At 44.2% G+C, this 60,948-nt stretch overlaps 2 protein-coding genes and 1 pseudogene across 2 annotated transcripts; 2 read left to right on the top strand and 1 right to left on the bottom strand.

The window, feature by feature from the left end:
- The first annotated feature begins 609 nt into the window (after window positions 1-609).
- LOC137602460 (short coiled-coil protein B-like) lies at window positions 610-7,196 on the top strand. The gene is made up of 4 exons (XM_068325201.1): window positions 610-750; window positions 1,562-1,630; window positions 1,716-1,796; window positions 4,530-7,196. Exons 2-4 carry the CDS (start codon window positions 1,615-1,617, stop codon window positions 4,670-4,672), a joined length of 240 nt encoding a protein of 79 aa, XP_068181302.1. The 5' UTR covers window positions 610-750; window positions 1,562-1,614; the 3' UTR covers window positions 4,673-7,196.
- Window positions 7,197-9,715: 2,519 nt separating this feature from the next.
- On the bottom strand, window positions 9,716-34,308 carry LOC137602910 (alpha-1,3-mannosyl-glycoprotein 4-beta-N-acetylglucosaminyltransferase B-like). The gene is made up of 15 exons (XM_068326013.1): window positions 34,151-34,308; window positions 30,687-30,839; window positions 30,133-30,267; window positions 29,852-29,985; window positions 29,665-29,711; window positions 27,896-28,009; window positions 27,623-27,698; window positions 26,921-27,035; window positions 26,688-26,818; window positions 25,151-25,258; window positions 24,826-25,019; window positions 12,318-12,396; window positions 10,743-10,806; window positions 10,184-10,296; window positions 9,716-9,979 (listed from the first exon to the last, which is right to left on the bottom strand). Exons 1-15 carry the CDS (start codon window positions 34,251-34,253, stop codon window positions 9,962-9,964), a joined length of 1,584 nt encoding a protein of 527 aa, XP_068182114.1. The 5' UTR covers window positions 34,254-34,308; the 3' UTR covers window positions 9,716-9,961.
- A 1,286-nt stretch (window positions 34,309-35,594) lies between these two features.
- On the top strand, window positions 35,595-42,075 carry LOC137602413 (matrix metalloproteinase-17-like; annotated as a pseudogene).
- Window positions 42,076-60,948: the final 18,873 nt, after the last annotated feature.

Genomic DNA, 60,948 nt, shown 5'->3' with positions numbered 1-60,948 from the left:
GGGAGGAAGCCGGAGAACCAGGAGAGAACCCATGCAGATATGGGGAGATCATGCAAACTCCGCATAGAGCTGGACTACAACTCAGAGCCGCCTTGCTGTGCGGCGACAGCGCTACCCACTGGGCCACCGTACCGCCTTGTCTGGCTCCAATCTACACGAATTCCGTGATTCAGCAATGCAAAGTTGATAATGCTTTGGAATTGGAAGAAGAGTAAATTTCTAATGTTCCGTGTGCCATGTTTTTTAAAAATCTTGCGCACGTGCTACAAATACCGTGTAAGATTGTATACAGATACTGTGTAAGATTATGTACAGATATATAAGGGTAGATTACAACTTGGGTTGACAGGTATAACATCTGAAATGTGATAGTCAATACAAAAAAAATGATTTACAGCCATTTAACGGTTTGTGGAAGCTAGATGAGGACAGACTAAAAGTAGACGGGAGACTAACACACTGAAAAATACTTTAATTTGTCTTATTTTCAGGTAAAAAGAGATAATCACACAACTGGAGTAGGTTTATATCCTCTCGTTGAAAAAACTACAAAAATGGAGTCCATCGACCGTTTCCGTTTCCGGTCTGTGGTTCAGATTGTCGCCTCCGGGACGCTGTAGCTTCCGGTTTCCCGGATGTTAGCTGTCCGGACCCTCTGAACGGAACTAACGGGGATTTACCCAAAACCTTTAGAGCTCACATCGAAACTCTGCCCTTCAGCACAGAAGTAACGGTTTCATTGATTGTAAGGTGTGTATCCCACGGTCACCTGACCGTTTATCCACGTGGCAGGAGGCTAATAAGATGCTAACGCCTGCTAGCACGTTAGCTACTTAGCATCAGGCTGGCTCCGGGCGGGTTGCTGCGGCTCCGGTGTTGGTCTGAATGACACAGCTAAAAACATCCGCTGCGTCATTCTAGTGACGTTTACATCGAGTAGAATCCGGTTCGTGACGAGGCTTCGCTGCACCTTCAAACGTGTGTAGCGCAGTTCTCACCGTCATTAGTCATCATGTTTGCATCCCGCTTCAAAGCCATGATGCATTGTTATTATCAGTGTTCGTGTGTTCGTCCGTCGTTCGTATGTCCACCAAATATCTTCTGTCTGCAGACAGAAAGATGAAACAAAAAGCACGTTACTCAGGCGGCAAAGGGGATAAAAAGGAGATGATGAACTTGACAAAACTTGGTCAAGGTCAAATGTCAACTTTTGTACTCTCAGGAACCAGATAAGATAGAAAGCCAGTGTGAGTGAGACCATAGATAAAAGCTAGTGCTATGATCTACCTATGCACTAGCTATAGTCTTGATCTATGGTCTTACTCACACTGAGAACCATATGCATTGGTCTATGCACTTGTCAGGTACTACTTTCAGGCTACCCTGACCTACGCTTTGGGGGATGTTGTAGTCTCTGACTGTCTTGTTTAAGACATGTTGATGTTTTTGTGATTTTGGCATTAAAAGCGGTTGATGATTACTGAATTTACCACCAAACCTCATAAACATTTGTAATAGTTGTACAGTGCTCATTAAATGTTGTATATCACATGTGTTGCAGGGTGCCTCAGAACTGCAGCCCTGCATTCCAAAAAGGAAGACGAGTATTTCACCATGAGCTCAGATGATGGTGAGACTCCACCCACAAACTTTCTGTGAGTTCCCCGGCCTCTCAGTGAGGACATTCTGTCTGACTGTTCCTTCCATGACTGCAGGTGACATGGAAAACCAGGCTGAGCTGGAGGAGAAGACCAGACTCATTAACCAAGTGTTAGAGCTTCAGCATACTTTGGAAGGTACAAGAAGTCTGTGAAGCTTTTCATTCAGTCCAGTTGATTTGATTTAATACCTTTTGGATAGGGTACAAGGAGCACAATCTTGTTACTTTTACTGTACGTGCACTACAGGAAGTCCTCAAGATACGAACATCAGACTTACGAACAACCGCACACCGCCATATGCAAAGTGTACTGCAGTTCCCATTTCTGCTTCAACCCCTGCCAAGCAGGGACACATTAACACACCATAGATAGAGATTTCACACGTCATGTTAAAATGACTCAGCAAATATCAGACCAAGTGAAGAGTTTGCTCTGATTTCAGAGTTTGCTCTGTTGGCGCGTCCTTTTTTTTTTTTAACTTATCTACATCTCTTTGAAATTCTGCACAGGAAACAAACCCACAATGTGGAATATTTATGGTCATTTATGCTTCACTCTCGACGTTCACTAACATTGAGACTGAAGACAAGTAAGGTCTGTTTGAAAGTTAGACCCAGCAATGTAGAATATAGAAAACTCAAACACAACCTGCGTGTTATTTCATATTTTTGAAATTACTGATGGGGTTGTCCTCATGTAGGAACTAAATGATGTAGGAACTAATGTTTGCCAGGTTAAGTTGCTGCCTGGAAGCATTAACTGATGCTAACGCTGAACTCTGAATATTTTGCTGTTTGGTGTTATTAGTCAAGTTAACTGAGAAACCTAATGATAACAAAACACAGTAATCAAACATAAAGGGGCGTGTCTGACCACGAAGAGCATCAGTGCGTCATTCACATAACTGTCACAGTTGTACAAAAGAACGTTTTGTTCACTCCACAAAATGCTCTAAAAATGATCTAGTGTTTCGCTTACTGATTGCCGGACACATTTACACTGCTCACAAAAATTAAAGGAACACTTTTTTAATCCGGCCTGGCATGAAATCAACTAAATCTGTCTGATCTTGAATTTGGTCCTGAATTTCCTTGGGGATTATTAAAGTATTATCTATCCATCTATCTGGTAATTTTGTGGTTGGTTCAGCAGCTGAGGGCATTGTTAATCACTTTCAGCTGTATTGGTGTTCATGGATTAACAACAGGTGCACTACAGTGGCAACAATTAGAAAACCCTCGAAACAGGACCGGTTTCACATGTGGAGGTCATCTCAAGTTTCTCCCTCTTGATCTTTTTTGGCTGGTTTTCCACTCATGCTGGTTTTGGCTTGAGTAATCATCTCTACTGGTAGTATGAGGCGATTCCTCAACCCCACAGAAGTTGCACAGATTGTACAACTTCTCCAGGATGGCACATCCACACGTGCTGCAGCAAGAAGGTTTAATGTGTCTCCCAGCACAATCTCCAGAACATGGTGGAGATTTCAGGAGACTGGTGGTTATTCTCGGAGAGCTGGACAGGGTCGTGGAAGGTCCTCAACCCATCAGCAGGACCGATACCTGCTCCTTTGTGCAAGGCGGAACAGGCTGAGCACTGCTCGTGCCCTACAGAATGACCTCCAGAGGGCCACTGGTGTGAATGTCTCTACCCAAACAATCAGGAACAGACTTCATGAAGGTGGCCTGAGGGCCCGACGTCCTGTAGTGGGCCCTGTGCTCACTGCCCAGCACCATGGAGCTCGACTGGCATTTGCTCAAGAACACCAGAATTGGCAAGTCCGCCACTGGCGCCCTGTACTTTTCACAGACGAGAGCAGGTTCACCCTGAGCACCTGTGATGGACGTGAAAGAGTCTGGAGAAGACAAGGGGAACGTTATGCTGCCTGCAACGTCGTTCAACACAACAGGTTTGGTGATGGGTCAGTGATGGTCTGGGGAGGCGTATCCATGGAGGGACGCACAGACCTCTACTGCCTAGGACATGGTGCTCTGACTGCCATAAGGTATCGAGATGAAATCCTTGAACCCATTGTCAGACCCTACGCTGGTGCAGTAGGTCCTGGTTTCCTCCTAATGCACAGCAATGCCCGGCCTCATGTGGCAAGAGTATGCAGGCAGTACCTGGAGGATGAAGGAATTGAAACAATTGAATGGCCTTCACGATCCCCTGACTTAAACCCAATAGAACATCTGTGGGACATTATGTTTAAGTCCATTAGGCGCTGCCAGGTTGCTCCTCAGACTGTACAACAGCTCAGGGATGCCCTCACACAGATCTGGGAAGAAATTCCACAAGACACCATCCGTAGTCTCATTAGGAGCATGCCGCAACGTTGTCAAGCATGCACACAAGCTCGTGGGGGCCACACAAGATACTGAAAAGCATTTTGAGTTACAAAAATTGAGTTTTTGAAAATATGGACTAGCCTGGCACATCTTCATTTCACTCTGATTTTAGGGTGTCTACACAAATAAGCCCTCTGTAGGCTGAAAACTACTAAATTTCCATTAAAAGACTTGGCATCCTTTTGTTCCTAAGACATTGCCCTGTCGTTATTTGTAGAGATATCCAACTTTATATTGAGATTTGATGTATCTAATGTGTTTCTTTAAAGTGTTCCTTTAATTTTTGTGAGCAGTTTTTCTTCGAACTTGCTGTAAAAGTAGGAAAAGGCATTTTAAATGTTTTCCTTAATAGTGCAGAAATTGAAATAATATGGAGAACATGTCTACATAAAAAAATGTCATTCAGAAAGCTGTCCAAAATGAATTGTGTGGGGGTTTTTTTTTATGGCTTTATGGTAAAATATTCTTGTATGTCTTCGTCATACTCTACCTGTCGATCAATTCTGGTGTGTGTGCTCAGATCTGTCTGCCAGAGTGGACGCTGTAAAGGAGGAGAACCTGAAGCTCAAGTCGGAGAACCAGGTTTTGGGTCAGTACATAGAGAACCTCATGTCTGCCTCCAGTGTCTTCCAGACCACTGACACCAAGAGCAAACGAAAGTAAGGGAAACGTCAGGGTGTTGACCTAGAACCCCCCAAAAAACCTAAACCCCGTCTGTCCCAGGTGACTGGACTGTGATCATCACCGTCATGGACTCCCAATCCTTAATGTTTTGGTTCATCCTAACCTGTGTATGTGTTTATTCCACCTGAATGTTTGGGTAAGAAAGGGTGGAAATCTAAAACTTGTTTTCATTCATGGAAAATCAGTTCCAGGGGGGAAAAAAAAACACATTTCTGTTCGTCTTGACTAACCTGCATCTCCCAGTACCACCAGTACTCTTAAATCCCGGAGTCTTGTGTGTTATTAGACCCAAAACTAAGTAGGTGCTCATTATCAAGCCCTCAAGTCCTCTGAGTTTCAAATACAGGCCATCGTGATACGTAGACGTCTTGTTTCATTCAAACCTATTGGTGCTATGTTATGTAGATTCTAGAATTTAATTTATAACAGGTTGTTAAGTTATGATCCAGCCTGGAGGAAGTCCTCATGAGGCCATCCTGCTCTGGGCTTTGAAGGTGGAATCAATCAGCTCCTGGAGCAAGTTACACACACATTTAAAAAGGCCCAGTCAACGGCAGGATAAGGACATTAAAAAGCACAAAGGAAATTAAGTGGCACTGAAGGTCAAAGTGAGTTTGAGGTCTTAATTGGTAGACAAATCAGTTGCACCCAGGGTTACTTTGTGTAATCTAAATAGTTGCAGCTCATCTACAGCAGCAGGCGATGCTAGAAACAGGAGAAATAAACCCTTACTTAGAATACTTGCTCCACTTAAAACATGAAACTACCTTAGTTGGAGATAATATTTACACACATACCTCAAGCAGGTACTCCGTACAGTTAAGAGTCAGGACAATGTTCTTGAACTAAAGGTTTAGAGGGAAGGATTGGTAGGAGGCAGTAAAAAAAAAAGCCTCTGCAGATGGTTGAGATGTTGAATTGTTGAACATGCATGTTGGCGGCACAATAAAGGTGTAATTCAGCAGTTTGTGTTTATCTAGCGAAAGTCTTCTTTAAGGTTTTATGGCATCCATGAAAGAGACGTTTAGAATCCTGTTTTCTCTACCCCGTAATCCCAACATGGTGGAGGAACATGGAAAGTATGGCGGTGATGTGCTTGAACCTGTGGTCAGCGTCACGTGACCACTGTAGTTACGGTGTGCTTTCCTCAGCAGACAGAAAATATCATGGAAAACATGAAGCCACGTTCTGTCAAAGCTTTACTTTTATTTGTAACGCATTAACCGCTCGTTACAGTTAATGCATTCCAGGAACCACATGCGAATAATGAATTCTGCGATGGAGTGACGAATTATTTTATTATTTACGGTAATTTAAATGTTTATGACCCTCCCCATACTGATATTAAACCACTTTCTATCTGTATTAACTTTTCCCACATCCTTATCGACGGTTTAAAGCACGTCTATGTCTCACGTAAGTCCGAGACTCACTGAACGTAGCGCACTTCCGGATGCTGTCAGCCAATAGAATGCGCGTACAGAATCACGTGACTACCTACTAATATTCTGCGATGAGGTGAAGTCACGCACGTTGATGCGCGGATGCGCGAGGGATTACTGTAGTTTCCATGATTCCAGACAACTTTTGTGATCAGATCTCACTTCTTTGAATCTGTTTATGATGAATGAACACACATGTCACAGGAACAGAATGACAATGGTTTGACACAACCACAAAAATAGCTGAATATATATCTAGATTTTATGAGAGTGTTTCCTGTCGTGGGACCAAACCGTGACATAACCAGTTAACATTTACCTTACATTGTGCTGTTGATCTGTTGTTGTTTGGGCTGGTGTTGTTTGAGTAGATGGTGCTTCCATTCAGAGACAGGTTAGTGTTCACACACTCTAGAGTCTAGACCACATGTGAGTCTGGTCATGTTGTCATCAGAGCATCCCCCTCTGAACGTATCATCCTGGTCGGATGATGGTTCTGGGTCTGAACAGTCATGACCTATTAGTACCCCCCCCCCCCCCCGAAACAGTGACAAGCGGTCCAGAATGATAAAGGTGTGGGTTCTGGACAGAAAGTGGGAACATTCACCTTGTTTACCTGTTTATTAGTCAGTATTGCTTCCCGTGTTGTTGGTTGATGAAACCTGTGGTAACATATTTTCTTTGTTACTTCCACTAACCCTTCCTAAAAAGAGCTGCTGAATGTTTTTTTTATTTAGACATTTTTCTATCTCTGTTATGAAGTCATGTTTTTGTCATTTTGCTGCTGCTGCTCACATATTTAAAGTAACTAGAACAGTGACTGTTGTTGCATCTTAAAGCCAAAACCAGGTGTCATTTTTTAATTTAAACAATGTTTTTTTTGTCAAATTGCCAACATGTCATTTAATCTCTTAATACATCAGCTATAAATACTTGATTTAACGCACTGTTACATCAATGTGTGGAGCCCTGGAATATTTATACACGGTTGGTCTGACCATTGTTTACTTATGGTTTTGTTACTAATTTGACATTGACTTAATAAATTGAACCTTTGATGATATCGTTGTCATTTCTTTTTTTGCGTCAGTCAGGGGTTCATGTGTCCAAGTGTCCATCTGCTTGTTACTTTTCTCTGTTGGTATAGGCTCATACAGGTCCTATTATGAAAAACACATTTTTTCAGGTCTCTACATATATTGGTCCTCACTAATACTGATAAAATATATATGCATGTACGTGTACACATACATACATACATTTTATTATGCACTTTGTCGATGAATTATTTGGTTATACATTTTTTTGTAGTACACAGTCATTTCCAAGAGCCAAAAACTATGAATCACACATGAAGACACAGCTGCCTGTATTTTTATCCAAAGCCAGCAGGTGGTTTCTTGTGCACATGAAGCTTCAAGAAATGAACCTTTTCTCAAACCAGTTGCCTGAAATGGTTCCAAGCCTCATGAGGCATCATCTTGCCACCACTATGTGAGCAGGAGGGAAGCCACAGGACAAAACCTAAAGCATTACAAAAGAATTTAAGAAAACATAAAAGGCACATTAACACATAAAAAAGAGCACGTCTCACAGCAGCACATGCAGCAATCAACTCCTAAACCAGCAAGGAAGCATGGTAATTTACTTTATTCATCCCTCAGTGGGGAAATGATCTTTTCACTCATTCATGCACATGCATATAATCACAGCACAATGTTATGTACAGGCCAACACACCACCCACTATCCATCCCCCCAAGCACCACCCCCCCTCCTGCAACCCCACCCCCACCCCACCCCTATCCTCCACGCCCCCAACCCTGGTTGAGTGGTGTAACCTTGCTTGGTTGGCCAGCCAACTCACACCTGAACCTCGTAGAGGATCTGTGGGGTGTTGTCGGGAGGAACATGAGACACCAGACCAACAATGCAGTGCAAATACCTGAAGGCTGCCATCACAGCAACTTTACCCATGAGCAGCGCCACAGGATGATGCAACAATTCATGCAAAAGGAGGTGCAACCAAGTATCAGGTGCACAGAAGCAAACATACCTTTTCTGAAGCTGGAGATTTCTGTTTAAAAAATCTAAAAATACTGATGTTATGTATTATCCTAATTTCCTTTTTTTTTGTGAGCCATAATAAAAAATGTAAAGAAGTACAGGCTTGAAATATTTTAGGCCATGTAGAATGAATCATTATAATACTGTATAGGTTTCACTTTCTGAGATGAGTGACAAAAATATTTCCCTTTTTAAAAACATTTTAATCAGCTGTAATGATCCCCGTAGGGCAGCTCCTTTGTTGTGCGGCCCCAATGAGGAACTTATAGAAGGGGACGGTGCCTTGCTCAGGGGCGCCTAGGCAATGCTCAGGAGGTGAACTGACACCACTGCCAGTTCATACTTCGAAATGTTTTGTCTGACACAGGTCTTGACTCAGTGACTTCTGGTCCCCAGTCCAAGCCTTAGTGGACTGAGCTACTGCTGCCCCTTTATGATATTCTTATTTTGTGAGATGCACCTGTAAAATTGATGCAATAGTTGGTGCTTTAACTACGTTATAAGTGTCTTTTTCTTGAGAAAGTCACCGTTTTGCAAAGAAGAAAAGTCAGGTAAATATCTCGTATTTGTAGAGAGCGAACACAAGTGGGTGTTTAATAAACTGACCAGAGCTGAGTCCTACCAAAACGTAAATTAGGCCATCCAACATGATCACAACTCTCAGCTATCATTCAGAAGAACCAGGTACAGCTAAATGGAGGCTGGTACTCTAAAAAAAGGTCACGAAAAAATCCTTCTGGAAGTCTGTTTTCTGGACAGATGAGTCCAAAATATAATTATTAGGTCAAAAATTGCAAATCTTTGGATCGTAGCTGACACCGCCCAACAGTGAGATGTAATAATGGAAATGCCTGGGCTTCTTTCTACCTCTGGAACTAGAGGCCGCAAACATGAGTTTTAGACTGATTGACTAATGCTTGATCAGAATCTGTTACATTCAGAGAGGTGAAAATGGGCCAATAATGTTTTAAAGCTGGTGCTACGTTCTAGGTGACTCCCAGAATCTCAACTGCTTGAGTTCTTTAAAGAATGGTTGAAAATCCACAAAAGCAGGTGAGACTGGTCTGTGGGTACAGGAGGTGTTGAGTTCACATGATGGTAGTAAAAGGAGAAGCAACAAATTAAGGATTCACAGACTTTTGCTTGTCGAGGTTTTCTGTTCTGGTGTCATATATAACTTTTGGAGAATAAATAACAAGTCCTGTGTGTCCATTATTTATTGGTATTATGATTCAAAAATTGGGGTTTGGATGTACAATGAATAAAGGTGTTTTTTTTAAATAGAGGACTAGCTGCTTGATTTGTTCATTTGAATGGACGTGTTGTACCTTCAGTGTTACCCAGTCTTTGATTTGAAGATGATCTATACTGTATATACTGACTGTATTTCAGTGAACATGGTGTGACTGCCTCTCATCAGGGTGATGGCAAGTTGATAATCTGTGATGTCCACATTAAATGGATTTTAAGAAACAGTCTTTGTGATTTCATGTATAAAAAAACAGCTGACATTAAATCCTCAAGAGATGACATGGTACTGTATAGTTTTTCTTTATTTAACAAAATGCAATATAATAAATTACTCATTAAGCAGCTCTGTTCAGAATGTTGCTAAACATGGATCCATAACTCAGAAGTACTGAAGTGTTGCTCCGCTCGTCCTGGTGGCCCTTCAGACTAGATGGTTCTTGTAGTAACAATTCTGTCCAGCAGGGGACTCTGTTAGTGTAAGTTCACGTGGCTCCTCTCCTCAGTGGCACTCACACCTGGATGTGTATCTGACAAACCAGAGCAGAGGTTACACACACTAAAATCTGCGTATGTAAATATCGTCAGTTAACCTTTCATTTATGCTTTATACATTTATTCGGATTCTGTGCAAAGCTTCTAATGTTGGTGCATCGTTGGAGTGTATGGAGTTACTTCCAGCTCACACACAGTAAAATGCAATCATGTAAGACACACAAACTGTGATGTCAGACCTCACTCAGTAAAGCCCAGACGTCAGCGTCAGATTGAACCACCAGTCGGAGCGCAGAGAGGGGCTGCAGGGCATCGTCGACGTCGCCCTCTGCTGCCCCGTTCTCAAATGCACCTGAAACACACCAGCCCCCAGTGATGGTACTATTCATATACGTGTACAGACAGACAAGTGTGTCTGCTTTTGCAATGTTAAATGCACCAGTTTTTAAATAATTACTTTTTGAATGGCACTGCACAGATTTGCCCCAGTTTTCCCTAAACCTGGTTTCTTGCGTTGCTCAAGAACAAAAATGCATCAAATGCGTCTGTGCTGAACTAGCAGGTTGTTCACAGTTTTTCCTGCTGCTGATCAAATTGAGCTTTGTGATCCATCCCTCTGTCACTACAGGCTTCATTCCTCTGTGGGACTGGTCAAACAAGAATGTGTGGTGGGATGTCATGTGTGACGACTAACAACTTCCTTATTCCCCATAGTGGAATGTGAGCTTTACCCAAGAAAGAAGATTTCTGCTACTCCGAAAGTGTTTATTGGGAGTGTGTGTGTGTGTGTGTGTTTACCAATAATGATGAAGCCCTTATCAGATTTTCTGTAACCAGTCAGTTCTTTGTCCATGACCGACACCTGAAGAAGGGAGACATGGCACATATCAGCAACCCACAGCGGCAGCGGTCCCTGAACCTGGTTCATTCAGAACTCATACTCATCTGTACTGTACTTCTGGATTATTAAAATAAAATTCTATTTGAAAATTCAGATGACCAAATTTACAACTGTAACTGTAGAGGAGGAATCTGGGAGCAGCTGGAAAAACACTGCACACACAACTCATGGAATATCAGCATGGAAGCGGAATAAATACCAAGAAGTGTCCAAATGAACACAACACAACACAAACGGTGCAGGGCGGCAACATTTAGGCTGTCTGAAGAGGTCAACGTGCAGCAGACAGCTCCCAACACCTGCATGTGTGCAGATTCCCAGTAAAATGTGACACTGTTCTCACACACACACACACACACACACACACACACACACACACACACACACACACACACACACACACACACACACACACACACACACACACACACACACACACACACACACACACACACACACCATATAGCTGTTACATGCAAACATCTACTCTTATCATCAAACAACATTACAAAGTCCAACACAACAAGGAAGCTGTTCAACAGCATTTCTTTCGTCTTTGCTGCCACAAATGTTATCAGACTACAAGTTCACAGTCTGCTGGTCAGTCCTCAATAAATTTCACAAAAACGACAAAATATTAAATTTTCTTGAAATCACTCTGGCTCTTAGAAAAAAAAATCAACTGTATAGAATTATTCTTTATTGATTTTTTTTTTTTAACCATTTTCAAACCAGTTTTCCTTTTCAACTCCAGAGTTGTTGGATAACTCTGCATCTGACTGTAGGTTGATATCTGAGGATTGAATAACATATAGTATTCCTATCATATTACAATCCTAGTTAATAGAGTTTGTTTCTTTAAAATCATTCAAAGGAAAACAGCTTTTTTAAAAACTGAAGTGATATTCACAGTGAAACATTTCTCAGTGGGTAGAAACAATAACATTCATGCACTACAAGAGTAAATATATGCAGTATTCTATATCATATCAGTAATGCTGGCTGTCGGGGTATGGTATATACTGTAGTACATTGTGAGGACTAGTGTAATTTTTCTGTCTTTAAAACTTACACTTTCAAATTTTTATTTTTATTTCTTTTTTATAAATAACAATAATCATCTTCAATAAATAACCGTCTGCCATCAGCTCTGCTCATCGTCCTGCCGGCTGAGGACTCGTCTCATCCTTCCTAATCTTCCACACAGAGATTCAGTGTCTGTCTAACTTTACTCAAGGGTCAACAAGGCGTGACCACTATTCCCCTTTAGTGGAATAGAAGTGACAACTCACACACACACACACACACACACACACACACACACACACACACACACACACACACACACACACACACACACACACACACACACACACACACACACACACACACACACTGAGCCAGTGGGGTGATAGCAGGTATCTTGTTGGTGAAGGTGTTTCCTATTTCCTTCCTGCTCCTCAGTTACTCACGCTGCTGGGCAGCACTTCCACCGTGGTGTTGTAGAGCTGATCTCCACTGGTCTCGATATTTCCACTGCGGAACACATACCTGCAGTGAAGAAGACAGCACTGGTGTCATGAACAGTTTTACACTCTATTTTACAGTATGTGAGGGACAGTGTGTGTGTGTGTGTGTGTGTGTGTGTGTGTGTGTGTGTGTGTGTGTGTGTGTGTGTGTGTGTGTGTGTGTGTGTGTGTGCGGGTGGTTATTCTCCCTGCTATAACCATTGGACATCTTTCTTTTCTAATATTGTGTATTCAGAGAGTCTTCTTCTTTTCCTTTGGGCTTTTCCCTTCAGGGTCTCCACAGCCAATCAGTGTCCTCCATCTGACCCTGTCTTCTGCATCCTCTTCTCTCACACCAACTACCTTCATGTCTTCCCTCATTACATCCATAAACCTCCTCTTTGGTCTTCCTCTAGGCCTCCTGCCTGGCAGTTAAGAACTCAGCATCCTTCTACCAATATATTCACTATCTCTCCTCTGGACATGTCCAAACCATCTCAGTCTGGCCTCTCTGACTTTATCTCCAGAACCTCTAACATGTGCTGTCCCTCTGATGTACTCATTCCTGATCCTATCCATCCTGGTCACTCCCAGAGAGAACCTCAGCATCTTCATCTCTGCTACCTCCAGCTCTGTCTCATGTCTTTTCCTCAGTGACACTGTCTCTAGACCAAACAAAATCGCTGGTCTCACCACAGTTTTGTACACCTTTCCTTTCATTTTAGCTGAAACTCTTCTATCACACATCACACCTGACACTTTCCTCCACCCGTTCCATCCTGCCTGGACACGCTTCTTCACCTCTTTTCCACACTCTCCATTGCTCTGGACTGTTGACCATAAGTACTTAAAATCCTCCACCTTCTTGATCTCTTCTCCCTCTAACCTCACTCTTCCACTTGGGTCCCTCTCATTCACACACATGTACTCTGTCTTACTGCGGCTAACCTTCATTCCTCTCCTTTCCAGGACAAACCTCCACCTCTCTAGCTTCTCCTCCACCTGTTCCCTGCTCTCACTGCAGATCACAATGTCATCTGCAAACATCATAGTCCATGGAGATTCCTGTCTAACCTCGTCTGTCAGCCTGTCCATCACCATAGCAACAAGAAGGGGCTCAGAGCTGATCCCTGATGCAGTCCCACCTCCACCTTGAACTCCTCTGTCACACCTACACACACCTCACCACTGTCTTACAGTCCTCATACATGTCCTGCACCGCTCTAACAGACTTCTCTACCACTCCAGACTTCCTCATACAATACCACAGTTCCTCTCTGGGCACCCTGTCATCAGCTTTCTCCAGATCTACAAAAACACAATGCAGCTCCCTCTGGCCTTCTCTGTACTTCTCTATCAACATCCTCAAAGCAAATACAGTGATACCTCTATACTCGACCAAATCGGTGCTCGACCAAAAAATTCGAGTAGAAAATGTATCAGACCCCGAACAGATTTTCGGTACTCGACTAGCCGAGTCGACCCGAACGCGCTCCTCGGCTGCGCTCCTCGGCCAGCGGGTAAGCGTCAGTTCGACTCAGACCGCCAGCGGAGTAACACGTATGCAAATTACGTACGCAAAGACGTACGGAAATTATAGCAAAATATGAAAGTGGTGTACGAGTGTCCGACCTCGCGTCGCAGTACGAAATGGCAAAGTCAACCATTTTGACTATCTTGAAGCAGAAGCAACTGACAATGTACAGGTTCCTTCTTAAAGAAAGAGGAAGGCTACTGCCCAGCCAGATTCACCTCCACGGAAGAGAGAGAGAAGGGAGAAAACCCCTGGAGGCGCGTTACCTAGCGTCATCATGGAAGGGATTCCCCTTCCATGATGACGCTAGTGCCATCAACCACTCTCTAAAACGGAAGTAAATTATACAAAATGGTTTATAATGCTTTATCTTTATCATGTACTGCTTGTGCACATTTACGTATTCATTGTTGTTTAGATACACGTTCTTATAATATTTGAGGTATTTTTCTAAATGGTAAGAACGGATTAAAATACTTTCCATTATTTCTTATGGGAAAATTGGTTTCGGTGGTCGAACAAATCGGTGCTCAACCACCACCTCAGAACGGATTATGGTCGAGTACAGAGGTATCACTGTACTGCATCTGTAGTTCTCTTTTTTGGCATGAAACCATACTGCTGCTCACAAATGTTCACTTCTGCCCTTAGTCTAGCTTCCACTACTCTCTCCCATAACTTCATTGTATGGCTCATCAGCTTTATTCCTCTGTAGTTGCCACAACTCTGCACATCTCCCTTGTTCTTAAAAATGGGCACCAGCACACTTCTCCTTCATTCCTCAGGCATCTTCTCACTATCTAAGATCCTGTTGAACAACCCAGTCAGAAACTCTACTGCCACCTCTCCTAGACACTTCTATACCTCTACAGGTATATCATCAGGACCGACTGCCTTTCCACTCTTCATCCTCTTCGATGCCCTCCTCACTTCATCCTAACTAATCTTTGCTACTTCCTGGTCCACAACAGTCACCTCTTCTAGTCTTTGTTCTCTCTCATTTTCCACGTTCATCAACTCTTCAAAGTACTCTTTCCATCTTCCCATCACACTACTGGCACCTGTCAATAGACTTCCATCCCTATCCTTAATCACCCTAACCTGCTGCACGTCCTTCCCATCTCTATCTCTCTGTCTTGCCAACCGGTATAGATCAGTCTCTCCCTCCGTACTGTCCAACCTAGCATACAAGTCATCATAAGCTCCTTATTTGGCCTTTGCTACCTCTACCTTCACTTTACACTGCATCTCCCTGTACTCCTGTCTACTCTCCTCAGTCCTCTCAGTGTCCCACTTCTTCTTAGCTAACCTCTTTCTCTGTATACACTCCTGTACCTCCTCATTCCACCACCAAGTCTCCTTATCTGCTTTCCTTCCAGATGACACACCAAGTACTCTCCTACCTGTCTCCCTGATCACATTAGCTGTAGTTGTCCAGTCATCTGGAAGCACCTCCTTGCCACCCAGAGCCTGTCTTAACTCCTTCCTAAAAGTCATGCAACACTCTTCCTTTTTCAGCTTCCACCATTTCGTCTTCTGCTCTGCCTTTGTCCTCTTCATCTTCCTCACCACCAGAGTCATCCTACACACCACCATCCTATGCTGTTTGGCTACACTATCGCCTACCACTACTTTACAGTCACTGATCTCCTTCAGGTTACACCGTCTACACAAGATGTAGTCTACCTGTGTGCTCCTACCACCACTCTTATAGGTCATCCTATGTTCCTGCCTCTTCTGGAAGAAAGTATTCACTACAGCCATTTCCATCCTTTTAGCAAAGTCAACTACCATCTGTCCTTCTGCGTTCCTCTCCTGGATACCAAACCTGCCCATCACCTCCTCATCACCTCTGTTTCCTGCACCAACATGTCCATTGAAGTCTGCACCAATGACAACTCTCTCACTTCTAGGTATGCTCTGAATCACTTCATCAAAGTCCAACCAGAATTTCTCCTTCTCCTCCAGCTCACATCCTACCTGTGGAGCATACCCACTAACAACATTGAACATCACACCTTCTATTTCTAGCTTCAGACTCATCACTCTATCCGACACTCTTTTTACCTCCAGGACATTCCTAACAAACTCCTCCTTCAAGATAACTCCTACTCCATTTCTCTTCCCATCTACACCATGATAGAACAACTTGAACCCTGCTCCTAAACTTCTAGCCTTGCTACCTTTCCACCTGGTCTCCTGTACACACAGTATGTCTACCTTCCTTCTCTGCATCATGTCAACCAACTCTCTACATTTTCCTGTCATAGTTCCAACATTCAGCGTCCCTACTCTCAGTCCTATACTCTTGGTGTTCCACTTCTCTCTCTTCCTACGAACACACTTTCCTCCTCTCCTTCTTCGACCAACAGTAATTTCCACCGGCACCCTGTGTGTGAACAGCACCGATGGTGGTCGTTGTTAACCCGGGCCTCGACCGATCCGGTATGGAAGTCATAGGTTTCATTTGCATGTTTGATTTTGCAAAAGTTTTACACCAGATGCCCTTCCTGAGGCAACCCTCTGTATTTATCTGGGCTTGGGACCAGCACAATAAGACACTGGCTTGTGTCCTCTTGTGGCTACATTATTGTGTATTCAGAGAGTCTGGGGCACATATGTCAACGTCAAGGCCCGCAGGAGAGATCTGGCCCCTGACTAATTATTTATGGCCTGCCGGCCGATTTTTAATTACTATTAGAACCGGCCCACAGGCCACATCGGCCCGCTGGTGTTTTGCACGCACCAAAACTACGTTCCCCACAATGAAACGGTAGTGGAAGTCATGCAGCGCAACAAGCAGGCTTTGGCTTCATTGTTAATCAGCAGTCAGAGCGGAAGTTGGATTTAGCTACTCCCCTCCTCAAAAATGGCTAAAAGGAAGGTGGACACAGAGGGGGGGGGGGGGGGGTTCAAGCCAGGTGGGAGTCAGAGTGTATGTTCAGAGAGGTAAAAGGTAAACCTGTGTGTCTTCTGCTGAGTTTGCACGTTTTTTGGATTCCCCTATTCTTCATTGCATTTAACTGCATGCACCAGATTGCTCTTCTTATTGTGTGGTGTGAGGTCTTTCAGGTGGACCAGTCTTTGCCTGGCTTAAAATCCACATGAATCTAGTGTTTGTCGAAAAGCCCCAATTTTTCCAGACACTCCAGACACATATGGGATCACTATACCGTTATGCTTGCTCTCCTTCTCTTCCGTCCTCACTGGGGTGTTCTCCTTTCTGGATCTTGTTCGAGCCTTCACAAAGGTCTAGTCAGGATATCCACACGTTTTCAGTGGCCCCTTCAGGTGTTTGTGTTCTTGTAGCTGGTCTTGGGTACTGACTGGTAACTTGTCAGCCCTGTTATGCAGGGTCCTGATGACTCCTAACTTGAGCTCCAGTGGGTGGTGAGTCAAAAAGCTTATACTGGTCCATGTGTGTTGGTTTCCTTTTTACCGCAACACTAAGACTTCTGTCATTCTTTATGTAGACATATGATGTCAGTTTCTTTTTCTCATGGTGTTTTTCCAGTATTTATTCGCTTTGTAATGCCTGAGCAGTGGATAGGTACAATTTCCTCCGGGATTATTAAAGTATCTATCTATCTAGACCTCACAATCCAAAAAGGGCAAACTGTTATTCTTTACATCCTCTCTGGTGAACTTGATGTTGCTGTCCACTGAGTTGGTGTGTTCTGTGAAAGGTTGCACCTCGTGGCTTTTCATCTTAACCCATGTGTCGTCCACATACCAGAACCAGTGGCTTGGTGTTGCTCCGTTGAACAAGGTCAGAGCCCTCTGTTCCACCTCTTTTATGTACAAATTGGTCACAATAGGAGATACCGGCGAGCCCGTGGCACATTGTGTTTCTGCTTGTTGAAGCTCCTTCTGTAATGGAAATAGGTGGTGTTCAGGCAGAGGTCCAAAAGTTGGCAGATCTGGTCAGGATTGAGGTTTGTTCTGTCACTGAGGGTGTTGTCCGTTGCTTTACGGCTTCCACCACCTCCATTGAATACAATTCAAAATCCTTATGATTACATGTAAAGCTCTTCAATATAAGGCTCAGTCTTACATTGAAGACCTCACTGAAGTGTATCCCTTCAATGAGATCAATGAGATCACTCCCAGGGCCCTTTGAGTAAGTGTAGAACAGGAGCCAGAAGCTTCAGCTACAGTATCTGGCCCCTTTACTCTGGAACGATCTCCTGGCCTTGGTCCGGGGGGCAGACACCCTTAGCTTATTCAGGAGTAGACTAAAAACCCTCCCCTTTGATAGAGCCTACAATTAGAAATGACACAGATTCTACTAGATAAGGTGCTATAGGCCTAGGCCTCTGAGGGTAATTTTCTTCTGTTAAAAGGAGTTACTCTGGAGCTTCTGTCACTTCTCTTTTATCTTTCTCTGCTTTTATAATTTACTACTAATGTTAAATCGCAATTTTTGTTTGCAAGATACTTCCGCTGTCTTTGTGCTTCTGTTCGACAGGTGGGGAACACGCATGGAAGACAGGAAATGTAAAGGGCTGAAAGTCCCGCCCGCACTTCAGCAACAGCAGCTCAATATGACATGAAAATTCAATCTGGCCTTTCTGCCACTCTCTCTGTTCCGTGACCTGTCTCTGTCCCCAGTGTATTTCTCTTTCCCAACCAACAGGTCAAGGCGGATGACCGCCCTCCAGAGGCTGGGTTCTACCCGGAGTTTCTTCCTCAATGACGGAGTTTTTCCCCGCGACCGTTAAGCGCTTTGAAATAGCTGCATATGTGTTTAAGAGCCTTATACAGGTAGTCGCCGACTTACGACCGCGATTGGGACCGACAGATCGGTCGTAACTCGACTTGGTCGTAAATCGACTCTTAAGTAAAAATTAAATCCAGCAGCACTGGTTCTTGGCTGGGGGTCGTCCGCATCGTCAGCTGGGGCAGCGTGTGGGTTGGTGGGAGCGGGAGACGATCTTTTCATAATCATTGTGAGCTTTGTCTGAATTGTTCGTTTCTTTTTCTCCTCATAAATTTCACGATATGGACGGAAAGCGTCGTTTGCCATCCGTTCAATCCTTGCAAATGTTTCTATGTTCTATGTCCATTTCTTCAAAGTGTGCACGGAGTTTATTTAACAGGGAAAAGCCTTCTGACAAGCCTTTGGTGGTGAACATTTTTTCTGTTTCCTCCTCTTCTTTCTCTGCTTCTCTTCTCTCTTCTTCTTCCACTCTTTCTTCTTCCAGCGCGATCAGTTCTTCATACAGCGCGATCATTCGTGAGTTCTCCAAGGAGAGGTTTTTTGCCAGTTTCACTATTTTCTCCCGAATCTGATCAAGTTCTTCGTCACTTTCAAATCCAGCAGAAGAGTTCACGTAACGCTTGACAGTTTTTCCATACGCCATTCATACATTTCTCCGTCACAGCCTCCTAAGCAGCCCAGCCCATCAGTAGTGGGCTGGGCTGCTGATCTCAGTGTGACTGAACAGCGTGTGTGCGCCGTGGGGACTGGAGAGAGCGCGGGAGCCTCAGAGCGTGAGTACTGTGGCTGGAGGGAATGCCCCGCCCTACCCGGACATTGTGGTCGTAAAGTCGATCGGTCGTAAGTTGCACAGGTCGTAAGTCGGCGACCACCTGTACATAAAACTTGATTGATGGATTGAACACATGTGAATAGGGAGGTAACATCGTAGGACACCATGGTCTCATCTGTATCCAGTCTCACTCCTCTCACCATTTCCACAAAGTCCATGGAGTTCTGTATATGGTGGGGATTATTCACCACTAGCAGGGCCAAGATGGTGGCAACATGCTAGGCGATGTTATATAAGCTGATGCTGCCTACTATAGGTCTGAGAGGGGCTCCTTCTTTATGAATTTTGGGGAGGTATATATACAGGCAGTTTATGTTTTCATCCTTCTGTAGCTTCTGTAAGCAGTCCACAACCTTCTTCAAAAAGAATACCTCAGAAGATTAACCCAGGTGATGTATCTCATGCTAATGACCCTCATTAGTATACAAAGGCTAGGTGAAACGTAGATTTCAACGACGCCCCTTTGACACCCCATGCCACCCTCATCAACCATTGTTGAGGAGCCAGATGCGTTTCAAACTATGGTCGTTGGAATGTGAATAGCACTGAACATACCCCACAGGGTTAATAAACAGGGACAAGACCAGCCACCACGAGAACTGAAGAAGCCTCGTGGATGAATGGTGAAACTTCTTCAAGAAATTTTCTTAAAGTCCAGTGTATTGATTTAAACAGCTTTGCATAGAATGAATGGAATAAATTGGCCCAAATGTATTCAGCTAGTTCTTGAAAGTTGTCATATCTCAGGAAGATGAATTGAAGACAGCCAAACACGCCCAAAGCTTACCAGACACCTCACCACTTCCTGCTTTTGCAGGACACAGAGCCACCAAACAATGAGGTCACTTCTGACTCTGTCAGGTACAAAGTCAGCTCTCACTATAAAGAACATCAGGTTTATTGTCAACATACTTTTTACTAGTTGTTCACAATAGAGTATAAATAGCTGATCATAGATTTTAAGATCTTTATTTCCACACTGAACACACCATGCTGACTATTGCAGTTCTGATTACGATCCCTCATAAGCACATATTTGTAGTTCAAACATTGAGCCATAGTCTTTTTTTTACCAGCAGAGTACCAAATGGTTTTCTGCTAACGCCTAAATCTGAATCACTGCTGACCCAAAAGAACAAGACAAGTTGTTCCAGTCACGGATCACAAGGATTTTGATGCCGAAAGCACTCCTGCTTCTAGGGAGGGAAAATTTATCAGTTGGTTCACTTCCAACTGAGGCCGATAAAAAGGTTTCGTGTTGCCAAGGTGTCTCTCTAGAAACATTTCATGGTGGGTACGAGGAAAAGTTCTCTCAGCCTGGCACAGCCTTATTGCTACAAAACATTCTGACAACATCAGGTACAGAAGGATGTTCAATCTCCTGATTGTTCCAGGGAACATCCAGAAGTGGAGACATCATCAGGCCATAACCAGATACTCCTCCAAGATTTCTGACAAAGCAGTTCAAAGAAATATCAGAAGAGTTGTCCAAGAGTAAAGGACTACTGTGGGAGAACTTCAGAAGGACCTGGAATTCTCAGGTAGAACTGTTTCAAAGAAATGAAGTCACACTCACCACACAACACTCCATTCCTGAAAAAAGAACATGCTGAAGCTTGTTTCTCTGCACAACATTTAGACAAGTCTGTGAAATACTGGGAGAATGTAGTCAGGTCAGATGAGACCAGAATTCAACTCTTTGGATGTCAGAATACACACCATGAGTGGAGGGCAGATGGCCAGAGCTGTTTGAATCAATCCACTGGGCTTTAAGAAAGTTTCTTGAAGATGTTTCACCTCTTAATTAATTCCGACGGGGAAGAGAGACGGTTTGAGAGAGGAGTGAAAGAAGCCATCCCTGTCAAAGAGGAGAAACCATCTCTGAACAGGGGAGTCAGTGTGTGACATCATCGTTTGTCTATTTACAACCAGGGCTTTGAACCAGAATGTTTTGCCAATCGGTTCGTTCCGAACAGAAACAGAATTATAATGTTTCTGGTTTTGTGTTCCACCCATAAACTGACGTTCCTGAACCGGTTAGAACAAAAAAATAAAGTTCCTGAACCGGTTAATAATGTTCCTTTTAATATAAATATGTAGGGGCCGTATTTTGCACACCATAAGATGGGATTAAAAGCCTTAAAATTTCTCAAAAATCAACACTGTGCCTTTTAACATGAAGCGTCTTCTGTGTTCACTGAGTTCAGAAATCTGTAGAAATGTTTTTGTGTGACGTCAGTCAGAGATCCTCCAGACCGACCATTGTCCACCGACAGAGGACGTATTACGTCACTACGTACGCCGGCAGTGATGGACCAATTACAGGTCTGGCACACCTCCGGTAGGTACCGGTAGAGGGGAGATACCAGGACTGTACCACAGGTATGCTGGTAACCACATCTGATTGGCTAAAGACCCCCGATGACGACGTCAGCAAAGAGACACGCTTACGACTCAGCATGTAAACTCCAGGCTATCAGTTCCGGTTGTTCCGGTTCACGTAAAGAGACCGGGGGGCTTTTTTCACGCTTCTCCATCTCTCTTGATCTGTGACTCCATGCCCCCCCCCACACCACTGCTTCTGTCAGAAACACGTCAAGCGGCTGAACTCGGAGCTTGTCTTCATCCTGGAGGATTAACGAAAGAACTCCATCCGCTGGACATCGGTGTGAACAGAGCCTTTAAAGTGAAGCTGGGGGGGTCGTGGAGCGATGGATGAGAGACGTGAACACACGTTTACCAGGACTGGGGGCAGTGCAGAGGAGTTACACCCCCCCAACATGTGGTGGATTGTGGGTCCTGGACTAACATGTCTGCTCAGACTTCTGTCCGATGTTTCTCTAAAGCATCATTACCGGACAGACCCCCGGAAACCAGCCGGTCAGCGGTGGAGAAACTACCGAGAGACTCACTGCAGACCGGAGACGAGGACTTCTAGGGTTTATCAGATTTATCAAAAAATAAAGAAATAGAAACATATTTAAAAAATAATGTCGGTGTATTTTTTTAAATTTAAATACGTAGTACAACACAGTTCAACCACAGTCAGCTTTTTGCTTCCGTTAACAACCATGTACCGATCAATAAGGTGCGCCGTGTGTCTGGTTAAAGTACAGAAATAAACTCCGTTATTTATACTGCACCTCTTTATACAAGGAGCTGAATGGTGCACAAAATACGGTAACTTAAGGACTTTAAATTGGCAACTAAAGCAATTAGTTTATATACTATAGACTATAATTATAGATATATCCCTACCCTACAGTAAACAGTACCACAGCACTACACCTCTGCTTTATGACAGTTATATCATGTAGTTCAGGCTTATGCCTCCTACTTAGACACTACATGACATAAGAACAGAATAACTTCCACCATGTCATTTATTGCTGAACAACAGATCTTCATAGTTCTTCTCCCATAGCTCAGTATTACTACAAAGCGCTGGCAGTACGGGAACACACTGCTCTGAAAATGACTGCAGCCACTGAGTTCATGTCTAAATCATACATGTTCAGACTGACACGCTGAGTGTTCACCTGTAATGATTAATGGTGACTGGGAGACCTCCCTGTTCTTACCTGCTGCTGATAGCCACTACTTCTCTCTGCTCTCACCCCTCCAGTGAAGGACAGGAAGTACAACATGAGGTCAAATATTTTTTTCAAGAGCGAAAAAACCCCGGTATTAACGGGTTTACAATTATTTTCTGTTCCGATTCTGTTCCGGAACATTAAAAAATATTAAGTTTCCAGTTTTCGTTTTCGTTCCATGAACCGGTTCACAGCCCTGTTTACAATGAAGTCCATTCCAAAGTCCTTCAAAGAACGATCATCAGATTTACCCCGGTGAGGTGTCTTATGCTAATGACCCTCATTAGTAAACAAAGGCTCAGTGAAACTCGCAGTTCAGCGACCCCCTTTGACAGCCCTCATCAACAACCGTTGAGGAGCCAGACGGGTTGTCGGAACATGCATAGAACTGAACACACCTCACAGGCTTCGATGAGAGGCGGAACATCTTCAAGAAGCTTTCTTAAGGTCCAGTGGATTGATTTAAGCAGCTCTGGATAACCATGACCTGGACAGCTGAGAACCTACACAGAGGTCAGATGTCACCTGAACCTGAAGCCGAATCAACAGTAACGTTTGGAGGAAGGAACCTCATGGTTCTGTTCTGTTCTTCTGTTATTCAGCAGACGGAACACACACACACGTCATATAATGGAAGAACTAAAGGTCAAAGTACACACAAAGAAGACATTTAAAGACTGTTTGGAAGTACAGGCAAAAGTCACCCATGAGCACTACATGCACCTGGTTCCTCCATGAAGGAGGTGTCTCTTGATACCCACAAGAAGTATTAAACGTGTTCAATACTTCCTGTGTCATTCTGTTTTATTACACTTAGCCTCATTTAAGGACGTCTAAGTCGTGATTTTACACAACTGAGCCAACACTGACAGTTCCACACACTAAAGAACGTACAGTACTATCAAATTTGATGTTGATGTTGACTGAAGCTCACTCCCTTCCATCTTACTTGGGACCTTTGTTGACCCAGAAAGCTGACTCCTGTGTGATGTGTAATTGCAAATACCAGTGCAAACAAATGTGCTGTTCTGGCAGCATGTGTGTTATTTTTCCTATGTGCAAATGATGACTGTTCCATGGCTACAGGTCATTTAAGTTGAAGGGGACACAATCCCAACTGTGAATAAACTGACTTGAATGGATTCAGTAGAAAGAGAACGGCCGCAGCAGAAACAATACCTTAAAGGTCCCATATTAGGCTTTTTAAAAAAAAAATTCATGTCATGCAGCTGCCAGATGTCCAACTACACTGTATTTGAAATGCCGGCTACACATACACAGACCAAAGCAGAGATAACTAGTTAGCCTTTTATGCTAGCTGACTTAAACAGCTTGTGTGGAACTTTCAGTGTCTAGCTGTTAGCCGGGACTTTGCCACAGACTGCTCCTTAGCCTGAACAAGAACTTTTCCTCGGCCCTCATCGGGGGAGAGGGGCATTCTCACAGACCAGGTCAGGGTACGTCAATCACTCTGTCAGTCACTCTCGTTGTTACGTCAAGACGGAAGCTGTGATAAAATGGATTGTTACCAGGATGTCTAGCACAAAATTCCATATATCTGTTGATACAGGAAGCATTTGTTTTCCAGATTCTAGGAGTTGATAGGGTTGGGGAGGAACACTATGTATATATAGAGACCTGAAAAAATGTGTTTTTCACAATAGGACCCCTTTTCCACCCCAGGGTACTGACCCAAGAAGAAGAAGAAGGAGCATATCAAACTGTCATAAAGTATTCCAGGCAGACATCTGTCACTGAATGAGATAACACCCCTGATAACAGTAACAGCTGACCTGGATATGTGGAGCGGCTTTGGGAAGGTGAAGAGGACGTAGTCGTTCTGGGTGGGAGTCAACGCCCAGAAGAAGTCCTCTCCTCTGTACGCCCTGTCCAGGCTGTGCTGCTGGTAGTGGGTCAGACTGCTGCTCACCTCAGCAGCCGGGTTGTTACGGGCCTGGAACAGGGCCTGCTTCCCAAAGTCCTTATCCTGACACACACACACACACACACACACACATAGAAATGTAATGTCTACACACACTGCTTACTGTGGTGGATTAAAGTGTAAACTCGATGGTTATAATGTGAAATAGATGGTTTGCAGCTCAAGACCGTCACCTTCAGGTTCTGTATTTTCCCGGGCAGAGAGGAGTGGAGGCCTACATGCTGGAACAGGGACGGCTTGTGCCTCTTCTTCAGCAGTGCCTTCTGTTCATCACAGTGTTTCTGGAGAAGACCACACACAGCATGTATAATGTACAGACAGCATGGACGAGTCACTCATAGGATGTACGATCAGAGTTCATTTTAAACTGTGTTTCTACACTGTTTTTCACTTTTGCTTTTCACTCAACACTTTATTTTGCCTTTAATTCATATGACTACTGTAATCTCCGGTAGAACCGGCACCAAGCTGACAGAACCTTCTCCACACATTTCAGTAATATCTGTCAATAACATCTGTCTCTTTTTCTTCATTAACTTTTGATTGTTTTTTGTGCACTCATTCTCACTCGCTTTTTCTCCAAATTTTTGCATCTTTTTCAGAGGCATGGTGATAATCAATCAGTCAGCTTTTTACATCAATCAATTAATCACATCAGCAGAGATTTCAAAGCACTTCAACAGACAGAGAAACTCAACAGGACCTGACAGCGTCTAACTAACTCCTCTCTCACTGCAGTGCGTAAAACGAGCAGACGTTGTGTTGCCGTTTGGTCGATTTTAATTGATTTCCGGGTTCAAAATTTAAGTGGAGAAATGGAAAAATTGTGAATATTTTTGTTGAATTGAAGTGCATTAGCTTGCGTCTGATGATCGTGCGTCCCTGTCACAAAATATGCGTCAAAGGATGCAAACGAGAACACTGTACGATCTGCACACAGCGTGGACGATGTATACGATCTTTAATATACTGTCGCTGTTATTTCTTCAGACAGTTGTTTTTTGTGTGGTGTGTATCTGACCTCCTGATGTTCACACCACTGTACAGGTTGAAGTGACTCAATGCTAACAAACCACATCTTCATTTTCACTGCTGTGTGAACACAAAATCTTTCACATTTCACATCAGATTGGATTCACAACACAATGTTGCTTCAATGGTTTAGTCAAAATAATACCCATATATGATGTGTTTGACCCAAAACCAGTCGTCTGTTTTCAGGTCAGTGAGACCTTCAGGCCACAAATACTGGTATTTGTGGCCGTCTGTCCGTCTGTCTGTCTTCAGCCACTGATCTGCCTTGTGGGTCAAGGGTCTGTTGGAGCCAATCCCAGGTGGCTATAAGCAAAAGGCGCCAGCTCATCGCAGAGCCACTACTACCAGGTAGGTCATTTGAGAACCTGTTCTCATTTACAATGACGACCTGACATAAGCTGCAGATGGGCGAAGTGTCTTAGAGAACGACTGGGATGAGCGGGATTCAAAAAGCTCACTTGAAAGGTGAATAGGTGAATATACTGTATATGCATGTTAGTAAAAAGAGTGAAAAAGACAATTTCCTCATGGGGATCATTGAAGTGTGTTCTTCTCTTCGTCTTCCTAAAGAATGATGTTAAATAGTTGTCTACCACCTTCCATGTTGTAACCTTGTGCCTCAGAGTAGTGAATGTATAATGATATGTAAACTGAGAAATTTCATCCCGCTCTTACTGCATCTTTTTCTGGGTTGCAGCTCTTGACCCACAGAATGTGATCCAACAGCCAGTCAATGGGCTTGTCTCTGTAGAACATCAGGAAGAACTCTGCAATCATCGGTAGGTCGTGGGTTCGAAACATCTTGCCTGGAGGATTGGACACATGTGTCAGTATAAAGGAAAAGAAACACAAGTCTAACCGTGAGGCAGACACACACACACACACACACACACACTCCTTATACACACCTATAAATCCAAGCTGGGAAAACTCCAGGAAGAGCCATTCCTTGGAATCTTCTTTGGTTACGAAGGTTTTCATGTCAGTGTAGTAACCCACCTTTGCAATAACATCATCCTCTAACTGGAAAACAACAAACACTCATGCTAACTTTTTTCTCAGAGCCGAACTGGTCCAACAGAACCGGTCCTTACCACTGTCCAAAGCCTGCAGCTTTGCCACAGCTCCCAATCAAACCGGTGAAACATTCTGTTTCAGTGAGGAGGATGTAAAACACCTGGCTCACATTACACATATAACAGAACAATGAGGAAATGCTTTCACGAGGTCCCACCATAGGACTCTAACACTTGTGTCACGGTTCAATATTTAATTTGAAATTTTCTTTTGTTTTGAAATTTAGATTTTCTCTGTTGCTTTATTTACCTTCTGTTTGTTTTTTGGGTTTTTTCCTACTGTTTGGGTTTGTCTAGTATTTTCTCCTCCTGCACCTCTACATTCCACCTTTTCTCATGTCTCAGGTCGCATATAAGTGTTCGAGTGCAATGATACCTAGGTTATTCAGATTTTACTTTGGCCATTTATTTATTTTTCAATAATTTATTTATTATTTTGCTTGGATGTTCACTTAATTTTCTTGCATTCCTTGGCTGACATCCTCCCTGTCCTCTGACGTCAACTAGGATCTGTTAGTTTACTGAACTCCTTACCTGGACGTAATAGTTTCCTTTGTCCTGGGCATAAAGCATGAGGAAACTGAAGTCCAGATTCTGTTTGGTTCTCCATCTAAGAACAGACAAGGATCACGTAAACATATAAATATGACTTATTAAACCCCTTCATCCACTGAAGTGATCTGCAACAGCAACCAACACAGGGATACGGAAATAAAATGACATTTATGAAACAAGTCTAAATATATCAGCATTGACCCAACCTATAATTATGATCATTAAACACATAGTAGTAAAACTGTTAAATACTTGACTCTCTCCGCGGTGTCTCCAAATGTCTGTCGGAGGTTGGTCAAGTCAGGGTAGTAAAACTGTGAGGGAGAGACGACCTCCATCAGGCCAGACTCAACCTGCCTGGGAAAACTGAAAAACAAAAACACAACTTTGATTAACTTCACCATCAAAAGACAAGGACGATGTAAAGGAACAGATTTAAAATCAAACGGGGAAGCCAATACAGTCGAAAACATCAGTTTCATCTTTCACCCCATTACCTGGTTGATGGATGAGTTTCTCTGAATATAAAAGACTAAACTGCTGATGTGTACAGACCATAACCTCTGTGTCATCTGAATGTGAGGGAGGAAACCAGATATGAGATGCACGCCTTTAATTGCACATTTGAATTTAATTGATGTGACCTGCTGTTTCTGAAGAGGTCAGGTTGTCCAGAAGCTTTCGTCAATCCACAGGCAAACAAGAATGTTAAGACTTCTGTCAGGGGGTGGGAGTTCACTTGTTTATTTTACCCACACCAGTGTTTTTCTGTTAACATGTTATTCCTAGAATCCTTCTCCACCTCCCTGCATGCACTCAGCTCGAATCCTTCTCCACCCTAACTACCCATTCCACCCTGGATATACAGTCCATGTGCACAGTTTGTCTCTACCAGTACCAGTTTTTTCAGTGTGTACTTGGTGCTGGTGATGTACCTTTTGGCCTTTAGGAACACATTGCTTTTATTTTTGGACGGAATTTTTGTGCATCGAACTTTGTTCGAGTCGTGCTTCTGAGTCCTTTTGGGTTCAGTCCTTTCAGTCTGAGGTTAGTTCTTGTATTAAAGGTGAAACACTGCGTTCCATACTTCAGCAGTGAAAAGCCTCAGGAGAGAAGAGGTGCAGCAACGAAAGTGGAACCTGTCTGTGTTATGACTGTTTCCTCGTTAAACTTCCTTTCTCCTACATTTCAAACAGGTATTAATTTACTACTATCTAATTTATTTGGTTTCTATTCACTATGAGTTCTTCAGAAATCACTTGAGAGAAACATTCCAACTTGCGGTGTATAAGGTAACAACATGAGCAGGATGACAAACCAGGCCCTGAGCGGGTATACACCTGGGAACAGGCGGTCTGTGGCTGCATGTCTTATCAGGAGAAACGTTTCAAGCTGCAGCAAAGTCAAACAGAATATATCAGGTGGATAAAGAGCACCGACACGCCTACAGGATGGTTGTGGTCGTATGTCACCAGATCCACCTTCCAGTCCGCGGTCCCTGATAAACTAAATCTGCTGTTGGGGATGATATACAGTAGTTGCTTCTGTAAAATGTGAACTTTTACTTTTTTTATCTGTCTCTAATTTTAAGTTTCAGGGTAAATCTTTTTTCTTTTATAATCGTGTGAAAGTTGTGAGTGAAAGTGAAATGGAATTGTGAGTTTTTTTTCTCAAAAACCTCACAATTTGAAAATCCAAACAAAGCAGACACAAAAGTTCGCTGTTCAATGTCTTCTAAATTTTAGTTTTCTTTCCAGGGTTGTGTAAAACTCATTTGTCCAGTGGGGAAATGTTACCCATGATGGGGTTTTCTGAGAGGAAAGCCTCCCAAATCTGTCATAAATGAAACCCACTATAGGTTGAACGTGTGAAATAAGACTCTGTCTATCACAGCCACTGGTACAGGGAGTGTTCCGTGGCGTTATGTTCACCTGAACACACCAGATTCTTAAAAAAACAACAACAAGAAAAAGAAGGCATGAAACCAAGAGTCCCACGGAAGGTAATCTAGAGAGACTCACTGTTTCCTGACGGTGTCCGCCACGCTGCTGACGTAGTCCGAGTCCGTCTGGTTTGACATGGAGACAAACAACGTCAGTAATACAACAGTGATGTTTGTGTGTGTGTGTGTGTGTGTGTGTGTGTGTGTGTGTGTGTGTGTGTGTGTGTGTGTGTGTGTGTGTGTGTGTGTGTGTGCGTGTGACTAACTTCAGCAACGAAGACAACTATCAGAAGATCTTGCTGTTGAGAGAAGGAGAGGCCGTAGAGCAGAGAGCTGAGTGTGCTGACCAGGTAGCTCTGCTTCACACGCTTCACTGTAGGAACACCCAAGACGATGGAAACTAAGGACACACACACACACACACACACACACACACACACACACACACGCACACACACACACACACACACACGCAATGAATCCTTCAAGCTAACGACTGTAGAACATATGCGAGTGGGGGGGCTGTGTGTGTCTTGGTGCTCTGTACCTCCACGGCGTCCCTGTCCTACGACTACTTTAGGTAGGATACTGCTTGGGTGTTGTCTTAGGTGGGGCAGGAAGAAGTAAATGTTCGGTAGCAGGAGTAACATCTGTGGGTCTGAACCATTTGGTAGTCTCGTATCTGTCCAGGGAGGGGGAGGGGAGGATTAGGATACCAACCTTGAAGTACAGCTTCAACTGTTTGGATCCAGCTGGACTAGTTGGACATCTGAATGTCCAGAATACTTGGAGGATTCAATCAGACAAGACTTAAAGTGTGTACTTACACCTAAAAGCCAAAGATCAATTATACTCTGACCCCAAGAATCCCCTCATCCAGTTAGATATTCAGAATTCATCCATTCATGTTCAGAATCTTGTTTCCTGAACACTTGTCTTTGTTCAGGGTTTTTTCCCAGCTATCTTCAAACATGATATGGTTCTTCACCCCCTGAAAATCTTCTCTTCAACTTTTCTGGGTTATCCAATTATATATGTGTGAAACATATCTGTTTCAGGTTGATGGAGTAATGAGGACCACCTCCAGCACCTGGGTACTACCTGTGGTGGTAGGATGGGTGATGTTGGCCAACTTGGACATGTTTTTCAGCTCTTCCACGATAGCGATGAGATCCCTGCTGACCTGCACCCCCACTTCCTGAGCCACCAGCAGACGCTCGTACAAGTCATACAAGACTGACTGTTGAGGTGATCCTGAGAACATTAAAACACAAGCCGAGTTGGGATGAACAATTCTGTCTTATATTTTCTCTTTCACACTCATTACGGTATCCACATTGACATAGTCTATGTACACAACTGTGGTGTCGGAACTGTCCCCAGGGTGAAGCAGCTAGACTTGTGAATGAATCAATACATCTGTGGAAACCACTTAGTATTTGTTCAAGAAGCGAGAAAGTGCTAGTCCTGAATAAAATGTTCCAAGTATTTCATTTATACAACGTGTTTTAGATGCACATCAACGGTGTGCATTACAGATTGTGTTAAAGATGCACGTCAGCCACTGCCTCCTCATGAAACAGTCAGGTTTGTAGAATTATTTGAAGTCATCTGTGCTTCTCAATAAGAGTTTCATGTTGTTGATTTCCTGCATATCCATGGCAACGTGCGCCCTGAGGGCATGCATTGTTATAAAATATGTTGTTTTTTCAAACTTTCCAGAAAAGTCCAAATGCTACCTCTGTTTCAGATGATTGACAAGACAAGACCGATTTCACTGTGAGGACAAAGATGAAGCCAGCTGTCAGTCAGTCACTGTCTTCCAGTAGAGTTCATCATTGTCCTCCACATGTCACTAACATTTAGATGGTGCTGGGGATGGCCATGAAAACACTGACCTTCTGATGGGTTGATCATTTAATGCCACTCCTCCTCCAGAAACCTTCCTGAACAACCAGTCCACAAATGAAAACAAGACACACACCTTCTGCCCAACCCAAACATTTGGTGAGAGTTTAAAGTGAACACTTGACATTTTGATCACCCATACTGTAACAGTTCCCTTTGTACTCCAAGGTGTTCCAGTATGAAGCAGCCAGTTTTTATATGTCTCCTACAGAAGTATGACCCAACCTCGTTCACTCCTTTGACTGTCACGAATTAAATCAGCCTTGAATCTTTGATTCCTCAGAAACATTCTGAAGTGCATGTGTGTGTTCTTGTTCTCATATCAACACGATTTTCTTGAACCAACATTCAGTTGCTGTTAAATCAAACCCTTTATGTTGTGTCAACATTACTAAAGCACCCAACCGCAATCATCCCGTGTGGTGAGTCGGTGCTTTAGTTCTGACTCTTCAGCTGCTCACGTTAAACACCAGGATGTTCAGGACTGAAACCCAAAACCTGACCACATCAAAAAGAAACAACAGGGGAAGACTGTCAGCGATATTCTTTCCTGAGTTGGATTTGCTGGTGGAGACGCTGAGATGTTTGATCTAAAAAAACCTTTTCTGTATCGTAACCACAAACTGTAACGTATTAAAAACACACAACCCAACAATGGTTCTCTCCAGTGCCAGTTATCTTTACGATGAAATGAACAATTAATACGCCCCAACCCAGTAAAAATACCGGGATGGGCCTTATACATATACATCTGGTAAGTCACACTTTTATAATTATAACATTTATTTTAATGTGAACAGAGCGTTGACTAAAAGAACACAGCATGTGTCTGCAAGACTTCATCTTATTGTCTCCACAAAAAGACCACGACTGCCCGTTTGTCTGTCTGTCCATCTGTCAGTCCGTAGAGAGAGCCAACCAGATCATATACTGTATGTTGTGTCATTGTCAGGAAGTTCTTTCATGATTGCTTCCATCTGAAGAGCGTTTGCTGTAGTCAGAGCGTCATCACATAAATATTACTGATTTCACCTGAATCTGAGAAACGGCCAGAAATGCTTGAGGAAACCCAATCTTGTCATGTTGGAATGTTAACGTTGTTACCAAGTAGAAAGTCCTCACTGAACTGGCAATGACTGAAGGCAACACAGCTACAGAACTGAGGTCTACATAGGAGAGATTAACACAGATGTTCATGAGCAATCACACAATCGTTGTCAGACGTCGTCATGTAACAACAAGTCTTCTGCATAATTGCTCTACATAGGAGGCAAGAAGGGGGTTAAACGTCTTCATGTCACATACAGACCAAACAGGTTAATACAGGACCGGTTTTTACTCCCCTGGGCTCCCACTGAACACAACAACAAACTCATGGAATCCTTTATCACTGTTTCTCAATAAAATAACGTAACAATCAATGATTAAAACACTGGAAACTCTTACTGTTAGGTGTGATGCACGGGGGACTTCATACTCAAGTTTTCAGATATACTGATATTATTCCTTTATAAATGTCTTGTATTTTCTAAAGAAAATTTATCCCCTTAAGTTTTTAGAAGAATTAGCGTCTTAACTTGGTGACATAGAATCGTTTAGTGGAGTTACATCCACATGTATCATAGAAAAAAAAAATCCATACAGAGTCCACGAAGAGTCAGTTTAATGAGTCTGATGACAAATTTGAGTTTTGTCTTAATTGAGTTTTACATGAGACATGGCTGAGGGGAGGATAAATACTATATTATCAAGAGAGAAGACAGAGAGCATCGTCAGGCCGAGGATGTCACTATATGTCACTGTTACTGATGGTAGTGGTGATATCTCAGTCGTTTCACTGTAATAATCACTGATCAGAGGTTATAGGAGGCAACCCGGTCTGACAACACAGCACTTCATCAATCTGTACAACAGGCTGGATGCTGAAGGGCAAGAGTTAAATTAAAATAAACGAATGTTTACATCTCCCGATGTTGAAAAGGCACCTCTGACGTGTACATAAAGTACATAAAGTACAAAAAGTACATAAAGTACATAAAGTACCTAAAGTAAAAACAAACTGATTGTTTTTTTCCAGCTATGTTTTGAATCCAACTTCTTGAAACTGAATCTGAAATAATGTTAAAAAGAAGCAGAAATCCCTCCATAAAACCAGCCCCAGTCAGAGGTCGTTGGGTCTGAAGGCGGTTATGAGCAGGACTCAGGTGTGACTTCGTTGTGCTCCACAACACCAAACGTGTGACTGGTCATGACTATCACATTTCCCTGCCAGCATGGGTTTACAGCCCGCGGACAGCAACCATCACTGACACTGAACTTTGGACTTTCCCACATTCTGTGAATCCACGCAGACTGTCTTACTGTCGTGACACCCGTGGCGGGTCAGACCCGGGCCCAACGTGTCGAACAACTTCAGCCCAGCGGAGAAGGACCGCGGGGGGGTGGGATGCCTGTGTCCAGTGGCTCAGAAAGGGTCTCAAACTAAGTGTGACAATCAATTTATAAGAAGATAAAATGATCTCTACACGTCAGAGGCAGGTTCTACACTGGTGGTTTTCTCAACTGTTTCATTTAAAGCAGACAGTCCAGCCTAAACTCTGGCTCCTGGTCTGAGACTAGATTAGACCCAGGCTAGATTACAGTGTGGGTCGCGTTACCTTCATCCTGGGGGGTCGATGTAATCCAGGCAAGAGACACGAAACAGGCGACAGCCAGCAGAACCCCAGCCCTGACGGAGAGAATCCTCATCTCATGTCTCATGGACGGACCCACGGCTCGTGTCTGCGCACCTGGGGAGGCAGCAGGGAGGTGGACGCGTTCAGGTGTGGTGCAGGTAAAGGGCGTGACGTCATCAGCAGAGCGATCAGAGCATGACGGACGAGTGTGGGTGTCAGTGAAAGCTACAGCTCGGTTCCATCGGTTAAACACAACCAGAATATTGATTTTCCAAATGACAAACTCGTATTTCCATCAGTGCTGCTGTTGGTAAAGGTGTTCATGTCATTTAGAAACACGTCATTCATGACATGTGCTCTTCAGGCATCATTAAGTCTCTAACATAGAAACCCCTCTTGCGTTTATAGGATTAAATGTATGGCGAGGAAGCCTGTGGACAGTGACGACCATCTGAAAGACAACATCTAAATTATTTCACCTAAACTGAAAACTGTCTAAAAACTGGACGACCAATCGAAACGGGATGGAATTCATAGAGAAGGATCAACAGAGGAGCATAAAGATCTGCCTCAAACATCAGGTCAGGAAATAATCCAAGTAGTAGACTCGGATTATTTTTTCATTTCTTTTTTTGTATGTATGTATTTATTAATTTAGTTACTTAGTTTGTTAGTTAGTTAGTTAGTTAGTTAGTTAGTTAGTCTGCAAATTTTTTCCGGTTAATGCTTTCCGGTTAATGTAATAATAGCACCACCTGCTGGTGGGATGAGGAAACGTTTGTGCTACGACCATTAACTCGAGGTCACACACACTGTACAAAGTATTTTTTTCATTCATTCATTGTCTGTACCGGGTGCTACAGCCTGTCCCAGCTGACTGGGGGCGTCAGGCAGGGGACACTCTGGGCGATGTGCGTGTACCGCAGAGCCACATGCAGACAGACCTACACCAGCGAACACACACACACACACACACACACACACACACATACACACACACACACACACACACACACCTATGGGCAATTTGAGACTGGCCAATTCGCCTGAAGTGCATGTTTTTTGAGGTGGGAACGATTGTGAAACGATTGTTTGGTTGCAGAGTGAAGGGAGAAGGAAAGCTGAAAATAAACATGAAGACGGACGACGGGAAGAAGAAAATAATTGATAGGATCAAACATAAAAATTCAGTCACTGTTTCAAAAGAAATGAAGACCGATGACATGGATGTGTCTTTCATGAATCCGTCGGTTTATTTGGAGGACCAAACAATCCGGAGCCCACTGAGAGAGTGGGGAGTGACGCCCATGTCCAGGATACGTTGGAGGATGTGGCCCGGAACGGAGGTGACCGAGGGGGACCCAATACCTCAAAGTTATATTTGGACAATAAATCAAATCTCTTCCCTACTCCACCAAGTTTTGAGATGGTGGAGGGTTCTGAACACTTCAGGGTGATCCACAACAGGCAGGAGAGGGTCAGCTCTGCAATTAGACCGGGTCACATCCTCCAAGAATATAAGGAGGATGGACAAGAACACTACGCCCAGGAGGGTACGGAGGGAGGACGAGCAGAGGACATTCTTCTTTTCCTTTGGGCTTTCCCCTTCAGGGGTCTTCACAGCCAATCAGTGTCCTCCATCTAACCCTGTCTTCTCATCCTCTTCTCTCACACCAACTACCTTCATGTCCTCTTTCACTACATCCATAAACCTCCTCTTTGGTCTTCCTCTAGGCCTCCTGCCTGGCAGTTCAAAACTCAGCATCCTTCTACCAATATATTCACTATCTCTCCTCTGGACATGTCCAAACCATCTCAGTCTGGCCTCTCTGACTTTATCTCCAAAACCTCGTTCTCTGGACTGTTGACTCTAAATCCTCCACCTTCTTGTTCTCTTCTCCCTGTAACCTCTCATCACTCAGTAGATGTGATGATGATGTGATGATGATGTGATGACGTCTGTGTAGGTTCTCAGTCATCCAGGTCATGGTTATCCAAAAGCTGTTTGAGTCAGTCCACTGGACGTTAAGAAAGTTCTTGAAGACGTTTCGTCTCTCATCCAAGAGACTTCTTCAGTTGAAGAAGTTATGATGTTATGATGATGTGATGGTAATGTGATGATGATGTGCTAATGTGATGGCGATGATGTGATGGTGATGTAATAATGATGTGGTGATGATGTGATGGTGATGATATGGTGATGATATGGTGATGATATGATGATGTGATGGTGATGAGATGGTAATGTGATGGTAATGTGATGATGATTTGGCGGTGATGTGATGGTGATGTGATCAGGGACATATGTCATCTTCTGGTGACCCTTCCTTTAAGTCAGGGAAGACTCTATTTGTGTCTAATGCAGCTGTCTCTATATCTTCATAGAATTTGATGTTTGACAGACTATTTTGATTCAAGTATCTCAGACCTGCTAGGGTGGGGCCCTGACATGAACTTGTGACACTTGATGCCGGTTAACATTGTCAGTCTAGTCTGTCCAATGGCACCACCTAGTGACGTACAATGACATTACACCCTAAAGTTTGGAAACTAAACCTACACAATCTTCAGTCTGTAACCAGCTCACTGTTAGTCCTGTTGGTCTTCCTGCTCTTCTCTTCTTTCTCAGCCTCTGAAGGTACTGATTTGTTCACTGTACTGGTCCACGCCCTGGGTCTCTCACACTCCTCATCTCGCCACACAGTGATGAGGATGTACTGTACTACCAGGGTCTAGCTGGAGACCCTCTCCAGTACAGGCTGGGACTCCAGGATCTGAAGCTTATCACCCAGCTCTATGGTCATTACTATTACAGAGGATAAAGCAGCTGCTTTGTTGTTTTTTAGTAATTCTTTGTATTGGGGAGGCTCTTGATATTTCTGGAAGAATTCCTGACACAGACAATCTCTTCTATAGAAGCTAACAGTGTTAGCTCTATGGAAGCTAACAATGTTAGCTTTATGGAAGCTAACAATGTTAGCTCTATGAAAGCTAATGATGGTAGCTCTATGGAAGCTAAAAATGTCAGCTCTATGGAAGTCAACAATGGCAGCCTTATGGAAGCTAACAATGTTAGCTCTATGGAAGATAACAATGTTAACTGTGAAGGTTCAAAGTTTACTTCAGACAAAAACATAATCACTCTCAAGACCCAGACAAAATAGGTAACATGACAGAAGTTCCTTTAACATAAGTCTAGCTTCCACTACTCTTTCCCATAACTTCATTGTATGGCTCATCAGCTTTATTCCTCTGTAGTTGCCACAACTCTGCACATCTCCCTTGTTCTTAAAAATGGGCACCAGCACACTTCTCCTCCATTCCTCAGGCATCTTCTCACTATCTAAGATCCTGTTGAACAACCCAGTCAGAAACTCTACTGCCACCTCTCCTAGACACTTCCAAACCTCTACAGGTATATCATCAGGACCAACTGCCTTTCCACTCTTCATCCTCTTCAGGGCCCTCCTCACTTCATCCTGACTAATCTTTGCTACATCCTGGTCCACAACAGTCACCTCTTCTAGTCTTTGTTCACTCTCTTTTTCCACGTTCATCTTCAAAGTACTCTTTCCATCTTCCCATCACACTACTGGCACCTGTCAATAGACTTCCATCCCTATCCTTAATCACCCTAACCTGCTGCACGTCCTTCCCATCTCTATCTCTCTGTCTTGCCAACCAGTATAGATCAGTCTCTCCCTCCTTACTGTCCAACCTAGCATACAAGTCATCATAAGCTTCTTGTTTGGCCTTTGCTACCTCTACCTTCACCTTACGCTGCATCTCCCTGTACTCCTGTCTACTCTCCTCAGTCCTCTCAGTGTCCCACTTCCTCTTAGCTAACCTCTTTCTCTGTATACACTCCTGTACCTCCTCATTCCACCACCAAGTCTCCTTATCTACTTTCCTTCCAGATGACACACCAAGTACTCTCCTACCTGTCTCCCTGATCACATTAGCTGTAGTTGTCCAGTCATCCGGAAGCACCTCCTGACCACCCAGAGCCTGTCTTAACTCCTTCCTAAAAGTCATGCAACACTCTTCCTTTTTCAGCTTCCACCATTTCGTCTTCTGCTCTGCCTTTGCCCTCTTGATCTTCCTCACCACCAGAGTCATCCTACACACCACCATCCTATGCTGTTTGGCTACACTCTCACCTACCACTACTTTACAGTCACTGATCTCTTTCAGGTTACACCGTCTACACAAGATGTAGTCTACCTGTGTGCTCCTACCGCCACTCTTATAGGTCGCTCTATGTTCCTGCCTCTTCTGGAAGAAAGTATTCACTACAGCCATTTCCATCCTTTTTGCAAAGTCAACTACCATCTGTCATTCTGCATTCCTCTCCTGGATACCAAACCTGCCCATCACCTCCTCATCACCTCTGTTTCCTGCACCAACATGTCCATTGAAGTCTGCTCCAATGACAACTCTCTCTCTTCTAGGTATGTTCTGCATCACTTCATCAAAGTCCGACCAGAATTTCTCCTTCTCCTCCAGCTCACATCCTACCTGTGGAGCATACCCACTAACAACATTGAACATCACACCTTCTATTTCTAGCTTCAGACTCATCACTCTATCTGACACTCTTTTTACCTCCAGGACATTCCTAACAAACTCCTCCTTCAAGATAACTCCTCCTCCATTTCTCTTCCCATCTACACCATGATAGAACAACTTGAGCCCTGCTCCTAAACTTCTAGCCTTGCTACCTTTCCCCCTGGTCTCCTGGACACACAGTATGTCTACCTTCCTCCCCTGCATCATGTCAACCAACTCTCTACCTTTTCCTGTCATAGTTCCAACATTCAACGTCCCTACTCTCAGTCCTATACTCTTGGCGTTCCTCTTCTCTCTCTTCGTGCGAACACACTTTCCTCCTCTCCTTCTTCGACCAACAGTAATCCAATTTCCACCGGCGCCCTGTAGGTCAACAGCGCCGATGGCGGTCGTTGTTAACCCGGGCCTCGACCGATCCGGTATGGAAGTCATAGGTTTGATTTGCATGTTTGATTTTGCAAAAGTTTTACACCAGATGCCCTTCCTGAGGCAACCCTCTGTATTTATCTGGGCTTGGGACCAGCACAATAAGACACTGGCTTGTGTCCTCTTGTGGCTACATTCCAATTGCCAAAGGTCTGGCATTCACAAATTAGACGGTAGTCTCACATGGTCACCAGAAGAGCTCCACCTACAAAACAGACTAGAGCTCCTTCTGGTCAATCCAATCCAATCCAATCCAATCCAATCCAATCCAATCCAATCCAATCCAATCCAACTTTATTTGTTAAGCACTTTACAACAACCACAGTCGGCCAAAGTGCTCAATTACAAATTCTTCTGTAACATCACTACGTGTGATTTTCTAATGATTGCCCCGGACAAGGTTTATGTTGCTAGCTTCCTGCACACTTATTATGTCACCATCTAAAGCTAAACCTTTTATTTTTGGTTGAGGTAAAAAGAACAAACTGTTAGCTACCAACAGTCCTCACCTCCCTCCGGAGTCTTCCCTACATGACAGAGGTCACTGTAATCACCAAATTCTTAGGTATGACCACACAGAATACATGAAGAGATCATCTATTTTATCTTCAGATTAAAAACTGCATGAATGTGTTTCATAATGCCAGTCAGTGTTTAGTGATTAATTGTCACAAATGTTAAACATATCAGAACAAGAGCGTTCACAGCAGACAGTAGGTGACCATTCATTTGCTTAAGCTACTTTTAGATTGCTATCTAGGGCCTTTCAGAACTGGCAGTAATATATAGATATACAACTCCACATATGACTTGAGTGACCTTCTGATCAAGAAAACACAATCCTTTCTATGTTATGTGCAACTGAACACAAATGTCATGAGCCCACACACATCATGTCCACTGAACCAGATGTTAATCAGACAGTGTGTAATCCATCTCTTCTGTTGTGTGTGTTTTTTTTGTCTGGGGGGTTGTCCGTCAAGCATGGCCCAGGATACATCAGTGTTTGGTTGCCACGTTTATTATCTGCACGTGTAAATTTGCACTATTAGTCTATAAATTCTATATGTGTAACAGTTTACCTGGAGTTAGTTTAGGGTAACCTGACAGATGGATAAAAACACAATCTGTATGGAGGGAATGACTGTTGGATATGGAGAATACATCTCCATATCTACCATCAAACCGATCAACGCTGGGCAAGGGCCCAGCGTTGATCCGTTTTGCAGACCTGGGTGCAAATCATTAAAATGAACTGATCATTAAAACAAAGAGAAATATTTTAATGAGGGGATTTTTGACATGAGGTCATACTGAAGAGAGAGTTCTGACAGAAATCATGCAGTCATAAGGTACACTTCATTCTGTCAATGAAATGTCAGGTGAAGTTTTGTTTGCTCATAAAACATTTGGGAAGCCTAACAGTAAATTAGGGGGCAGCACTATGCTGAGCGATTACAGATTTTACATGAAACACGTTTCTCCAGGTGTAAACCAAGTCTGCTCAAGTTGTTTGTGACCCTTGTATCGATTACTAACGTAAGTGCTCAACTAACGTAATCAATACAAGGGTCACGGGGAGCTGGGGCCTATCCCAGCTGGCATAGGGCGTGAGGAGGGGGACATGTTGACAGTTGGCTATTTGTTCGTCTGTTTCTTTCTTTATGAGTCATAAAGTTTATACATTTATTTATTCATTCATTCATTCAGTCATTCATTCATTCATTCATTCATTCATTCACAGTCCTCTCCAAAGACGCCGACGCCAGTTCTGGGTCAGACCGGGATGCGCTGCCTGCTGGTGGGAGAACTCTGTGATAGGTGTGCTTGGTTTATAGTACCAATACATTTGTTTTCATATATTTTGTATGAAGTCTCGTATTACTGTTTTATCGTGGAATTTCCACGGGTTCCCGTTAGTATGTATATACCTTCTCCAGTCACCACTGAATGGCTGCAACCCTGCTATCCCTCATCAAGATGGAATGCGAAGTCCACGTGACTCACTAACAGCAGTGTTTGACTACTGTATTGTTATTTGTGAAGTCCTTTCTGTAGCCTGTAAGCTAAGAGCAGCAGCATCTCTGTGGTAGATAGACTTGAACATGTGGCCGCTTGATAAGATTGATGAGATGGAGAACTCGTAACCTCAGTGAATCGACCATTAGATCCAACAGATCATGACTGAATTTTCATTTCAGGATGAAATTATGGATTGTGCTTAGTTGTTGAAAGAAATCCCTAATTTTGTCCTACCTAATTGAGGCATAAAGCTGTTGAAGTGTCCCTATGTGTGTTTTTGTCTTTCGGCCCCTTTATTGATCGATGTAACACCAGTTTTGACGCTGTGGCAAAGATCCGCGGGGAGATTTTCTTTTTCAGAGGTCTGAATACACCAGACCTTGAATTATTAGACTTGTCAAAATATTACTAATTGATAACATCTGTCTCCTTTGTTCACCTTTTCATTTTATGTGTCCCGTACCTCCAGGTCTGACGGTGTGGCGAGTCAATGGTGGCAACTTGGTGTCTGTTCTGTCGGGAGGCTGTGGAAGGATCTGCCTCCTGACTGTCTCTCATGCTGTGCTCCAGAGACAGTCAGATCATGTCATCATATTTATCAGTGGTATGACATTACTTGTTTACAGAGAAGGTTACCTTCTACTATCTGGATGGATTTCCTACATTTCTAAAGCAAATACTTTTTCCATTCATCACTTCATGTCTTGCTGCAGCTTCACAGTTTCAGGGATCTGTCCCTTCAAGAAGGCTACCCTCAGCCTCTGTCAGCTCTCAGGATGGGGGCAAGCCTAGCTGGAGAAGATGAGGTGAAAGACACAGGAGGAGGACGGTGATGCCTGGTATGGGACCCAGATGAGGGCCCCATTTGGAGTAATATTGGAAGCATATAGCAGGAGAAGGAAGGAGATATCTAGACTCAGCTGCTGAGACATGGAGTCAATGGAATCACCACAGATGGTGAGGACAGACGTGATGTTTATTTCTGTGTGGAAGATCTCCGTTCATCAAATCCCTGTCCTGGCTGGCATGTAGGGATGTGGAAGGCAAGAGAATGTTCCTGCTAGTTTAATCATGAACGATCACTTAATCTGGATGTGATTGTGAATGAACAAACTCTTTAGATTCACTGAACTCTAGACTTGTGGACTCGTGCTACCGATCAGTGACAACATGTCTCAGGAGTAGAACCACACACACCCTAGCCATTGGCACAAGTAGGCTATAGCAGACCTACTACAACCGTTACTGCTCCAGATACTTCCACCCTGAGCCTCATTTAGGGAATCTCCATTTCCAAATGAGCTTTACACTTTAGCTACAGATTGGGTGATCAACAGCCTTTGCAGGACTCTTTTCCTCCTGCACTAACCTCATGTCTACACCTGCATTTGTCAACGGACAGGATGTCCACTGTGACCTTGACATGAAGCTCTGTTTCACCTGCCAGTCTGCCGCTGCCTGTTCGTCTCTGTTCATTTTGTATGGTGGCTTTTTAACGGGTGGTCCATTGTGGTCAGAATATCAGGCTTGTCGGGACCTGTCGACCGAAATCAGTCTCCCTCAGACAGGCCTGCACAGCGTTAATCGGACTGCATCTGCAGGTTGATCAGCACAGAAACAGGGTAGTAAGATCATGCTGTTGGAGTCTCTGAGGAAATGAGGTTCCAGCTTCTCCAACACTCATGCAAGCAGGAAAACTGCAGTCACAGTCTGGTGCCTTGATTATGTTCTGAGTCCCTGCATGTTGTTCCGGTGTCTAAAGTCAGGACATGTGTTTTAAGTAAGTCCATTTTTTATAGATTTATCCTCGGACTCCGTTGCTGGTGAGACCGTAGAGCCCATTTTGATGCCTAATAGTTGTTCTTTCTGTTTTCCTGGATGGCAGCATGTTAGCATTCTCACGTACCGCAGCTGTCATGGCTCTCCGTTCAGTGTAGCTGTGATGTTTCTGCATCCCTTTTGGTGGTCTGTCTGTGGAATAAGTCACAGGTTCTTGAGTTCATGGTTGCTCCTCTAAAAGTTTAATGAAATGTTTAATGAAAGCAGCTTTAGCTCTTCTACGTGATCTGAGAGCTGCGTGTTTCCAAAGCGACGACACCACTCATGAACAAACAGCCTCAGCCTTTATTTACAGCCTAACAGATATTCACTGTCACCAGTCGAGGGTTACGTTCAACTGACCTAAAATATTAATCCAGGCAGAAATGAAGAGGTGAATTCATCAGTCATTCCCAGCCTTGAGAGAGACAGAGTGGATGGATACGTTCACACACACACACACACACACACACACACACACACACACACACACACACACACACACACACACACACACACACACACACACACACACACACACACACACACACACACACACACACACACACACACACACACACACACACACACACACACACACACACACGTTCATTCTCCTTGTCACTGTGACGTAGATTAGTAGACGGAGATAAAGTCGGGACTTCGCGTAACAACCAACAGTTCCATATACTTACACAAATACACGACTATAAGATAAAACCTTGGTCTTACCAGTAAAATGCAATGTTTCATTAGCTCCTGGTGTTGTAATCACATTCTTATCTCCTTTACTGATTTCTATCCCATTTACTAACGTGTATTTTTCTCCAAAAAAATCTGTTTCCGGCCCGTCTCATCGTGTTTACACCATGAGCCACGAGTCTTTGTTCAGCAGAGAAAGCAGCTCCACTTTAGGAAAAGTCAACAGTTATATCATGAAAAACAAGAGTGCAAAACACGAGAAGAATAAGAGCGAAATACGTAACAACAAAGTTACTGAAAGAATTACAGACTATGGCGATCGATCGGTAGTGCACGCGTTGACATTGCTCATGTAAACAGGTGCACGTGAACATGAGGGGGGAGGGGGGTGTTGACAGAGAGAGATCAAAGGGGGGAGGGGGTGGTGATGGAGGGAGCTGGGAGGAACGCCCATTATCACAAAGCGTTTCAGAATGGATGTGATTTTAACCACATTCAATCAAAGTTATTGAGGACCACAGATCCCTTTGGGGCAAGACATTTAGAAGACAGTGTGGTTGGACGTCTGGCAGCTGAATGACATGAATTCATAAAAGAATAATATGTGACCTTTAAAGATGAGGGCGGCACGGTGGCGCAGTGGTTAGCGCTGCCGCCTCACAACACGGCGGACCCGGGTCGAGTCCCGCTCTGTGTGGAGTTCGCATGCTCTCCCCGTGTCTGCGTGGGTTCTCTCCAGGTTCTCCGGCTGCCTCCCACCTCCAAAAGCATGCGCTTCAGGTTGATTGGCCGTTCCAAATTGCCCGTAGGAATGAATGAGTGTGTGTGTGCATGGTTGTATGTCTTTGTGTGTGGCTCCGAGGTGCACTGGCGTCGTGCCCGGAGTGTCCCCCGCCTCACGCCCTGTGTCGCCGAGATAGGCTCCCCGCGACTTGCTGTGGTGGATATATCGGTGGTGATCTGAAGATGACTGACTGACTGCCTTTAAAGATGAAGAACTAAAAGAGTGGAGCTAAGTAGTTAGCCAAATGCTAGCTGACTTCAACAGCTTGTGAGGAACTTTGTGTAGCTCTGAGCCAGGTCATTAATACACAATGCTACCGTAGCCTGAACACGAAGTCCACCTCGGGGATGACCACGCCCTTATCCGGGTGGGCAATCAAATATGAGTCAGGATAGGTCAATCACTCTATCGATCACGCCGGTGCTTTATGAATCAGTGTATGCACTTTCCTCCGGGATTAATAAAGTATCTATCTATCTATCTATCTATCTATCTATCTATCTATCTATCTATCTATCTATCTATCTATCTATCTATCTATCTATCTATCTATCTATCTATCTATCTATCTATCTATCTATCTATCTATCTATCTATCTATCTATCTATCTATCTATCTATCTATCTATCTATCTATCTATCTATCTATTTTGATTGTCTCCGGCCATGAATTCCGAACGATTCCAAATATTTATTGATGCAGGAACCGTTTGTTTTCCAGATTCTGGGATGTGGTAGGGTTAGGGAGGACCACTATGTAAATGTAGAGACCTGAAAAAGTGTCTTTTTCATAATAGGACTCTTTTCTGACTTCCTGCCTGCATGGGATTAGAGATTTGCCTCAACATGTCACAAGTGGTAAATTAACGTGGACAAACTCTGGTTGAACAAGAGCTCTGTGACCTGGTAGGCCATCCTCAGCATCCAGATATCATGATGTCTGCAGTTTAACGGATGACCCTTTTTTACCCCATTAACCCAAGAATTAGTGAATTCAAACAAGCCTCTGTTTGTGTCTTGTCATGTAGTGGTAGGTGTCAGAGTTGATGGATGAAGGTTTAAAATAGTTTGTTAATTAAATTAACTGAAATTATTCAATTAAATATTCTGTGCATAAAATCAGTTGTATAGGTTCTTCGGTTAAAGACTGGTGAAGTGCCACGCTGGAACTCCCCTTGATGGATTCCCTGAACATTTGAAAAGAGGAATCCTCAGATTCCGAGTCACCTACATGAATTACTGTCAGCTCGACAGAGGACGTCTGTGGTTATTTCATAGAAAGACAAGCAGATAAGCTGCATGCCATCAAGCTAACGTAATCGTCAGTGGTTTCACTATACATAGAGGAAAAAATGTGAATCAGCCTAAACAGGAAAAATGCTGTTTCTCACATTTGTTCCTGTACGATACTCCCTGCAATTCTTCTTCTTTCTTCTTCTTTTCCTTTCGGCTTTTCCCTTCAGGGGTCGCCACAGCGAATCAATTTCCTCCATCTAGCCCTGTCCTTTGAATCCTCTTCTCTCACACCAACTACCTTCATGTCTTCCCTCATTACATCCATAAACCTCCTCTTTGGTCTTCCTCTAGGTCTCCTGCCTGGCAGTTCAAAACTCAGCATCCTTCTACCAATATATTCACTATCTCTCCTCTGGACATGTCCAAACCATCTCAGTCTGGCCTCTCTGACTTTATCTCCAAAACCTCTAACATGTGCTGTCCCTCTGATATACTCATTCCTGATCCTATCCTTCCTGGTCACTCCCAGAGAGAACCTCAGCATCTTCATCTCTGCTACCTCCAGCTCTTTCTCCTGTCTTTTCTTCAGTGACACTGTCTCTAGACCAAACAACATCGCTGGTCTCACCACAGTTTTGTACACCTTTCCCTTCATTTTAGCTGAAACTCTTCTATCACACATCACACCTGACACTTTCCTCCACCCGTTCCATCCTGCCTGGACACGCTTCTTCACCTCTTTTCCACACTCTCCATTGCTCTGGACTGTTGAGCCTAAGTACTTAAAATCCTCCACCTTCTTGATCTCTTCTCCCTCTAACCTCACTCTTCCACTTGGGTCCCTCTCATTCACACACATGTACTCTGTCTCCCTGCAATTATAGAGTATTAATACATCTATTAGTGTATGAAGACATGGAAAGAGGACAATGACTACAATAATAGCGGACACGAGACCCTTTTCCCACACAGCTACAGAACATGAGAACCTAATATGTAATAAAAGCCCAGAAATCTTCAGTATTACTTGTACTGGTGGAATCTCCTCTCACAGTACAGTATTGCAAAGTGCCAATTTAAAAACATTTTTTATTGGAATTCTGGTGACTTTTATGCCGCATGAGCTGTTTGATGTAATTTTATGAATTAAATCATTTTATAATTAAATTAGTCACCTTAATTTTAAAACATGTTCTGTGTTTTTCACTGTTGTTTTAATGATGTTATTTCTATGAAGCTCCACAAAATTTTACTGATCTTCCATCTGCTGGTGGGTGAGTAGATGATGACAGGATTACTGTCATCACCAGAAACAGAAAAAAATGACCGAGCTGTGGAAGCTCGAACAGACGCTGTGAACTTTCCTTTTCATTTCATAAACAGGCAGTGTGGTAGAAACCTGCAAACTTCCGCGTTCAAACTAGAGAGATAAGGAACAACACCCTCTATGTCAGCCAACCAATGTTGTTGACCACACAAATACATTTACAAATGTTACTCTAGTCGGCGTCTTGTAACTGAACTTGTCGACGGACTGTTTCATTGTGTTGAAGTTTTGAATATTTACTGGGTTTAAATGCCTCTGACTTTGTGCTATTAAAACCAACCTGCCACAAACAGACATACTACTGACACTGTCTGTCCGCTTTAGCCTCAAGCACCACCTGAGACACGGAGGACAATGCTTCATGCTAAAACCGTCTGTGGCAAACAAACCACCATCAATGCGTAGGAAAATGTTTCTGAATCTCAATAAGGTTTGTCGCAGAAGACATCAGATAAATCAACTTGTAGTTAATAAAATGTTTTTAGTTCGGTCCAGTTTTTTAAGGAAATCAACTGGTGCCGATCCCATAACAGCTGGCATGAGGGCTAGGGATGGTGCGGACCTTTCTTCAGCACGTCTAAACCCATCACAAAGATAATATTTTCCATATTTAATGTAATTTGGTAGATACAGTGCGCCGTCGCGCATTCGTGCATCAACCCTTGCGACTTCACCTCATCGCGGATTTTTGGCAGGCAATCACGTGATACCGTACGCGCATTCTATTGGCTGACGGGATCCGGAAGTCCGCTACATTCCGTGAGTCTCGGACTTTATCTCCAGAACCTCTAACATGTGCTGTCCCTCTGATGTACTCATTCCTGATCCTATCCTTCCTGGTCACTCCTAAGAGAACCTCAGTTTAAATGACCATAAATAACAAGATAGTTTGTCTTTACGGATGACCGACGCTCCAACAACGAACCAGACCTCAACCCACGGATGCACAGGTGGGATGAACTAGTGATGAGGCACTCTGCACGAGGCAAACGACGCCTCTGCTATCTGTGTCGTGCTGTTGGACTGAAAGTTTCCATGTCAATTTATAGTGTTGTTTTCATTTGCTTTGATATGTGGGAAACATTTTATGTGAAACATTGTGTTTTGCTTAAACAACAAACGGACAATACACATATGCAACCTTTAAAGGCTTTCTTTTAAAATAGAAGTTATAGGTTGATAAAGGGGGGAAACATAAAAAGGTATTTAATTAGGTGAAAGTGATTAAATGCAGGCTGTCAGGTATAAATAGTACTCCGTCACTTTTCCCACCCACATTTTCCGAGTGCCCTATGAAAAGATTTGCCAGATGGGTTTGGATCTATTAGAGCTCTTGACTGCAGACAGGCTAAACCCTTGTGTTCAAGCCCCTCTGTGGGCTGAGGTCTGCCTGCGACAGCTCAGTCAGGAGGGTCACTTCAGACCAGATTGGACTCAGGACTTCCAAACCCTTTGCACAAACCGCCTGAGATGAGCAAGAAGCTTCACTTCATTTACAGAATATCCAAAAACCCTTCAGGTAACGTGTGTTCTTCTTCAGTTCTTCTGACCAACCATTGTTCATCAGAATGCAAATTTCATGAGAGATTATAAAAATCTTCTGGATTAACTGAATTGAAAAGTGAAGAACTGGACCAAATCAAGCAGTGTTCAAGCAGGGGCTGAATACTTGTACTCAGCTTAATGGATAGCTCCATTCTATCCCTGTAGACTTGAGTTTAACAAACCAGAACCACCTGAGAGAACTGGTAAAAAGAAACACATTTTGGATTTGGAGGACGAATTGATCATGGGTCTCTGCACAAGCAGGTCCACCGTGACCCTGGAGCGCGGAGCTCATTCACTCTGTGCAGACCGAGTCGGCCACGCGACAAGAGACAGAGTCCGCCCTGAAGGGACCCCTGCTTTGGATGAGGGCATTCTGATGGTGCAGCCCGTCAAGAACAAAACTGAAGGTGGAGGCGTAGAAGGAAGCGGAGGAAGCAGGCCAAAGAGTAGCGGGGCAGTCAACCAAACGGCCAAAGGCTACCTGGAGCTGGGAGGAAAGGGAGGAGGAGAGGGGGAGGCGCAGACCTCACGGCAGGCGGAGGAGGGAGAGGAAGATGAGGACGGCGATGAGGTGGAGGAGCTGATTAACCTGTCAGACAGTGAAGGGAGTGTGAGGAGCGAGTTCCTGGAGTGAAGAGGAAGATGGGAGAAGAGAGGAGATGAACACACTTTGTTTTATTGTGATCTTGTACCTGATGAATAATTAAAATAAAAATGGTTCCCTGTGTCAGTAAGTCATGTCATCTGTTGTTTTGTTTCTAATCATGAATAGAAAAAAATATGAAATCATTAAATTCAGTTTTCAGACAGACAAATGGAGGACCTTGGAAGCTGCAGCTTCTTTTCCTTTGGGCGTGTCTCCATGCCAGCCTGTCTCTTGCATCCTCCTGTCTAACACCAACTGCCCTCATGTCCTCCTCACTACATCCATCCACCTTCACTTTGGTATTCCTCTCTCCTGGTAGCTCCATCCTCATCACCCTTTTACCAACATCCTCACCGTCTCTCCTCTGGACGTGTCCAAACCATTGAAATCTGCTGTCTCTAACATTCTCTCCAAACCATCTCACCTGCTGTCCCTCTGATGAACTCATTTCTGATCCCATCCAACCTGGTCACTCCTAGAGAACCTCAGCATCTTCATTTCCACCACCTCAAGCTCAGCTTCCAGTCTTCTGTTCAACACCACTGTCTCTAGTCCGTCCATCATGGCTGTCCTCACCACTGTCTCTAGTCCGTCCATCATGGCTGTCCTCACCACTGTCTCTAGTCCGTCCATCATGGCTGTCCTCACCACTGTCTCTAATCCGTCCATCATGGCTGTCCTCACCACTGTCTCTAATCCGTCCATCATGGCTGTCCTCACCACTGTCTCTAATCCGTCCATCATGGCTGTCCTCACCACTGTCTCTAGTCCGTCCATCATGGCTGTCCTCACCACTGTCTCTAGTCCGTCCATCATGGCTGTCCTCACCACTGTCTTCTAAACGTTGCCTTTCTTTCTAGCTCAGACCCTTCCGACACTTTCCTCCTCTCCTTCCAGCCTGTTGGATCCTGTTCTTAACCCCTCAAACTGCTTCAACCATCAGATTTACAAACACAAGACTGAAAAGTACAACTCATGATGATGTCACGATTAGCTTTACCAATGACAGTTGGAGGAGGTCATGTTATCAGTGTTGTTTGTTTCATCCCGCTTCGATGCGGTGATGTATTGTAATTGTCAGTGTTTGTGTGTTCGTCCGTCCGTATGTTCACCAAATATCTTCACAACCGTTGCAAATGAGATGATGACCTTGACCATGAGAAAACTAGGTCAAGGTCAAATTTCAACTTTTGTACACTCAGGAACTGGATAAGATAGAAAGACGAGGGAGAAGGCCAGTGTGAGTAAGACCATGGATCAAAGCTGGTGCTTTGACCTATGACAGTAGGTCAGAGCACTAGCTTTGAACTTTGACCTGTGCAAGTAGGTCAGGGTACAATTTTGAATTCAGTGGTGTCGTGGGATGTTGCAGTCTGGGATTTGTTTCTCTGTGTTTGTTTGTTTGTCTGTAAGAATGAGTTTTTGTGGACAGGTCGAGGCTTACATGACCGTCCTCTACGAGACAAGTTGACACACAATCACTGACCAGAATTTGAAAATCACCTGGTAGAGATAGAAAATAACTTAAAAAGATGTAATGACGATATTTACTTCGAAAAGACATAGCCTTAATGGAAAAGTCTCTGAGTCGGACTGTTAATGCGTCAGCGGTCACAATGTGGACAGCAAACTTGTGCTACTGTGCATGTAGCATAAACAGACCTCAGATTTAATAATTATTTGAAGCTCGTCTCATACTCAAGGTGCACGTCAACACCCCACCATGCATACACTGACTGGATGGAAACATAATTCTGACTTCAACAGCCTAGTCTTCACAGTATTGAGGAAATGACGTGACAGTCACAATAATCAGATATCACTGATCTGCAGCAAGCACAATCACACACACACACACACACACACACACACACACACAGACAGTATTAATCTTACCACTGTGTCATGGTCCCATTGAGCAAAGATGTCATGTGTGGGAGCATTTTGACAAGGACAATAGTGCAGGGATTCCCCACTCGTTTGGAAATGTCAAATCCCGAGTGTTAAAAGCTTCGAAAGCTGTTGTACATCCATTGACGATCCCCTGGCGTATACATTACACACTTACTACCGATTTATGAGGCTAATCAAGTTAACTGACTGGACATTTACTCACCTAATCTAGAAAAGAATAACATTACTACTGAAGTAGAAGCTGAGCATTTGTGAGAGAGAAACAGCCTGGCTCTCATTCTCTTTAAATTTGAGTCATCCAGACTTTGGTTGTGACCCTAACCTGCTCATTAGCCACCATGGGCTCCCCCACGTACTCCACATGGACGCTGCCTCTCATGCTGCTCTCTCTGGTCATCTGCTTTCATCGGTCATCCTGTGCACCGACATGTAGAACTTATACATTGCAGAGAGACGTGGAGCTCTTAGGAGTCGATACGAAGGTAAAGTGTATTATGTCTACTCTATGATTTATTTGTGCCTTACCTTCGTGATTCACACAAATAATTTTTAAAAAGTAATCATTTCATTTTTCAAGTTGCTGAGGTCAAACACATCTTATCATTGTTATATTCTCATTGCCCTTGCTGCTTATTTTTATGTGTATACATTAGTATTGTAAAGCTGGTGCATCACCCTGACCAGAGTAAAGTCCTAATGGAGCATCAGTGTGTTGGTGAAGCAGCTAACCAGAGCTGCTCATTATGCTGCTGGCACTGATTACTTCTTTGCTTCTTTGTGTTGACAGAACTGTTCTATGAACTGCAGCTCCCTTCATGCCAGTGTAAGTCCACCATGAGGCCAACGTCTACAACTGATCTAAAGCACGACTCCATCCCTCTACCTGCCCTGCTTCAGTTCCTTCTCTTCTATCTGCTTTCATGTATTGAAAGGTTTTCATATGTCAAGTAGAAATCTTCACTAATTGAAATGTGTTATATACAAAACACATGTATGTTTTACCAGGCACTGCAATCATGAATCAATATCTGATCATCACTGACCGACGTGAAGACAGTTTCGTGTTTCGTTTTGTTTTTATGGCTTCGGTTAAAGTGGAAGACAGACATTGTCCTGGCATGTAGCCTGTTCTTAGTCCTTGACCTGACAGGTGTGGAAAAAGCTTTCTGCAGGATCTCATCATGTATGATGATGATATGTCTCATGTACAATGTAATAATGACAGCAGAACAATACCCGTTCTCAGATCAGCAGACATCGCTGAAGAATTTAAATGTTTCCTGTAAAAGATGAAACCTAAAAATGAATGATTCTGCAATGCGTGCGCGCGAGCACACACACACACACACACACACACACATACACACACACACACACACACACACACACACACACACACACAGTTACCACTTCCTTTCTGCTTTGCTATAATCTAAATCAGACCAAATTCACTTCTGGTTATGCTTTTTAATCATTTTCCAGTCTTTCGCCCAGTTTTCCTCCAGATCTGAATAACAGTTCTCTTACTTCTGCCTCAATCCGTCTCCAGCTGGGGCTGATTATATTATATTATTCCTTCATAATATATATTATATGGTATTCATTTGCAGTGGATATAAAGTGTTTTATCTCTTCATCTCTGCAGGATAGAAGGTGCTCGTGTTTAAACCTCAGCCCATCAAAAGAGGTTAGTGTATTTGTGAATACAACATTATTGTCTGCATTTATATCTGTATAGGGACTGGAGATAACAGTAAATTTATTGTACATACTGCATGACATCAGGTACTTAAAATGCTTGATATTTATTAGCAGTCTCACATTTTGGAACAGCTTACCCAGCGTCAAATGAGTTGTTTTCTTCTAACAATCTGATACCAAACTAGAATACTAAAACCTACTAAACACTAAAATCTACCCTAGCTTTGTTGTCAAGGAAGAACAGACCTCAAACTTTAAATATAACATTAACATTTGTATTTAACAATAAGGAATTTCCCACAGATGACCAAGAGTATTTATTGGAGACACAATTTATTAGACACATAATTGTCATCACTTGTACATTCAGCTATGGAACAGCTACATCCTGGTCAGTTCAGTAGACACTTTAACAAAAAATGTAAGCTGAAAACTCACGTCTGCCTATTATATAATGAGGAAATGCGAATATGTTGTAGATCACAGAACATTTAAGTAATATTTCTAATGTACATGTATTTGTTGTTTTTTTGCAGCATCTGTCCTCTGAAATGAAATGTCCCTTTCCTGTGTATTTCACCAATGGCCTGAGTTCCTTGCACTCCAGTATCGCCAACCAATCACACATCAGTGCTCTGACATCAGTGTTGAGGACTATGGGAAGAAGATGTAAGGTGAGTAACAGCATTGAAGAAACAGCTGTGCTGTTACCCATGGCTTCAGCATGAAGTCTCAACTTTTATTACAGGTTACAGTATTTTCAGATTGTTGCTGCTTCATAAATCACATTAACATCCATGTGTTTCTCTCTTTCCAACAAGATCGACTTCTGTTCATTGAGTATGACGTATGAAGCTGTCATTTCACCAGCGAGCCTCCACAGGAAACTGGAACATCTGGTCCATCAGATTAACAACCGTTTCTCCTTGTCATCCTCAAGTCACCTGTAAATGGTTATCGCACCAACAACTAATAAAGAAAGTGTTTAATGACGGTCATGAAGTACTTTCTATGAATGAAGTCTGTCATTATCCCATACCACCAATGAAAGCAAGGAGTTAGGGTTCAAAGGACGAGGTCCAATCCATTTTATGTTAGGATTGGACCTAAAATAAGATGGTCATCATGAGTTCACTTCCTTACACTGAACAGCAACAACGATTAGATTTTTGAATCCGGCTTTTTAGACAATACTTAAAACTACAGGGATCCCTCGTTAGTCGCGGTTTATGTGTTTCAGGAACCACCTGCAAAAATGGAAATTCCGCAATATAGCGACAAACTTTTTATAAAATTATTTACGGTAATTTAAATGTTTATGAAACTTTCCCATACTGTATTATCTTTTCCCACACTCTTATAGACTGTTTAAAGCACTTTTTGGTCTCACAGAACGCAGTGCACTTCCGGATGCCGTCAGCCAATGAAATGAAAGTACGGTATCATGTGACTACCTACTAAAAATACACTACGAAGTGAAGCTGTGCGTGTTGATGCGCGAATGCGCAATGGACTACTGTATGACGTTACTATACTATACTATAGTAGTCTTAGTAGTAGTAACTTTATTGATCCCTTAAGGAGGTTACGTCAGGTAAATTGACATTTCCGTCACACTACACACAGCACAGGGAGTACACAAAGAATGCAGAAAAAGCACGCAGAAAGAAGTACCAACACCTAGAAAGAGTAAAATTTAAGACATCATAAAATATACAAATAAAAAAGGTATAAATAGGAATGAGAGTTAAAGTGTAGGTCCTCTGTCTTCTGCGCTTGCGCGAGCAGGCGCAGAAGACAGAGGTGCAGACAAAGGCGCAGACTGCTCGCATGCGCGAGCAGTCTTCTGCGCATGCGCGAGCAGGCTGCAGTTTCCTCTGCTCAGAGCGAGTTTGTTTGCATAATTTTGCGTTTTTTTTCTATGTTTCTGCGTGTATTTTTCTAACGTAAAATTATATAATGTATAGTGATATGCTAGTGTACTCCAGGGAGGAGTTGATGTCCATGAGGGTCAAAGGAGACCCCGCAACACGCGATCTCATCCCCGCTGAGCTCCGACGGAGGTATCGCGGATGCCGAGCGGGTCGAGTTGAAAGGGCTAGACTAACGGCTAGAGCCGCTAACCGGAGGAGAGTCAAGCCCTCCGTCCCCTCCGTCATCACGGGGAACGTGAACTCTCTACCCAACAAGTTGGACGAACTGACGGCGCTGTGCAGGACTGATCATCGCTACCGGGGGACCAGCTTGTTTGTGTTTTCTGAGACGTGGCTAACTGGCGACGTGCCGGACGCTAACGTCCGACTAACCGGCTTCTCCTCCGTCCGAGCGGACCGGGACACGAACACCACCGGTAAGAAGAAAGGAGGCGGATTAATCATCTACACCAACGATAGATGGTGCCATCCGGGACATGTGACGGTGAAATCAACACTGTGTAACCGCGACCTGGAGCTAACAGCTGTTAGCATCAGACCCTACTACCTGGCGCGTGAATTCTCACACGTCATCGTCCTCGCCGTCTACATTCCTCCACGGGCGGACCCTGAGGCGGCACGAGAGACCATCTGTGGGACCACCTCTGCTCTTCGGACCCGGCACCCGGAGGCGCTCGTCATCATCACCGGTGACTTTAACCACGTCACCTTGGACTCATCTCTCCCCACAATGGTCCAGTGTGTAGACTGTCCCACACGGAAGAACAGAACCATCGATCTGTTCTACACTAATGCTAAGGAGGCATACACCGCCACCCCCCTCCCTCCACTAGGTAAATCAGACCATAACCTAGTGTACCTACAGCCCACCTACATCCCGCTGGTGAAACGGCTGCCAGCAACAACACGGCAGGTCAGGAGGTGGTCCCCGGAAGCAGAGGAGATGCTGAGGAACTGCTTCCAGACCACCGACTGGGATGTTATTGTGGGCTCACATGGGGAAGACATTGAGGGGGCAGCTCAGTGTTTTACAGACTACATAAACTTCTGTGTGGACACCGTGGCCCCTGTCAGGACAATCAGGTGTTACCCCAACAACAAACCATGGGTAACCAAGGAAGTCAAGGCTGTCCTGAACAGGAAGAAGCGGGCGTTCAGGAGCAAGAACGAGGAGGAGATGAGGAAGGCCCAGAAGGAAGTGAGACTCTGCCTGAGGGAGGCCAAGGAGGCGTACAGGAGGAAGCTGGAGAAGCAGCTGGGGCGCAACCAAGTGTGGGAGGTCTGGAATGGAATGAGAACCATCACCGGACACGGGAAAGGGCGCAGCACTGTGGAGGGGAATATTGAACGAGCGAATGAACTTAACAGCTTTTTCAATCGGTTCAGCTCCCCCACCACTCCCGGCTCCTCGTCCCAGGCCTCTCCTGGCCTACAGGCCTCTCCTGGCCCTACAGACCGCTCCACTGATGCTCCCTCCTCCTGTGCTTCCTCTCCTTCCACCCCTGCCACTTCTCCCGAGCCCACTCCAAGAACTGCGAAGCTCAACGGCCCCACCTCAACCACTGGACTTCCAACCTCGCCACAACCTCCTGCTCCCACCACGACCGAGACCATCATCACTGCAGACCTGGTGACGACAACGCTGAGGAGGCTCCGTCCCTACAAGGCGGCTGGACCAGATAAGGTCTCCTCAAGACTCCTCTGAGCCTGTCCTTCGGAACTAGGGGACCCCCTGCAACAATTGTTCAACCTCAGTCTGCGGCTGGGGAGGGTCCCGTCACTGTGGAAGACCTCCTGCATTGTCCCTGTACCCAAGAAAGGACGCCCTACTGAGCTCAACGACCACCGACCGGTCGCTCTTACCTCCCACGTAATGAAGACCCTAGAGCGACTGGTCCTGGAGCTCATGTGTCCACAGGTGCAGGGTGCTATGGACCCTCTCCAGTTTGCCTATCAGGCCAAGGTTGGAGTTGACGATGCTGTCATGTACCTCCTCCACCGCACACTCTCCTACCTGGACGCCGGGGGCTGTGCCGTCAGAGTGCTCTTCTTCGACTTTTCGAGTGCCTTCAACACCATCCAGCCCCAGCTCCTGCAGGATAAACTGACCTCCATGGCTGTGGACCCCTTCCTCGTGAGCTGGATTACGGACTACCTAACGGACAGACCCCAGTACGTCCGTAGGGGGGACTGCTTGTCTTCTATGGTGACCAGCAGCACGGGGGCGCCACAGGGGACTGTTCTCTCCCCCATTCTCTTCACCCTCTACATATCAGACTACATGCACAACTCGGATACATGCCACATACAGAAGTACTCCGATGACACCGCGATAGTGGCATGTATCCGGGAGGGTGATGAGGGGGGGTACAGGGCATTGGTGGCTGACTTCGTGGAGTGGTGCCAACAGAACCAGCTCCAGCTCAACGTCTCCAAGACGAAGGAGATGGTTCTGGATTTCCGGCGGGCACCTCCCTCTCCACAGCCGGTGATCATCAATGGCAGTGAGGTGGAGGTGGTAGAAAACTATAAGTACCTGGGACTGCAGCTAGACAGCAGACTGGACTGGTCACTCAACTCCAACTGTGTGTACAAGAAGGGGCAGAGCAGGATGTACTTCCTAAGGAGGCTGGCCTCCTTCAACATCTGTCCTAAGCTCCTTTTCATGTTCTATCAGTCCGTAGTCTCCAGTGTGCTGTCATACGCCATTGTGTGTTGGGGTGGGGGGGCCAGGAAAAGAGATATGGACCGTCTGAACAGACTCATCCGCAGAGCGGGCTCAGTGGTCGGGCTGAGCCTGGACTCTGTGGATATGCTTCTGGAGAGCAGGACCATGTCTAAAATTAAGGCCATCATGAACAACACCAGGCACCCCCTACACACCACCTTCTCCCAGCAGAGAAGCACCTTCAGCGGCAGACTGCTGTCACACAGCGCCTCCACAGAGAGGCTGAGGTCCTCCTTCGTGCCCCGTGCCATCAGGGGGTACAATGACTCTCTCAGGAGGAGCGGGGGGGAGGTGGCGAGGTCAGCATGGGGTTGAAAATGGATTTAATTTAATTTAAATTTAATTTTATACTGTTGTATATATATATATATAAAATTTATTTATTTTTTATACTGTTTTTATATTTTAATTCAATTTTATACTGTTTAGATTTTATTTTATACTGTTTATATTTTAATACTGTAATATTTTTAAATTTTATACTGTTTATATTTTTAGTTATAGTTTAGTATATAAGTCCTGTTAGTGCTGCATGTGCCTGTCTGTTAGTGTAATGTATGTCTTGTGGTATGTCCTGTGATGTCAGTGTTTCCTTTTCTCCTGGTGTTTATCCAGTATTATTTGTTAAGTAATGCCTGAGCAGTGGATATATGCAATTTCCTCCGGGATTAATAAAGTATCTATCTATCTATCTTCCTCTTCATCTCCCCCAGAGAGGAGTTGAGCAGTGTAATGGCTCGAGAGATGAAGGAGTTCTTTAGTCTGTTGGTCCTACATGTTGGGGGGGTTCAGCCTCTGGCTGCTCAGGCCTTCCAGGCTCCTCTGGTTGTTGGTAACGGTGTGCAGAGGGTGGCTGACATTGTCCATGATGTCCAGCAGTTGTCCAAGGTTCTCTTCTCTGCCACCGTTGCCAGAGAGTCCAGCTTCATCCCGACCACAGAGTTGGTCCTCCTGATCATCTTCTGCAGCCTGGAGAGATCCGCCTTAGTCACGCTCCCTCCCCAACACACCACAGCGTACGACAGGATGCTGGCGACCGCAGACTGATAGAACATCCACAGGAGCTTCCTGCAGATGCTGAATGCCCTCAGCCTCCTTAGAAAGTACATCCTGCTCTGTGCTTTCTTATACAGCTGCCTCATGTTGCTGGTCCAGTCCAGCTTGTTGTCCAGCCACATCCCAGAATATTTATATGTCCGTACAACCTCCACCTCCTCCATTCCTAACAGAACTGGTCTAGGTTGGGGTCTGTCCCTCCTGAAGTCAATGACCAGCTCTTTAGTTTTGGAGGTGTTGAGCTGCAGACTGTTGCTGTGACACCAGTCAACAAAGTCACCCTCCAAGCACCTACAGTATACTCCTCCTCCTTTGCTTACTGGGGAAAGGTCGGTGTGGAGGACGCCATCCTCCACATGCTACACCGAGCCCACTCGCATCTGGACAAGGAAAGCAGCATTGTGAGGATCCTTTTCCTGGATTTTTTAAGTATCTTCAATACCATCCAGCCCTGTATACTACAGGACAAACTCCTCCAAATGCAAGTGGACCCCAGCCTGGTTGCTTGGATACACAACTACCTGACTGACAGACCACAGTTGTCAGTGAGGAACGCAGCGCACACACAGATGCTATCAGCCAATAGCATGCGCGTACGGTACCACGTGACCATCTCCTAAAAATCTGTGATGTAGTGAAGCTGCGCATCTTGAACCGCGAATGAGCGAGGGATTGCTGCAACTAGGTTTCAAACTTACTGGGTTTTGAACTAAGTAGGTTTTTGAACTACCTCACTAGGTTTTGAACTGACTGGGTTTTGAATTATTTAACATAGACAGTGTATTTGTTATTATTTATTATTAATTTATTTTTTATGTTTACACTGTATGTTCGTATTTTTACATGCTTCATACCAACACACATAATGCTGCCAAAATATGAAGGGTCTTGATAACTTTATTACATCATTGCACATACCTTTTTATATTGTACTTACATGTTTATTGTGTATTTCAGTGTTGGCTTTCTGTGTATTGAATCTGGTTTTTGCACTTTGCACTCTGTATGTCTTTTTTGTGAACCAATCCTGCTTTAAATTCCTTTAATTGCTTCTTCGGGACATATGGAACCCTGCAACTGCACCCAGCCCAAAGATGACATCACATTTACCGGTATATCTAATTTACAGTTTTTTGAGTATTATAGTACACTGTAACAATCCTTCAGTGTCGTGAATGCGGACAAGGATGAAAACTCCAGACTTTGGCGAGCTTTATTGAACGTCCAGCCTTAACCATTAACTATCACAAAGTAACTCAACTCCCGCTCCACACTCACCTTTCACACTCACACACCCCCTCTCAAGTCTCGTGACATGCAGGACGCACACACAACCGAAAACATACATACAACAGAAATTGGGGATATCAACCCCACCCCCCACCCCCCTTTATGAAGCTCCTCGTCCCCGAGGGGCCATTAAAAAGTCATCAAACCGTGGAGGCCTCCGTCGTAGTCTATGTGGCCTCTCCTTGACACAGGGGCGTGTGGCGGGGAAACAGACTGGCTGTCTGGGACGTCAAGCGAAGGAGGGTCTTGTAGAGTCTGGTCAGCAGGAGTTCCAGAGTCCGTCTGCGAAGCCGCCCCCCCTTCAAACACTTGAACAGCTCACCACAAATAAGGCGCTAAGCGGTCCTGGTGCAGAACCACACCCTGTAAACCACCTCTCCTACCCTCTCAGTCACTCTGCACTGCCCCTCCCAATCTAATTTAGGACAGCGCCTCTTCTTCCTTGACGGTATAAACCAAGACCAAGACCCCAGCTCTGAACTCCTTGCCCCTACTCCTCAGGTCATGGTTTCTTTTCTGCCTCATGCCAGCCTTCTCGAACTGATCTCTAGCAAAGGCATGAGCCTTCTCTAGCCTGTCCTTCAATTTTCTAGCATACTCCAGCCCCGGCGGGGTGTCTGCAGCATCTGGTGGCCTCCCAAAGGCCATCTCCGCAGGCATTCGGATCTCCTTGCCTAGCATTAGCAGAGCAGGGGCGCAGCTCGTCGAGCGGGGAACACAATGGACAAGACACCAGCTCATTGTGGGACTACACCGAACACAAACAGGAGAAACAGGAGAGAATGCACGTGGGGAACATACCAACATGCTAGACAGAGGGGAACATACCAACATGCTAGACAGAGGGGAACATACCAACATGCTAGACAGAGGGGAACATACCAACATGCTAGAAAGAGGGGAACATACCCACATGCTAAACAGAGGGGAACACACCTACATGCTAGACAGAGGGGAACATATCAACTGCATACAGAAAGGAATTGAACTTCTTGCTGGGAAGCGACAGCGCTACCCACTGTCCTGCTCTCGCATATTCCAATTATTAGTAAATCCTATTCTTCACAGGACTCATGCTG

This window comes from Antennarius striatus, chromosome 10 (assembly GCF_040054535.1).
Source record: "Antennarius striatus isolate MH-2024 chromosome 10, ASM4005453v1, whole genome shotgun sequence".
NCBI lineage: Eukaryota > Metazoa > Chordata > Actinopteri > Lophiiformes > Antennariidae > Antennarius > Antennarius striatus.
This window is presented reverse-complemented; position numbering and strand designations above follow the sequence as displayed.

What these genes read in the sequence shown, in the direction of transcription:
- LOC137602460 (XM_068325201.1), top strand. An exon ending in GCTTCAGCATACTTTGGAAG is followed by an intron (nt 1,797 to 4,529) that starts GTACAAGAAGTC and finishes GTGTGTGCTCAG; the next exon opens with ATCTGTCTGCCAGAGTGGAC.
- LOC137602910 (XM_068326013.1), bottom strand. Translation starts at nt 34,253, where the DNA reads ATGAGACATGAGATGAGGATTCTCTCCGTCAGGGCTGGGGTTCTGCTG. An exon ending in ATCGACCCCCCAGGATGAAG is followed by an intron (nt 30,840 to 34,150) that starts GTAACGCGACCC and finishes TAATGTTCTCAG; the next exon opens with GATCACCTCAACAGTCAGTC. An exon ending in AAGCCGCTCCACATATCCAG is followed by an intron (nt 12,397 to 24,825) that starts GTCAGCTGTTAC and finishes TCTTCACTGCAG; the next exon opens with GTATGTGTTCCGCAGTGGAA.